Source organism: Molothrus aeneus, chromosome 17 (assembly GCF_037042795.1).
Source record: "Molothrus aeneus isolate 106 chromosome 17, BPBGC_Maene_1.0, whole genome shotgun sequence".
NCBI lineage: Eukaryota > Metazoa > Chordata > Aves > Passeriformes > Icteridae > Molothrus > Molothrus aeneus.
This window is the reverse complement of record NC_089662.1, coordinates 14,296,020-14,349,342: the sequence shown is the minus strand read 5'-3', so window position 1 is coordinate 14,349,342 and position 53,323 is coordinate 14,296,020. Positions and strand designations below refer to the sequence as shown.

General features: G+C 49.2%; 3 protein-coding genes across 4 annotated transcripts; 1 reads left to right on the top strand and 2 right to left on the bottom strand.

Annotated features, from left to right (window-relative positions):
• Positions 1-7,992: 7,992 nt before the first annotated feature.
• ADNP (activity dependent neuroprotector homeobox) lies at positions 7,993-29,988 on the bottom strand. 2 transcript variants are annotated; one of them, XM_066561311.1, is made up of 7 exons: positions 29,923-29,988; positions 18,784-18,937; positions 17,479-17,524; positions 16,027-16,333; positions 14,552-14,664; positions 13,699-13,791; positions 7,993-12,071 (listed from the first exon to the last, which is right to left on the bottom strand). In XM_066561311.1, the coding sequence occupies exons 3-7, from the start codon at positions 17,515-17,517 to the stop codon at positions 8,946-8,948; spliced, it is 3,678 nt and encodes a 1,225-aa protein (XP_066417408.1). In that variant the 5' UTR covers positions 17,518-17,524; positions 18,784-18,937; positions 29,923-29,988; the 3' UTR covers positions 7,993-8,945. The 2 variants fall into 2 exon arrangements, with proteins under 2 accessions (XP_066417408.1, XP_066417409.1); XM_066561312.1 differs by lacking the exon at positions 17,479-17,524.
• Positions 29,989-37,423: 7,435 nt separating this feature from the next.
• DPM1 (dolichyl-phosphate mannosyltransferase subunit 1, catalytic) lies at positions 37,424-43,857 on the bottom strand. Its single transcript, XM_066561427.1, has 9 exons — positions 43,739-43,857; positions 42,770-42,869; positions 42,067-42,100; positions 41,585-41,661; positions 41,449-41,474; positions 41,070-41,165; positions 40,494-40,562; positions 40,096-40,210; positions 37,424-37,889 (listed from the first exon to the last, which is right to left on the bottom strand). Exons 1-9 carry the CDS (start codon positions 43,843-43,845, stop codon positions 37,785-37,787), a joined length of 729 nt encoding a protein of 242 aa, XP_066417524.1. The 5' UTR covers positions 43,846-43,857; the 3' UTR covers positions 37,424-37,784.
• A 53-nt stretch (positions 43,858-43,910) lies between these two features.
• On the top strand, positions 43,911-45,930 carry MOCS3 (molybdenum cofactor synthesis 3). Its single transcript, XM_066561544.1, has one exon. The coding sequence runs from the start codon at positions 43,911-43,913 to the stop codon at positions 45,501-45,503; it is 1,593 nt and encodes a 530-aa protein (XP_066417641.1). The 3' UTR covers positions 45,504-45,930.
• Positions 45,931-53,323: the final 7,393 nt, after the last annotated feature.

The following is a 53,323-nucleotide window of genomic DNA, read 5'->3' as shown; positions in this document are numbered from 1 at the left end:
CAGCTGGAAACAAGTTCCTCAGCTTTGTTGGACAGTGAAGCCATGCTGGCTCTTCTTGTATTTGTGGGCAAATTTCTGCTGTACCACCACAGAACAGCATCCCAGCTGCTCACTAGAGCTGATATACAAGCCAGCCCTCACTGATCTTTATTTCCTGCTATATTACTCTTAGAAAATGAGAGTGATTTTCCATCTCCTGTGACTTGTGGGTGGGTCAGTGTCTGTTTGTCTGAATGCCTTCCCAATGAGCATGAGAATACTGAGTATTTTGCCAGGCCAAATCTGGCACTTGCAGTTTTGCCACACTTGCAGAGTGTCCAAGGCGCTTTCCATGCCCAGTCCTTCTCTTCCTGCGGCTGAGGGAGCAGCTGGCCCAGCCTCTGCTGATGGTTGGCGTGTCCAGCCTGGTCCCCTGCCCGCTGTGCCACCTCTCCCCTGCCAGAGGCTGCTGCTCAGGGCAGCCGCTGCTCTCTGAGGGCACCAGCCCTGCCCCAGCCCTGCCTCCTTGCCAGCTGGGAACTGGGGTCCCTGGCCACTGCTCGCCCTCAGCAGAGCTGTGCTGACTCTTTCTGATCATCCCCTCTCCTTTGGAGTGCTGGGAATGGATTCCAAAAGATTTTGTTCCATGTTTTTGTTGGGACTGAGGTTAGGCTCAGCTTAGTTCCTCCTTCTCAGCCTTCTGGAAGCTGAACATGGCATTTGGCTTTTTTCCAGCCATCAAGACCCTGCTCTGATTGCCCTGGCATTTCAGATGATTGACAGCAGCCTTACAGTGCTGGGAACCAGCAGCTTTAGCATCCCCAAATGCATCATCTGCTCCCAAAGGTTTTGGTAGTGTTTGTTGGGTTTTTTCCTTTTTTACCAGCTGGCTGCAATAGTCCCTCTCTGGCTCTGCCTGTCCTTGGCACCTCCTTAGATTGTCCCACTGGGCAGGGACCTGGGAACCTGAGAGCAGGGCTGGCAGTAAAAGCCAGGGCAAAGAATGCATGGAGTTACCTTACTGATAAAATGAGAGTATTTGTGCTAGAAGGGTGCAGTGAAGGTCTCTGCCTGTGCTGCTCCTGAAGGCTGATACTCTCAGAGTGTTGGTTTTTATTGATCTTGGTTTGTCTCGTTCCTTGTTTCACTCCAGCTCCCTCTTGGCTTTGCTGAGGCTGAGCAGGAGGCAGCTGGGAGTCTGGGCATGCCACAGGCAGGGCTGGCTGCCCGAGGAAGCCTCTCAGACCCAGATTGTCACAGCAGCCACAAATGGCAACAAAACACATCCAGACCTCCTCTTGCTCCTCCTGGCAACAGCATCCTGGGGAAATGATTCTGTCAGTGAGGAGCTGCATCCATCCCCTGGTGTGCAGCAGACCCAACACCACGTCAGGGACTGGGCACCCAGAACCCAGCTTGTGGTGAGCTCCTGGGAGCTGTCCCACCTCTGCTGCATCCCACACTCCTGCGGGCATCCACCTCTTACCAAGCAGCCAATGAACTGAGCTCCCAAGGCTTCTGCAAGATTATTGATCTGTGCAGATCATTATTGCAGCTGTTGAACAGATCTGAAGAGACTGAGGGAGGAAAAGTGGGACATGGTTGTTGGTTTTTTCTCCTGTGTTTTTTCTAAATTCTCTTGACTTCATGTATCTCATTATTATTTATGAAATACAAATAACTCTCTGGCAGATTTTTTGTATTGTCAGGGTATTGTGCTTCACAAGGGAAGCCTGATTTATCCTTGCCTTGAAGAAATTAGATGTTGTAAGTGAAAGGTTGTCATTAATGACCAGTTTCAGTCAACAAGATCCATGTGATGCTTTCTGGAGCTTGCATGGGATTGACTTTGCTCCAAAGTGCTTGCACAGAAGTGTTTAGAACAGGAAGGAAAGGACTTTAGTGCTTCTCCAGAAAGAAAATCCTGCAGTTCGTGCTCCTCATTCAGCCATTTTGGGATGACAGGGCAGTAGTTTGATTCCTTTACCTGTCTGTGACAGTAAAGGTTCTCCATATGGAGAATGGAATCCAAGGAATCCTGGATGCAGGATATGTAGTGTGGGAGGAAAGCAAAAATTGGGCTCCAAGCCTTGTGCTCTGAAAGTTGGAGTGGTTTGACATTGCTGTGCTTGCCTTAGGACAGAACTGCTCCTGTCCTGAAGAGAATTTCCAGCTGGATGTGATGTACCCTGGAAGTGATCAGCTTTAGACCCAGCTTTGCTGTTCTGATGCTGGGCTGCCGTTGTCAGTGACCACTCTGCCCTTAAATGGGTCATTTCCTTTCTGCTCCTTGTGTTTGCTCTGCCATCTGGGGCCTGGGGGCTTCCAGCTGCATTTCTCCAGGGTGCTGTTAGTGCCTTCCACACTGTGTCACACAGTTTGTCTCCCTGGATAACCTGGCTGCCTGTTAAAATGCAGCTGACTGAAGTCTCTAAAGCTGCCACCAGAAGTTTTAATCTTCCAGGCATGATTCTACATGCCAGTGCTTTTATTTGCCTGCAAGTGCAGAGTGGTGTGTGCTTGATTTTCCAAAAGCTCTGGTAAATGTTTTAATCCTTTGGTTACTATTATTTGATCAGGCCTCATCTGAACATGCTACAGTGCCTTCCAAATGCTAAATTCCTCTGTAATTCCTTTGGTCTTTATTTCCTCGGTTTATTCCCTCAGTTGGATCTTTGAGTTAATAGAATACAGGGGCAGATCAAGAGAGATCTGCCTGTATGATCTGGGGACACAGAGGAATCCAGTGATCTGGAGGCAAAAAGCTCTTTGCTCCTACTTAAACCTTTCTCTTTTGATCACTTCAAGAGCCTTTGGAATTTCAAGACATTTTTCTCCCTCTTCCCCACATCCCCCTCCTGCTTAGCAGGCAACCACCTCACTTCTCCTTTGAGTTTCCCAGCCCTGACCACAAAGGAATTATTTCATCTCAGCCTGTGAGCTGTGCACAGCACAGAGGTTCCTCCTGCCCGGGGGGACATCAGTCCCACTGTGGAAAAGCTTTCCTGGGCCCTCTTTGGAAAACCTTGTGTGGACTGGGAGCTTTGCCTCATTTCCCAGTGATTCAGCAGCTGAACCTCAGATAAGAATGAAGTGGTTCCTTTAACCCTGGCTGGTAACAAGAGTTCCTCCCTGAGTTTGGGCTTGCAGCCAAAGGAGGTTTTGGAAGTGGTTACGGCACAATTCTGGGAGTCACCCCCAAGAACAAGGGCAAGGGGGTACAGAGAACGTGGTACCTGCAGGTCAGAGGGGAAGGTGTGAGTCAAAGTAGCTGCAATGGTAGACAAAGAGTGAGGTATTAGACATCAAAGCATCAGATTTACTGTCACAGGGACCTAAAAAAAATACTAAACTCTCATTGCAACTGTGGCATCATCTTTTGGAGTTTTGGATAGTAAGTGCTCTCACTCTCCCAAGTAACTGGTTAGAAAGCAGAGTGGGACAGAGGTTTCATGGGCTTGGGAAAGCCAGAGGCTGCTTTTAAGGCTGGTGGGAGAGGCTGTGCCCTCAGTGAAGCTGCTTGCTCTGGCCAGAGCTTTCTGCAAACAGATTGGCACGGAGCTCGTTAACGTTAATTCCTGTCATTCACAGCCCAATTTCTGCCCGTTTGCTCCTGGAGTGACCGCTGGCAGTGCTGCCCTAGAAATGAGGGACAGATTCTTTTACTTGGAAAGCTGGAGTGGCTGGATACTCTCACAGCTTTTTGCTTCAGGATTTTGTCCTTTCTGTTTCACAGGGGTGCAGGTCATGACTAGCAGCCCTTCCATGGTCAGTTCAGATTGCTCAGCTTGTCTTACCAGTGCTTGTGAAGGCTGAGAGTCAGAGAAGGAAAACTTGGCTTTGTGTTACATTGAAAGTTGTGCCCATGGGAAGGAGGTGATGAAACACAGAGAGGAGAATCGCACACAAATACATGGGAGGATTTAATCTAAATAGCAAACTGGAAATAGGCGAAGTTTAGAGCCCGGAGAGCATCAGCCTCAGGGGAAAGACAGGCTCCTTTTCCATTGAGACTGGGATTTTAGCTAGAGCTTTGGATTGCTGCACTACAGAAAGAAATTACTTATCTCCTCAATTCGGGATTAATCAATTATTTGAATTCTTAAAAACCCCAGAAGCAAACCCAAATCCCTCTCTGTATTTCTTCTGTAGTCAGTATTTTCAAGTGGTACTAATTCATTTGCATTTCTCTGTGCTTTAAAACTAATTTCCCCCGTGTTCTACTCTATTTTTATCTGTTCAATATTAACCCAGCTAAGATGATTTCAAAGTCTGTAGAATCAGGTGTGAGAGTAAACAACTTCACATTTGCAGCACTGCTTACAAAGTCAGTTTTTATTATTGGAGAGCAACTTCAGTTCTGAGACGATGATTCCACCCCCCTTGTCTCTTTCAGCAGACAATTCCCTCAAGTATTATTTCCTGTTCTTGAGCAAGAAGCTGAATTTCTGCCCTGTTTCTGTTTCAGAGCCGTCCATGTCCTGCCTGGACCTCACCCCTCTGACCTGCAGAGCCTCCCCAGCTGAAGGGGACCCAAAGTCAAAGTCATTCCTGATAACCAAGAGGCTCCTAGGAAAGGTGCCTGAGTTTATTCTGAAGGGTTCATCCTTCAGGACACCCTGCCTCTGGTACATCTCAGGTCTTTGGCTGGCAGCTCTAAGGGGAAGCACAGATTTCTGACCCTGTTGTAGCTCTGTGGAGAGGGAAGATTTATTCTAAGATTTGATCACCGGAGTCTGTACTTGGTTGAGCTTCCAAATTCAGTGAAGACAATGTCCAAAAATCTCACTTTTTTAACCTTCATGTTCAATATTTGAAATGATCAGGGGGTTGGGGAGTGCTCTAGTGCAAACCTGCCAGTCCTGTGCCAACACTGCCAGCTCCACACTCTGATTTTGCAGGAGAATTTGAAGTCAATGGCAGAATTTTAAAATGCCATAAACACCAGCTGGCTGAAGCCTCCAGCACACTCTGCACCAGGAGCAGTGTTTTACAAGCTGTTGTGTGATATAACCTGAAAGATAGAAATAAACTTTCTGTGCAGCTGTTCTGGGCCTTTGGATGTGCCCTTTTGCAGTGTAGGTGTGATTTAGCCAGGACCACCAGCAGCACAGCCCATCCCTGCACCTGTAGCATTGGAAAGGTTTTTACTTCAAAACAGGCCCAGAAACACCAAACCCCCTTAGTTCTTTGAATAGGGAAGAGAGGAGGGGTTGTACCTTTTAGATGGTTGGCTTTGCATCAAGTACAATATGGAGAAATGGAAAAAAATGCTTGTTTTAAAAATGCATGTGGAAAAGCTCAAGATGGAGGACCCACTGCAAAGTCTGTAAAGGGAAAAAAAGCACCAAGCTTATGGTGAAAGTAAAGCTGCATGGCTGTAACCATGGAGACCAAAGCTCTTCTGATGCAGAAATAAATGAACACAACCTTTTCATATTTATTAGTGGGACTGATGATGAAAGATAAAGTCAAATTAAAATATAAAGCAATAGAGACAAGAGCGAGTGGCTGCCTCTGCCCCTGCAATGCAGGTTGTTGTAATGGATCATCACAAACGAGCTGGGCTTACAGAGAGACAAATCAGTTATAGAAGGAACAAAATACTCCCAGTTATACCAACCTGCTTATGCAAATATCAGCTTCTTTATTAACAAAACTGGAGACACCAAGCACATGACATATTCCTGAAATCTTTTGGTTCTGACTAAAATGGAAATTAATTTGTTTTCCTACCACAGCTGTGTGAAATGTGTTCTACACAATGGGAAACTTTCCTGTAACTGTACTAGGGAGTATTTGAAACCTGCTAATTTCTTAGTGGCAAGAATGACAGAATTTTCCTATAAAAATACTGGGTGAAATTCGGGTTTGCCATGAAAATACCTGTCCAAGGTCCAAGTACTGACTGGTGAGTTGCTGTTGGGGAGCTGTCACTGCAGGACAGAGGGACAGCAGCAGCAGAGGGCACTGGAGCTGACCTCAGTGAGGGTCAGAGCTCGAGCAATGAACCTTCACTGCCCAGCTGACATCAGGAATGGTCTGACCGAGCAGCAATCGCAGAGGGGAAGGATCCAGCCACGGCCCCGCAGGAGGGCTGAGGAGGCTGAGGGGAAGGGCGGATCGGGCGGACAGAGCTGGAGCTCACAAAGCTGCCAGGGTGTCCCTGCCTGCCGGGAAATCCCCGCAGGAAAAGCCAGGAAAGAGCCCGTGCTGGATGGAGCACAGCAGCTCAGGGCAGCCTGTGCAGGAACAGGGCTCCAGCACCTCAGCTCTGCCTGAGCCTGCAGCCACGGCACCAACCCCGGCAGGCTCCTGAAAACCGGGGCAGCACAGGGCCGGGGCCGGCTGGAGCTGCTCCCTGCGAGCCCGGGATGGGGCTGGGGATCTGCCCAGGAGGGGCTGAGAGAGGCTGGGGAGCTGCCCCAGGGGGGGCTGAGAGAGGCTGGGGATCTGCCCCAGGAGGGGCTGAGAGAGGCTGGGGATCTGCCCAGGAGGGGCTGAGAGAGGCTGGGGAGCTGCCCCAGGAGGGGCTGAGAGAGGCTGGGGATCTGCCCCAGGACTGCAGAGGGGCAGTGAAATGCTGGGGACCTGCCCCAGGAGGGGCTGAGAGAGGCTGGGGATCTGCCCCAGGAGGGGCTGAGAGAGGCTGGGGATCTGCCCCAGGGGGGGCTGAGAGAGGCTGGGGATCTGCCCCAGGGGGGGCTGAGAGAGGCTGGGGATCTGCCCCAGGAGGGGCTGGGGATCTGCCCCAGGAGGGGCTGTGAAATGCTGGGGATCTGCCCCAGGAGGGGCTGGGGATCTGCCCCAGGAGGGGCTGAGAGAGGCTGGGGATCTGCCCCAGGAGGGGCTGTGAAATGCTGGGGATCTGCCCCAGGAGGGGCTGGGGATCTGCCCCAGGACTGCAGAGGGGCTGTGAAACGCGGGTAACTTCCAGCCCATCCAGCTCATGGTACCACATCCTAAATTACACACATCGGGTTAAGGTCCTTCCAGTTTTACTGAACCATTTTCTTCCCCTTTCTGACTTCCTCAAAAGTGTGGTTAGCCTCAAATCTGGAGAGGAATCAGTGAACAGCCTCAAAGCCAGATTTGAAGAGTAACTGGTTGGAAATACTAGAAAGTTTATACCAAGACTTTAAATAACCACCCTCCATCCTTCTTGTTATCCTGGTAAGAGAATGGTTGCATACAAGACCTTTAATTTAATCACTGTATAAAATGGTATTTCCTGGAATTTTCTGGCAAATGAAACACTACTAAAGAGTTCAAATTTCACTCTTACTTTTCACTGACTACACCCAGGACTTCAGAACACTGCAATCTCACTTTCAACTATAAAGTTTGCTAATATTAACATTACCTTAGCAGGTACTGAGAGAAGTGTGATGTACATTGATAAAAGGATAGCAAATTGTTTGTGTCATTGCTAAACAGATAAAGGCTGCTGCACTTCCCCACTGCACAGAGTTTTTTCTCATCACAGCAGAGTCCCCTCAGTGAATCCCCTCAGGTCCCTGCCCAGAGGCCACACTGCAGGCCTGGCCTGGCCAAACCAAGCACAGTTTGAACAAACTCAGCTCCAGTTTTTCTGGTGTTCGATTTCCTTTACCTTCCCTGTGGGAAGGGTCAGTATTCCAAAGCACTGCCCTCCTGGCCCCCAGGCCCAGTGCTCTGCACACTCAGGGGAGGAATTTCCAGGTGAAATCAGATCTCCATTCATCCAGGAATTCACAGACCTCCTTTCCCCAGGATGCAGCACAAGCAAACCAGTACAATGCTATTTATAACTGTGTTCTACAGCACTGAACAGGAACAACACATTTCGGCCCAAGTTACTCTGCAGATTCTCAATAACCTTGAAGGAGATAAGTATTCAGTAAGTACTAAACAGAGAGGCCCCAGCAGGGCTGGGGAGCACTTGGAAAAACAGAGGCAAACAAGGAGGAATGAATATAGTGAGGTGGGATTTACCAACCAGGAATGGAGCACTTGCATGTAATAAAGCAAATATTTACATTAAGCACAATACAGCAATTTATTTAGATGCTTAAATGAAGAATACAAAGGGAAATAAAGATCACAAAATTATACATACTACAACAGTGTGTCATATATTAGATGGTATAAATGAATACAACACCTTGTTGGTGTTAACTAAAGATAAAACTAAATATCCAAACCCAGCACTTTGTCTCAGTGTGCTGCTTCAACACAATACACTTTTATACAGATCTAAAAGGTGTCAAAATTAGTAGCTGCAAACTTGTTTCTTGCATGTGATTTTTCTTTTTTAGCTTAAAAGATTTCAGAAAATGGCTCTGAAATATGTTTGTCATCAGTTGTCATGTCAAGGATATTCAGAACAAGAAAATTCTATAATACAACAGAGCCCAGATATATTTTTATGTTGCTGGCCTCTGGTTGGAGATTGTACAAGGTTATGTGCAAAAACTAAGTCTGTCAAAATTCATACTAGAGCAGTCTCAAGCTTTGCTAGGGAAACTAGATACAGCATTTATTACACAGCAGGGCAACACTAAAAAAGAGAAACAGATCTATGATGGGTACACAAGAACAGTTCCATAAGCTTCACTTGAATAGGTCTAAAAGACTGTACAAATATACATTTCAACTATTCAGAATGATACATGAAAACTCCATTTCCCCAGAGTCTGCTATACAGGGCACCGGGTCGCTGGCACGGCGCTACCGGAGAGGGGCCTCTTGGAAAGACACAACTCAACATGGACAAGGTGAACGGAGGGTTGGAAATGCAGATAAAGTAATCCTCTGCTTTTCTCTGTGTGCATTCTGGAGCCACCAGCGTATCCATTTTCACATTAAGTTTCTGTGCTCATGCCAGCAGAGCTGCCAGCCCCTGGGCCGGCAGATCTGTACGTGAGCCCGGGCAGCAGGAGCAGCTGGAGGGCGGCGGTGCCCGCGCAGGGCCGGGCCAGGGCCGCTCACGCCTGCTGGCTGCTGAGCTCCACCCCGGGCAGGCTGCCGTGCATGGGCTCGGCCCCCACGGCCCCGAAGCCCTCGCCGTCCTCGCTGTCCATTGTGCTGCTCTGCCACTCCATCTGCTCGCTGGCCAGGCTCTCCTCCAGCTCGGAGGCGTTTTTCCATTGCGACTGGTCCTTGGACCAAAACCCTTCTACTTTTCCATAGGAACGATTCTTCCACTTTGACTGTTCTTCATCGCTTTCAGATCCACCCCCCTTGGCCTCCACAGTGGGTTTACTGCTCCTGGCATCTTCACTTTGGGAAGATTCATCTGTCCACACCTCTGGTTTTACCTCCAATGCGTTATCTTCAAAATCAGAAACCTGCTGGGAGCCAGGCCCGCTTTCAGACTGGGAAGCTCCATCCTTCCATTCCACCGCATCATCCTGCTCATCCTGATCACCCTCACTGTCTGAAACGTCACCCACCAGTTTTGTTGGCTCTTCAGCAGCAATCATCTCTTCATATTTAGAGCTTTCCTCTTGTTTTTGCTCAGCCTTCTCTGGAGACTGTAGTGTGTTTTCCTCCATGATCTCCTTGGCTAAGCTGTCCTGGGGGTCCTGCACTGTGCTGTCTGTCGAGGGTTTCCCACCCATGTCAGAGACATGCTGGCCAAAGGGACTGCGGCTCTCGCTGTATTCCTCCTCTAGGTTTTCGTAGCTGTCTGAGGAACTGTCATTGTCTTTTTCTAAGTTGATTTTTTTATCAACAGTCTTACTGACATTGACCCTGGAATTCTTCTCGTCGTGGTTTTCAAACAGCCATTCAGCATCAAAATCCATCTCGTGTTTGACTTTGTTCAGCTCTTTCATGTTGAAGCCCAGCAGCACCCCAGGTTTGTATTTTTCACAATCCCTAACGCATTTCTTCCTTTTGTTGCTGAAGTGAGACGCGATGTCAGATTTCCAGAGCCACAAACTGGCCGCCAGCTTTTCGATCTCTCTCCGAGTGGGGTAGGGCTGCTTATTGAAATATTTTGTAAGAAATGTTTTCCTGGCTTCGTACGAATCATCTTCGTGACCCTTGGGGTCTAGTGCTAGAACTACAGGTTCTTCAGGCTTCTCCTCAAAGGCAGAGGGGGAGTCATCGTCGTCCATCTTCCTCTTCTTCATCAGGGGGAACTCCATGTGTTCGTAGGCGCGTTTCAGCGGCGCGGCCGCCGGGGACTGGCCCAGCCGGGACGATGTCCCTTTGTCCTGCCCGTTCTGGGTCTTGCCCACACCCCTGCAGTGCACCAGGTGCAGCGTTATGGTGGAGGCCGTCATGTTGCTCGTGTACACACCCAGGCAGTGGATGCACTTGTAGGTCAGCTTCTTCTCCACGGGGTGAACCGTCTGAATCACCTGGTGCCTCTCCCGGAGGTGATGTGCCAGTGCGTCGGAGATGGGGCCTTTTAGGATCGAAAAGCACAGAGGACACAGAGTTTTCCCCACATCTTTTTTGTAGGGCACTGCTGCTTGTGGAGAACTTTTGACGGGTACGTCAGATTTCTCCTGGATTTTGGGCTGCGGTTTTGGGGGGACCGGGGGGGTGTTCTGAGCGTGGTAAGCTACGGATTCGGCAGGAGCATCCCGCAGGTTGTAGGTGGTGACAAGGAGGTGTATGTTCGTGTGGCTGCCCTGCTGCAATGTCAAATCAAAGGTGAGGGTGGAGTCAGTTTTAGGTCCCATCTCCTCGTCCACGTGCACCATGCGCATGTGGGCAGCCATCTTCTCCACGTCGTTGAAGGTGGAGCGGCAGTAGGGGCAGGACAGCCCGTGGATCAGCATGTGATTGAGCAGCGTGTCCGTGGGCAGGTAGCGGTTACAGTAGAGACATTTGCTCGTGAAGTTGTGGATTTTCATGATGTAGTTGGCCACCGCAGGCACCTTCTCGGCCTTGTGCTCCTTCTCAAAGTGGACGCTGTACACGTTTTCGGGGAACAGCTCATTGCAGATTGTACAGATTTTCCACTTCTGCGTGGACGAGGTGTTGACAGCGGAAGGACCTGTAGCAGCCACGGGGGATTTGGAGCCAGACTGACCCAGAGCTCTGGATGCCTGGGACTGGGACAGTGACGCCTGTTTGAGCTGTGCCGACGACAACGAGGAAGAGTTGGCAGACTGCAGCGAGTACCTGGCTGAGGCCTGGGACCTCTGCTCCCCTCCCAGAGTGTAAGGCCTTCCATTGCCACTCGCTGAAAACTGTTTCATGCTTTGTGATTGTTGGGAAAGAGAAACAGGTGCATTGCCACTGAGGCTGAGCCTCCCCCCTGGCTGACCAACGTAACTGGGAGGTACTGATTTAACCCCGTAATTGTTCTGCTGCAGGTGAACGTTTGACATCATATTGACTCCTGCAGAATTTAACGTGGGCTTTGGTATAGTGAGTCTGTTCATCATCTGCTGTGACGAGAGCGAGCGGACGCTGCCAGCAGAGAGGGCACCCATCCTCTGAGGGAGTCCCATAGGCTTTTTATCCTGGGGTTTGGGAGCTATTAGCATCAAAGGTTTGGATCTGGGAACCACTACGTTGGTGTGACCTATCATTGCCGTGACCTGGTACCCGATCCGTTCGTGGTCTTCGATCACGTGCTGGACTAAAGCTTCGTAGGATTTCGGCATGAAAAGGCATCGTTTGCAGTGGATACCCCCCTCCTCTCGGGCGCCGGAGCTCAACGGAACCGCACCATTGAGGGACTTTTCGCCTCCCTTGGCTACGTAAGGAGCAGCAACGTGCTGAAAATGTTCCCTGTAAATGTGCTTTCGAACGATTTCGTAGAGCGGGTCACGGTAAGTGCACTTCTTACAGTAATAAACAGCTTGTTCCACACTGTCAGCCTGCTTGGGTTTAAGGCTCTCGTGTTTGTTTTTATCTTTGAAAGTGCTGATGCCTCCACTCGGTGTACTGGCATTGGGAGCATGGAATATTTTAATGTGCGTTTCCAAAGTCTTTTTGTCCGCGTTGAAGGTACAGTAGGGGCAGTTGAGCAGGATCCTGTTCTCAAAGTCTTCGCTGTGAACATTCCGGAAGTGGCTTTTGTAGGCTGAAAAGAACTTCGAGGAGAAGGGACATGCACTGCAGCAAAAGGGCTTTGTCCGATAGTCCTTGAACAGAGAACAGAGCACAGACTAAATATTCAACTGCACTTCTCAGCAAAGTAACACCCATGGTATTCTCTACACAACCTTTCTGAGCAACACTCACGAGCCCCCTGCCACTGTCTCAAACCTTCAGTTCAGTTCTCTCCCATTTCTGGCCTGCAGATCAGCCCCTAAAAAGCTGCTCACATGAACACACACATGACGTGCTGAGTGCCAAGGGGGCCCGCAGGGGTTTAACCATGACCTTGGCAGGTGAGGCTGAGTCAGAAGTGTCTTTCCCTATTGGTCACAAAAAGCCTCCTCCCTGCAGCTGAGCTCCTTTCTGGGGGAAAGCCAAGCAGGACTGTTTGAGGAAATGAGACTGTATCCAGATGAGATACTGCCCACCTGAATCTGCCAAACTTGATAGATGTAATATGCATCTATAACTTCAGCTATTTCAGTGTCCTTACCCATTACACACTTTAATAGCAAAGATGGAATTCCAAACTTTTTTTTTTTGGTGAACAGAAGGATGTAAGCTTACCAAGACACAGGCTACACAAGCCCTTAAAGCCACCAAGCCTCTTCGTTGTGATCAAAGAACAAACCTGATTTTTAAACCAATCTCAAATGAGGAACCAAAAATTTGGGAATTCCACCCTTGCAGTTTGCCTGCAGCTTCTGTCCCATTTAACACGGTGCCAATGCAGCTCTTGTCAACTGCTGTAGCACAGTCTGGAGTGCCACAGGCCTTAGGGACAGCCACCAGCAGCCTGGCACTTCAGCTGGGGTAACACAGGGAGTTCAGAGTTACTGAGATTCCTCCTGAGTGTCACAACAAGTCCTGTGCACCGAGCTACACACAGGTCACAGGTGAGGGAGCTGGAGAGCTGCACTGCACAAGGAAGCTGGAATATCTGCTCTGGCCACCTGCTGAAGCTTCCCGCACCTGGTGGAGCCTGGCCCCAACAAATAAACCAACCAACCAACAAGAACTGTCTCCTCTTCTATTGCAATTTTTATTCTGAGTTACCTAGTACAAGACAGCACCAACAGCATTGTTTCCTCCCTGCAGTGCTGGCTCAACTCAAAATTCTTTTATTACTGGCTCAGAAACATCACAACAGCAGGACTTCCAGTGTCACTGGGCTGCTGTGCAGAACTAGAAAAGCCCAAAGCAGATGTGGGCCACAGCCTGTGGGACCCAGAGCTGCACTGACAGTGACCCTGCACTAAGCAGCAGTATCCAGGGAAACAGCTTTGGAAGGGATGGAAACCAGGAATAAAACATCTAAGGAAAGGTGAAAGACCCATTGCCAATTGTATAAAGTTGTTGATCCTTTGGCCAGAGGGTTGGTGAAATTGTGCTAGGCTTGGGAACAGGTGGGAAGGGGCTCCTAAGGTGCAGCTGCTTGACTTGAGCAAGGACCCACCAGCTCTGCAGCACTGGCACCCAGGCTCCTGAGACACACACCAGGAACAACTTAACAAAAGTAAGAAAAAAAGCACATAGCTTTTTGCTGCCCCTTGAGCTGCCAACACCTGAAAATCAGTGAGGAAAACTGCAGGAAAAGCTCTTGGCATGTCTGGGAAATGCCCTTCAGCATGACCCACTCCAGCCTCAGTGTCAAGTGAAACTCTTACCAACCTGGTTTTTTGTAAGCGATGGGTCCCACAGTCCCACATCCTCCCATGTAGTGTTTTTCAAATAAAAGTCATTAGGTTCAAACTGCTTAAAATCCTGGAGAAGGAAGATGAGAAGAGAGGACAGAGAGTCAGAAGCAAGGCCCAAGGCAGAGACCATCACTCAGGGCAGGGGAGTTTGCAGGGCACCTCCTGGGAGGGGGAGAGCTCTGAATATTCTCCATATCACAAAACACCTGCAGAACATCTTCACCACTCATCCTCCTGACCAGCCCAACACTTATTTACAAACTCATCTCATTCCAAAAGCAATCCTGGAGAAAAGTGTTCCCAAACTGATGTGTGGGTTTGGGGTTTTTTGGCTGCTTTTTCTGATGGTGGTGGTGTGGTATTTATTTTGTTTAATTGGTTTTGTTTGGCTTTTAATTAATTTCACACAGGAAACTTTTAAAGTTGGCAATGTGTGATGTCCAAGGCTCCTAATTCTTATTTAAAAAATTCTTATGAAGCATTTCTTTGGCATTTCACCTTTGTCATGGAGTCAGCCTGACCCAGGCACAGAGGTGATTCTGTAACTTCAGGACCTGCTGCAGCACAAACACTTCCTGAAAACCTCAGACCCATTTCTGCCCCAACATCTCACACCCATCCTGGTTCTTCCAGCATTCCTGGATTTCAGTAACCACTAATGTTTCTAGAAGTGTTTACAGGTACATTGTATCTCAAGTTTCTAATTTACTCCTACTTTGTGTGGAACTTAAACAGGTCTAAACAAAAACCAGGGCATACACAAATACCTCCCTGTCCCCCTAACTCTGCAGCATTTTAGCTCTAACCCTTGGAGGTGCCATACTTACTTCTATATGTTCTTTACAGTACTCCAAACCAATGTCACTAAGTATTTTTTTCACAGTTTTCCGGGCCTTTCTTAAACTGCCAAGGTTGTTGACAGGAAGTTGGAACATAGTTTCTATTGGAAAAGAAGAGTAAGAGAAAAGGTTTAAGTCAAGTGTTTTGTCTGATAATGCTGCACTTTTCATTATCAGCAATTATCTGCCTTATTCCCCCCCAGAACTGGCCCCAGAGCTGTCCATTCCCTAACACACTGTTACATTCTCTGGCCTGCTCCTTGCTGAGGCTGCCCATGAGGCTGCACAGGGCACTGCCAAACGGGCCACACACTGATGGAACTGCAGGAGCAATGGGCTGCCTCTGGAAATAACTTCCATTTCTTCAGAGAGTCTGTCTTTACCAGCCCTCCACTGAAGTACTTCAGAACTCAATTCTCTCATGTGCAATGTATCCTAACTGATCTGAAAACTGGCAAGCTGAGCTTCAAGGTTTGTGTCAGTCTTGCAAGAGATTTCAGTGCTTCTTGTATCTTGCTGTAGGTAGGTAAGAAATTCATGCTGCTTCCTCCCTCCACTGTACTCAGAGCTTTAACTGGCTGAAGCTGTTCAGCAAGATTCTCCTAGGAAGAGATGATCTCCTTCATAGATCATCATGGAATGGCCTGGGTGAGAAGGGGCATTAAAGCCCATCCAGCTCCCCCCTGCCATGGGCAGGGACACCTTCTGCTATCCCAGGTTGCTCCAAGCCCCATCCAACCCGGCCCTGGGCACTTCCAGGGATGGGGCAGCCACAGCTTCTCTGGGATAGCTCTGTCATGGGCTCATAGGGAAGAATTTCTTCTTAATGGCTTCTAATTTCTTCATTTTATCTCTTGAGCTGAATGTTTCTTAAAAGCATTCCATGAAATTCACACTTCCATTCAATTTTCACTAAATAAGTGACCTCAGGATAAAACTGCAGAAGTGATTTCAACCCTCTTGCACATGATTAAAAAGAATGAAATATAGCATCAGTTTTACCTTCTCTTATAAGCACACGAGGTTGACCCTTCCCTTCCTAATGTTCTCATTTATTCCTATTATGAAAACTGAGAAAACATGAACTTTTTGGTGATCTGACAACCAGAATTACCAACTACCCTGTTGAACAAAGCATTAGGTGTGATCAAGTGTGCAACACAGACATTTGTATAAGCAAGGTGCAAACCCAGCCTGTTCTGTCCCATCGTGACTCAGCTCAATCTTGTCTTACTAAAATAATCAGCAGTGTAAGAAGTCTAGGTCATTAAAGCAGATTTTAATCAATTTTGAACTAAAGGATACTATGTGCTGTTATTTCTGTGCATGCTTATAAACCACAACTGCTCTTCCTGTTTTCCCCTCTCCCCCTCATCATGCTCTGCTGCTTGACAAGGTCCAGCCTTTCCGTGCTCCTTCCCCCTCTCCTTTCTTTGCTGGTTCTTGGCCTCCTTGGTCCTTACCTCGCTCATTTTCCCATTTCTCCTCTTCCCTGTGCCAATTCATAGCGTCCACATTCTTTCGTCGTTCTCTCTCATCCTGTCTCCACCGCTTCTTGATATCTTTGTCCTTAACTTGCTCATTTTCTCTCCTCTTCTCATCATCCCTGTGCCATTTTATTGTTTCTGTATTTTTCTGCGGCTCCACGCTTCTTTTGAGATAGTCTTGTCGCCTCCTCCTCTTTTTTAACATATCCCTTTCCCTGGCACGAGCCTGCTTTTCTTTCTGGGAAAGAAAAGCTTTACGGGGCATCATGAGCTGCTGCTGTACCTGCAATAACATCGTATCCATGGAATAATGCACTCTGGACATGCACTCAGTCAGGCACACCAGCTCACTCGGAGCTCCACACTTCACACAACACACAGGCAATGAATGCCCTGCTCAGTGCCCTGCTCCTCCTCTTCCCTCCCGAGCCTGGGCTCGCTCTGAGCTGGGCCCGGCCAGGCCCTGGGTCAGGCCAGCTCCAGGGGCCAGCTCAGCAGCACGGGCAGTGACCCCAGGAGCCCTGGCTGAGCAGTGCCAGTGGCATTTCTGTCCCCTCCTTGCAGCTCCTCCTCCCCCGGAGCCTCTGGCAGCCCCTCGGCTTTGCTGCTGCTGCTGAGGAACGGGCTGGGGGTGGACAGAGGCTGAAGGGAACTTGGGGACTTTCAAACCGGTCCCCTCTCTTCCTGGAGAGGTGCATTTAATCCAACTTAAAGGTGCTAATTTTTCTTTCCAGACCTCCATCTCCACCCACTTTGGGTGAAAATGGCTCTCTTGGCTGGGAGGAGGGAAGGGGGATTAGGAGACAAGCCACAATCTGAAAAATTGTGTAAGCTTTGTTTCCTGGGGAAACCTGGCCAAAACATTTAACTGCAGTTAATGAAATAAGTCCTGACTCATCTACCCAGACTTCCTCCAAGTGTGTTATGTCTTGCTACTCACAGGAACAAAGGAAAAAAATGAGACTATTTACTTGGAGTTTCTGCTGACAGCATTCCTGAGGGGTGGGGCTTCTTGGGGTTGGTGTTTTGAGGCTTGGGGCATTTTGTTTCTAGAAAGGTGTCAATGGAGACTTCGTTTAACAAACTGTATTTACTTTTGGTCGTTTCTCTGTAGTCACCCAACACATTCACATTTTCAAATGTAAAAGTCTTAGTGCCTGCAATTTTGAAATCACGGAAGAATTTATACCATTATTGATAACCTTTAAATATTTTTTTCTGTACACAGTGAGCAATGTTTCAGAAAAGGAAAACTGCAGTTGTAGGCCAGGTTTGAGTTCTTTGGTTGGGTTTTTTTTAAGTTTTGAAGAAAGATTTGCAGAGGTCTAATCAAAATGAAAACTGCAGAAAGGACAAAATTACTAGATTACAATACTTAAGCAAAGCCTAAAACAAAATGAAACAAATGTACTTTTAAAATTTAGCTACCTTATGGAAAGCACTTGTTCCCAGCATGCAATACTCCATCTTTTTCCTACAGAAAAAGCAATGTTTCAAACCCTTATTCTAAAAGCTGTTCCTTTTCCCTACAATACATCCCACCCCACACACTTTAACCCTCTACTCTGTTCTATTGCCTTTGTTAGGTCTGTATCATGATCCCATGACTTTCATTCCAATAATTCAACCCCAAATTTCTTAATATCCATAATAATGCTAAAAGGGAAGGGCTGCAGCAGAGTCAAACACCATAATAAAAAAAATTCATGCAGTGTGGTAACACATTAGTACATAAAATTCAGATTATGCTAAATATTACTTCATTAAAAGGGTGGGTAGCTCTCTACCAGACAGCCTGGGTTTGGGTATTAAATATTTCTCAGTAACAGTTGGCATTAAAATCAAAAAGCAACGGGAACCCAGGATCAGCACCCTCAGTGCAACCCAGACACTGCAGATCTGTACCATAGTTTCAGTTCTCTGTGGGCTGGGTGCCAGGACATTACTGCTGTTTACTGGAGCAAACTTAACTCATTAACTTTGTAAATGTACATTATCGTTACAATTTTATCAGTAACCTGGTTCAATTTCAATAACAATAACATGAAATACATCATGCAAATGATTTTCCCTCCCCCACCCAAGGCAATTAGCAGCATTTTAATCTGTCATTGTTGTATTTTCTTTCATTTGTTTCTGTTTGGGTTGCCGTTGGGGGCTTCCCCCCATTGGTTTTATCTTTTCACAGGATTCTCCCCTCCCCTCCCTTTATACAGCTCACTTTGACTGATCAGTTTATAGACAAATGATAGAAAATACCTTAATAAAGAGCATTTCAGCTGAATTTCCAAAATTAAACATTTCACTTGAGATTCAAATAAGTAATGCCATATTCCAAGGAATAACTTAAAGGGACATCCAACTTCAATTGCAGATCTTTGAACTTTCCCATCCCAAGTCAGGGTGTCTCCCCCAGTTTGTTTAGCATTCCAGAACCATCTCTCTTGCAGTCTAAACTAGCTTTCACTTTCACCTCTGATGGTTTTAAACCGACAGAAGAGGGAGAATTTTAAACTAGGAAACCAATTAATCTGCAGTGAAGCTGCCAGAGTGATTGAACCCAAAGCCCCCCAACCTCTCAATTTTTCTAGAATCGAGTTGGTGTTCCTTTAAGTTCAAAATGTCCAAACCTCAGAAGCAAACAGTCAAAACTATCCTTTTTTTGCCCATACTTTGGCAAATGAAAATCTTTACTCCTCCCCATCTCTGCAGTACTTCTGAAGAGGCATTTACCTCCAAAATGAATGGTGCTTGGGCGTCTCACACTCATTGGACAAGTTTCATGCACAAGCCTCCAAAGCCAATTCTCCTTGCAGAACGGCCCCTTAGGGCTCCGTTACACCCCCTGGGGGAGCCCAAAGCCCGGGCACAGAGGAAGGCTCATATCCTGCTGGACAGAACAGAGAGCAGAGACAGGAGATAAGAGGCGTGATAAGGGCAGTGTCAAACTGACAGGTACGAACCGCAGCCGTGCCTCGGCTGGGGCTGCAGCAGGTCTGAGCTCCAGGTTTGTGCCGATTCTGCTGGGGGACTCTGCGGGGCTCAGACTGAGCTCAGGTAGCCAGGTCAGACACCCAGCAGTGCAGAGCCTGGGAACGCTCCTCCTCACACTCCATCCCCCTCTGCACTGCTGCGGCTCATCCCCAGGAGCACCTCACCCGAGCCAGCAGCACCACAGCACAGCTGCACCTGGCACCTCGGGGACACTGCCAGCGTCCTGGCACCTCAGGGACACTGCCGGCACCCTCGGACACGGCCGGCACCCTCGGACACTGCCAGCGTCCTGGCACCTCAGGGACACTGCCGGCACCCTCGGACACTGCCGGCACCCTCGGACACTGCCTGGGAGGTTCCCTACAAACAGGTCCCACCTTACATGACAATGGGACATCAAACAGGGCCCAGGCACAGCCCTGGGGATACACATTCCTCTGGTAAGCACTAAAGATTAAACCTGGCAGAGAAGGGGAGTTTGGGGAAATGGCATGTAAATGATCACACTTTGTGCGAACACTGATCCCTCTTCAAGTGACATCAGCCACGGACAGAAAGTCAGCCTTGCACATACTGGAAATGCAACAGGTAACGTTAGAACCACAAAATTTGAAACGACCAAATCTAAAGTTTACAAAAGCAAAACTTGTTGAGTCATTAATAATTACTCTGCCAGGGAGTAAGGCAATATAAATTGTTAGATTTAATCTCTTGATTACTCAGACAGAACAGCCTCAAGTACAGAGTGCTTTTCTTTGGCAAGTACACTTCCAAGACAAGACACTACAACATTTTAAGAAATTAAAAAAGACAACATTCTTAAACTACTTCACATGGCAGCAAACCTGAATATTGGAATATTGCGTGTGCTTTATTTAACAGCATCACCCATTCCCTCAGCCACCCAAAGAAGGGTTATGTTGTTTCACACTGGATCATTTTCTGACCAGAAGGCAGACTTTGTGTCCCTGTGTGTGTCCAACAAGTCCAAATGAACTCTCTCCCAGGGAGTCCTCCCTGCAGCAAACACACTTCTGGGTGAGGAGCCATCAGCCTCGAGAGCAGATCAGTGGCAATTACTGCATCAGGCTGATGACACTGAGCTCAGGGAAGTACTTCATCCCATGCTGGGTCTCCCAAACACTGAGGATCATTTCCCCGTGCTGTGCTGCTGACAAGGATCCCCAAGCATCTGGCATGCTTCTTATGTCATCCAAATGTCTTTGATTTTAGCCAGTATTGTGCCAGTATTTCAAGCTGAAGAAGTTACTGGTTTATACCTAACAGCCCAGGACAGAATCATACATCAGAGCTGGCAGCAGCTCTGTTTCCCTGGGCAAGATGAAACAAGACTTGGTTTCTTGATACTGTGTATTTTATTTCCCTACTCCAGCTGCTTTTGAAACAAGGTAACTTTTAACAATTTGCCCAGCAAACTGCCATTCATAGCCTGCTCTAGAAGCCAGCCACCAAACAGATTTGCAGAGAAGGCTGGTAGTGCAACGCTAAGTGAAATCTCTTAAAATACAGGGAAAATATGCAAGAAAATGAACCTGTGGTTCCCACAGCAACAGAAAAGCTGCCTCTCTGTGTATGCAGGTTAAATGATGCTCTGTGGTGTGATGGTGTAGAATATTCTATATTCACATGAGGACAGTGATGGCCTGTCCCTGAGACCTGGCAATTCCCAGACAGCTGAGCAAGGAACAGTGATAGATGGGAAGCACAAGGGTTATCTCAGGGAAGAGTGAGCAAGTGGAATAAAAGTATCAGAAAAAAAGGTAACAGAAAAAAAGGTATCAGAAAAAAGGAATAGAAGTATCAGAGAGAAGAGAGAATTTGGGAGAACAGAAACTACTGAGAGCCCTCCTGAAAGTAAGAGTTGCAATTAACTCTCTCTGCTCCCTGTACAGAGAGTGATTGAAGAGTCTCTTCCAGCACACCTCTCACTGGCTGACATTGAGAATTTTCACTTTCTTCCCCAGGACTCTTCCCTTTCCTCCTTACTGAAGCATTTCTGGCCTAGTTTTGCAAGGGCCGTGCACCCACACTCCTGGGAGGGTAATGAGAGTTGCAGTTCAGCAGCACACCTGAAATGCCAGACACCGAGGGCTCCTTTGCATGCGCTGTGATCCTGGGGAGGCTGTTTTGTAACAGTGGCGCTTCCAGCTGAGAGCCCTCCTCTCAGAGCCCTGCCCCTGGCCCACCTGCACGGGAAGCTCCTGCCCCAGGAGCAGGGATGCTCCAGCTGCTCACAGCTCAGCTCCAGCGGGATTTGGGGTGCAGAGCCAGCGCCTGCCGTGAGTGAGCCCCAGCCCTCCCGCTCGGGTGCGTACCCAAAACAGGACTGGGCACACAGAAGAGGAATCAACACAAACCCCGAGTGACGCCCTCTGGAAAGCCCAGCTCTAGAGCTGAGGATATCACACTGATGGAAAGCCCCAGCTGCAAGCTGCTACCTGGACAAAGCACTGTAAGACCTGAGCCATCTGTGCACAGCACACACTCCAGCTCTCCCTCACAGGCACACAGGCAGTTTGTTAACAGCCCCTCTGCCAAAAAGCCAAGGATTTAAAAATACTAAAAACCACTTCAGAGACCAGATCAGCAACTTCCAAAACCAGTTTGAAATTGTGTGTCAAAACAAAAGGACCATTTCACACCACTTCTCAGGGCATCCTACACAAACATGGCCTCAGGAGAGAAGTCCATCTAAAATGTGGTACTAAAGAAAACCCCACCTTATCCTTGGGAGGAAATTCTGAGACTAAAAACGTTTAACATCCTGTTTCAGTGGTTACAGGCAATTTTCAGCAAAGGTTTATGAAACTCTGGTTTATACCTTTTTGTTTGGGCTTGCTGCCTAGCCTCAGCTTGACTCTTGCATTAAGAACTCCCAACTTGCCATCCAAGGAAGAACTATGGAAGGCAGTTGTAGTGAAAGGAATCAGTAAGGCTGACACGCCTCAGTCTCCATTCATTTTTTATTTAAAGGCTATAAAACCACCTTTTGCAGTCCTGCAGACAGGGATCTCCTAAGTCATTCACACACTTCTCATTCTTGCTCAATTTCTGGAATTTTCCACTGGAGCCCGAAGCTCCATCTGGTGGGTGTGGACACTCACTGCAAAACTACTCAGGAATTAACTGTTTCCTCATCAACTTCGGTTCAGCAGGAGTCCTGGGCACTGTGGCATCTCTGTGCCCCAATCTGAAATACAAAATGGTCAAATTTTGATTGCTCTGGGAACCCCAACTCCTTATTTCTGTTCTGACGAACAATCTGCTTCCCTAGGCTCTGCTGGGAACTCCTGGTGGATTTTCTGATTTTGATGATATAGGCTGAGGTATGTAAAGAATGCTGGTAGCTGCAGTTGAATGTTTTCTGAGGGATCTTTTCAACACACCTGATAAAGTCCACATCAACCTCTGGTGCATTCTGAAACGCACTTTGAAATCATGTTCATTCTCTAGGGCACAAGAAATCCTGAATTAGAGACACTCAGAGCTCCAGAATCATGCTTGCACACCTCCTGCCATCTTAGAGAATATCTTTTGTGGCTGTTCAAGACCTCCACAGATAAATGTTTATATGCACACAACATGGGCAGTTCAATCAATATTCAATACACATCCTCAGTGCGAGAGCCGGGCTTGTTCAGGGCTATTTCTAAAAGATTTTGGTGTGAAATGCAATAAAGCCTGCACATCTTGCAGAAATTTGAAATCCAGGCTGGAGATCATTGAAGCACAAAGGATATTATTTGCTTACACCATGATATCCACACCTCAGTGATCAGGAAAAACGGCTGCATGAATATGCTCTACAATTCCAAAATAATCCTCATCTAGACTGTAGCTAAGCATGAGCAATCCCAGAATAAAAAGAATTTTAGAAACAGAAGCATGATTAATGAATGTGCAGTTACCATTTAAATTAAATCAAGAATCACCTTTAAATTTTCAATCCAAAGCTCACAAAAACATTTGTGTAATTAAACAAAGCAGCACAGTGGTTGCTGTAAAACGTGTAAGAACAAAGCAAATAATCAATATACACGTAATTTATGATTGGATTACACTGACTGGGAAACTGCAGCCAGATTGGACTGCAAGTGAAAATGGTCCCCTGCCCTCTGTGTCATGTTTCCTGACATCAGCATTGTGTCAACAGCCAGAGCAGAGCCCTGATACAGCCAGAGGAGTGGTTTGGGGCAGAGCAGCTCCTTCCCTCACCCAAACAGCGGTGCTGGGCTCCAGCCAAGCCCCGGGGCAGCAGGAAGCAGCTCCAGCCCTGCCCTGGCAGCTCCCACACACACAGACACAGACACAGCTACACACAAACACTCACACACAGGCACAGCTACACAGACACACAGATACACATACACACAAACACTCACACACAGGCACAGATACACACAGGCACAGATACACATACACACAAACACTCACACACAGGCACAGATACACACAGGCACAGATACACATACACACAAACACTCACACACAGACACAGATACACACAGGCACAGATACACATACACACAAACACTCACACACAGGCACAGATACACACAGGCACAGATACACACAAACACTCACACACAGACACACACACAGGCACAGCTACACACAGGCACAGCTACACACACACACAGGCACAGATACACACAAACACTCACACACAGACACAGCTACACACAAACACTCACACACAGGCACAGATACACACAGGCACAGCTACACACAAACACTCACACACAGGCACAGATACACACAGGCACAGCTACACACAAACACTCACACACAGACACACACACAGGCACAGATACACACAAACACAGCTACACACACACACAGACACATACACACAAACACACACAGATACACACACACACAGGCACACTCAAACACAGCTACACACAGACACAGATACACACACAGGCACAGATACACACAAATACAGCTACACACACACACAGACACATACACACAAACACACACAGGCACAGCTACACACACAGATACACACAAACACAGATACACAGGCACAGATACACACAGACATAGATACACACAGACACACTCAAACACAGATACACACAGACACAGCTACACACACACAGGCACAGATACACACAAACACACACAGGCACAGATACACTCAAACACAGATACACACAGACACAGAGATATACACACACACACAGACACACACACACACACTCAAACACAGATACACACAGACACAGCTACACACAAACACACACACAGGCACAGATACAAACACACACACACACAGAGGCACAGATACACACACACACACACAGGCACAGATACACTCACACACACACACAGGCACAGCTACACACACACACACACTCACACACAGTTACACACACACACAGGCACAGCTACACAGGCACAGGCCCTCAGGTATTCACACCCAGAGCGCAGAGCAGCCCTGCTGTGCCCTCAGCACACAAACCAGCACACAAAAGAGCACAGGGATACTTTCCCCAGCTCATCCCCAGCCCCGCCAATGCACGCTGTCTCAGACAGCAGATCCAGCAGATACTGGAGGGATCTCGCCAACTGGCTGCATCTGAGTTTTCCAAGGGTAAAAATAGGCACTGAAGGAGGCTGGTGCCGCTTGTTTTCCCTTGCCTTACACTTCACACACGCGAGGCACAAACGCTGCCATTCCAACACGGGGAAAGGCTGTAAACAAGAGCTTCAGCTCAGTCTTCCACTGCATTTCTTACCTCTCCCTCTCTGTCTAAGCACAGCTCCCAAGGCCTCCAGTCCCTGCCTACATTCCAGTGTTAGCCCACCTCAGCTACTGCTGGCTCCCATCTGCCTCAGGTGCCTTCGAAAGGCAAAGGGCTTCATAGCAACAGCAGCAGCAATGGGAAACAAAACAAAAAAGAAGATCACAAACTTGAGTTTGACTATTTAGGTGAAAAAGCATTTTAAGACCACTATCTTGCCCACTTAGACTTCCAGAGCCATTTTGTCCCCTGACTGCTGCTGCTATGAAGCTGCACCACCAACAGCTTCCTTGGCCCAGCTGCAGCACGAGCACAAGCTGTGAGAGCCAGAGTCCCATCAGAAATCAATGCACACAGAGGGAGAACAGGGTGAAAGAAAGCATTGGCTGAGACCTGGGAGAGGAGCTGGGGCAGGGAAGAAACAGCCAAAGGTGAAGGCAGGCTTGAGAGCAGGCCCTTTCCTCCACCTGCAGCCCTGGAGGAGTGGGAGTGCTCCCTCAGGGAACAGCTGCTCACACAGTTGCTTTATTTTTGTTTACTGTTAAGTGTTTTAGATACAACTTGAGAAGTAGATGTTAAATGAAAGATTTTTGCCAAGTGATCTGCATACATCTGCAGGTGTGATGTGTCCACAAGGTCAACTACACAGGCCTTGACTCAACAGCCACTGTCAGTTTTCATCTAAATAATCCTTAATGCCACCTTAAAAAAAAACAAAACAAAACCAGTAAGGATATAAATGGCGGTAACTGAAAGTGACTCACTGCAGAAAAAATGGTATTTACTCCATTCTTACTCCAAACCATCAACCCTCATTCACATTCAAGAGCACTACAGGGAAATCAGAGACACTAAATACAAGCTCCAGTTTGCCTTCTGACACCAGAGCTGCCGTGAAGCTCTGAACAATGCAGTTCTTGCCTGGAGGCACACGGCCCTCAGGTAGATAAACAGGAGTTACACCCTCTCCAAAGCCTTTATTCAAATCTGGAACACCCGTCTGATTTTAAACCAGACTTCAGTTCTTCCTGAAAGCTCCAAAGGAACAGGCCAATTTGGCCATCCTGCCTAGGAGAGCAAGGGCATTCTTCCCAAACGTGTCAGGTGAGGCAAAGGAAACCTCCCACATATCCTGAAAGTATAGGATTTCTTTTTAGTAAAACTAAATTAACATCAACAAGAGTTCTTGTTTTCCAATGCAGAGACTCAGACCTTTCATTGTCATCTCCATCTCTTACACTATCAAGAAACACCACTAACAACAGATTTATTTATATGAGCAGAACTATCTCCACATTAAAAATTATCCTGTTACAATTATGTTCATAGGAACCATTACCTATATATATATATATGTGTGTGTGTGTGTAAATCTGGGCACAGAGCAGCTCTTGACTCAATAGAACAAAAAAATTGGTGTGATGCTTGTTTAGATACAGGCCAGCATAGTCAGCTGCTGCCTTTTTAAACAAGCATGGTGCATGCATCTTAAAGAAAATAATCCTGCTACATGTAGCATTACTAATGTACAATCTCAGCTGCACTAATGACTTTTAAAAAATTGTCAATTTTGCCCATGCAGGTAGAGCAGCTCCAGTGGCACCTGTGAAACAACACTGAGCAGCTGCAGCCCCAGAGCTGTTCCCTGCCTCTCCTGGCACCTCTCCCACAGTCTTTACACTAGTCCTCCTCAGATCTGATACTGCTTTGTTCATTCCCAGACAGAATTTTGTCTCCCTTAAACACTTCAAGTAGTGGAGCAAAGATGACTTTCCCTTTCTGAAAATAAAACCCCACAAAAACCACCCCAACACATTTCCTATGAAGCTGCTAAATGTTACTTGCAGCTACCTCAAAACAAACACATCAACCCAGGAGCACCATCTTTGCTTCCACAAAATCACTTGTTTCAATTTCTTTCTTTGCATCAATCAAATCAGCTGCCATCTTAATAACAAGCTATAAAATACATATTTGGACCATATCTCTTATGACTACTGATAAGATTCTGATACATTTCCGTATTCCAGGAATTCTACTGTAAACTTCAATGTTTACTTTCAGTATTTATGTTATTACAGAGTGGCAAAGCTGAGCTGGGAATAATCAGCTGTTATTCACCCTGCAGTGTGTGAGCAGCCCCAGAACAGTGTCCTGCCTTTCCCTCCAGCTCACAGTGCTCAGAACAGCACAGGGACTTGGGCAGCACCAAGTGAGAGTTCACACTTAACCCACAAACTGTGGCAAGAACAGGGACCCCTGTGTTGTTATTGGCAGGGAGAACTTCTGACCACTGGCAACTTCTGCCCTGCACACACAGAAAACCCATCCCGTCCCTGCTCTCAGCCTGAGGCGCACACACACCTTCCTGGGGGCTGTGCTTGTGCAGCTGATGCTGAACGCCGCAGGGCATGAACTCTCCAAAACAGTCAGGAAGTTCCTCCTCAGTCTTCCTCTCCCGTGAAGACTTCTCACTGCCAACTGTGACTCCAGGTCTGTCTCACCTGCAGGCAAAGGAGTCACCTTTCACCTTCCCCTGCACACCCAGCAGCAGCCACCTCCCTCAGCCTAACACAAGTGCACTGCAGGCTCTTCATGACAACACACCCTGAAGCAGAAACAGTGGTAACCTAAAGAGATGCCTTCTACAAACCCTTCTGATGGACCAGCACTTCAATTCAAAACAAAAAAAAATTACTTTTAGTAATGGGGCACTAAAACGGTATTAGTTTTCAATGATCTCAGAGATGTCCCCTGGGAGCATCTCATGTCTGTTGGATACCAAAAAGTCACTCTTGAATGCTAGCTAAGAAATAATGCTAAGTTGAGCAAAGGGCAGCTAACCACCAAAAACAGTGCAAAACCATCTAGCTTAGTGTCAGTTTTGGAGAACAGGTTATTTATTGTGTGTCAAAAAGGACATCTCTAGCTAGACTGAAGGTGGAAATATTTGCTGTAATAATCTTCAGAAAAGGTAACCATTATGTTACAACTCATCAGCATCTGATGTAATTCTTTTAACAATTCTCTTCTGTTGTCTCCTTTAAGATTTCAGCACATACCATGGTAGATGTTCATCTACTGATATCAAATTACTGCCCAACATCTGCAACTGCACATCTGCAAAGGAACCAAGCTTTGGTTTGGTTTGTTATTAAAAGCAGGAAAAAAAAGGCTTTTCTGTTTCTTAAACAGACTGATCCATCTTTCTCACCTAGAAGGATGACAACTTGTGATTATGAGTTTGCAGAGTCCTGAAGTGAAAGTTTTCCAAGTAGGAGACCCTGCAGGAGGGAGCACTGCTAAGGCACACTGCTGGCACAGCAGCCAGCTAAGGTCGGTCCGTGCTACCCTGACAGGCGGGAATCCTCTGCCTCTGTTACCTCACACCTCCAAACAGAAATAGAAAATAGCAGCAAAAATAAATAGAAACACAGCTAGGGAAATAAACCCCACAACTTAAGAAAAAGGGGGCTTTCTCTATAACGAATGCAAACCTTTTTGACCTACCAAACGGCCTAAATACACCCAACAACCATCAACACCTGGCAGCGCCCAGTTCCGGGGGCTCTGCCCTGCGGTCCCAGACAAAGCCCCTCGAGGCTCGCCCCACAGCGGGGGCTGCAGCCCCGTTCCCGGAGTCGGGACAGCCAGCGGGCCTGGGAGCCCGGCCGGACGGTGACAGGGGCCCAGAGCCCGGCCGGACGGTGACAGGAGCCCAGAGCCCGGCCGGACAGTGACAGGAGCCCCGGCTGGACAGTGACAGCAGCCCAGAGCCCGGCCGGACGGTGACAGGGGCCCAGAGCCCGGCCGGACGGTGACAGGGGCCCAGAGCCCGGCCGGGCGGTGACAGCAGCCCAGAGCCCGGCCGGACGGTGACAGCAGCCCAGAGCCCGGCCGGACGGTGACAGGGGCCCAGAGCCCGGCCGGACGGTGACAGGAGCCCCGTTCCCGGACGGTGACAGCAGCCCAGAGCCCGGCCGGACGCTGACAGCAGCCCAGAGCCCGGCCGGACAGTGACAGGAGCCCCGGCCGGACGGTGACAGCAGCCCAGAGCCCGGCCGGACGGTGACAGCAGCCCAGAGCCCGGCCGGTGACAGCAGCCCAGAGCTCGGCCGGACGGTGACAGCAGCCCAGAGCCCGGCCGGACGGTGACAGCAGCCCAGAGCCCGGCCGGACGCTGACAGCAGCCCAGAGCCCGGCCGGGCGGTGACAGCAGCCCAGAGCCCGGCCGGGCGGTGACAGCAGCCCAGAGCCCGGCCGGGCGGTGACAGCAGCCCAGAGCCCGGGCCGAGCCGCCCGGTGCCCGCTCCGTCCCCCGCCCCCCGCCGCAGCGGTGCCCGGCGCGCAGGGCGCCCCCTGCCGGCTGCCGCCGCGCAGCGCCCCGGCCGGGTTGCGGCGCATTCGGGGGGGCCGGGGGTGTCACGCCCGCGGCCGCTGCCCGGAGGCACCGGGGGTGCGCCGAGCCCCCGGCACCGCGCACGCACTGCCACTTGTCTGGGAACCCCCGCCCGGGCTGCAGCCGCCGCGGGAAGGGGGTGCGTGGCACGGGGGTATCTGTCCGGTGCGGCTGCCGGGCTCCGGGTTTGGTGTCCCCCGCCTTTGTCTCAGCACCGGGTGTCGGTAGCTGCGGCCCGGGGCAGGGATGGGTGAGGCAACGGCGCTCCATCCCGCGGCTGCGGCTCGGGATGGCAGCGGCGGATCCCGCCTTTTCCCGCGGGCAGGGACCCCTGGGCTGCTCCCATTCATCGCATCCCCGGCGCCGCTCCAGCACCAACTCCGCCGGCGGGGCCCGGTGCAGCTGCACACCGGGATGCCGGACGCGGCCGGCAGCAAGCGGTCCCGCTCCCTCGGGCTGCCGGGACACGTCCGTGTAGGGAAGGGAGGCGGCCGGGGCCGGCGGCGGGGAGGGAGCAGCGCCGCGGTCCCCGCAGCCGCCGGGGCTCCTCAACATGTGTGCGGGCGGGGAGGGGCCGCTGCCAGCTCCGCACGCCCGGTGCGGCGGGCAGGGCGGCGGGCACGGCGCGGGATGCCCGGGGGAGGGAGGGGGCGGTCGGGCGCTGTCCCCGCCCGGGTCGCACCGCGGACCCGCGCTCGCACCTACCTGACCGGGCTCTCCTCGCAGCGAGGGCGGGCTGGGGCGGGGGGGGCCGCCGGACCCTCCCCGGCGCCGCCCGGTCCCGGGGCGGGCGGGCGGAGCGGAGCCGCCGGCGGCGCGGGGGAGACAAAGGGGGAAATGACGGGGGGGGGGTGCAGTGTGCGGGGCGGGCGGTGCGGAGCGGCCCCGGGGGCGGGGGCGGCGGTCACTGGGCCGGGTGCCCGGGGCGGGGGCGCGGGCGGGGGCAGCGCCCGGGCCCCTCAGACAATACAGCCGGGTCCCGCTGCCCAGAGCCTGCCCGGGCCAAGATGGCGGCCGAGAAAGAGCGGAAGTGACGCCAGACCCTCATTAGCATACGGGACTCATTGTCCGGCGGGAGGGGAGGGGGCCGCGCCCCGGGGGGGCGGGGGAGCCCCGGGGGTCCCCGCGGGACCGGTCCCGCCGCTCCCGCGGCACCGGGCGGTGACACGGCCCCGCCGCGGGGGGGCCCCCTCGGGACGCACCGGGGCGGCCGCGGCCATGGCGGCGGCGGCGGCGACGGCGGCGGGATCTACCCCGGCCCCGCTAGGAGGCGCCGCGCCCTGCGGCTGGGTCCGGCGCGGGGATCCCTCCGCCGCGCCCCCGGCCGGGACTACATCCCGTCCTGAGGGGCCGCCGCCGCCGGGGCGGGGGCGCGAGCCGGGCGGGGCACGTGACCGCGGGGGGCGCGCACGTGACCGCGGGGCGGCCCCGGGAGCGCGCACGGGCCTCGTGCGGCGGCGGCGGCGCCTCCGGGCAGCGCCCGGGCCGGGTCCGGGCCGCCCACCCGGGCCCCGGGACAGCCCCGCCCGGCCCCACGGGCCTCCCAGCCGGCCCCACGGGCTTTCCACCCGGCCTCGAGGCAGCCCGGGCCCGCCGTGCCCATCCGTCGGAGGTCGCGAGGATGCTGAAGGGCCTGGAGCATCTCCGTGCTCAGGAAGGGCTGAGGCAGCTGGGGCTGCTCAGGCTGGAGAGGAGCCCAGGGAGAGGGGCCTCAGCCCTGGCTGTGTCTGTGTCTCTCCCTGGGTGCAGGGGGTCAGAGCAGGCCCAGGCTCTGTTCCAGACCCACCGATGGCCCCAGAGCCACAGGCAGGGACTGATCCCAGCGATTCCCCCTGCACAGGAGGCAGAACTGCTGCCCTGGGCAGTGCCAGCCCTGAGCAGAGCCCGGAGAGGCTGCGGGGTCTCATTCCAGAACGGTGTGGACACGGTCCTGTGCCATGTGCTCTGGGCTGGCGCTGCTGGAGCGGGGAGCTGGCACCGCCTGAGCTATCGGGCCCCTCCCAGCCGGACTGGCTCTGGCTCTGGCTCTGGGCTTGTGCCCATCACAGCGTGGCCGGGGCTGGGGGCTCAGCCCAGGGAGGGGAGGAGGCGTCGTGTGAGGCGATGGCCATGAGGGAGCCTCGCTGGGACACCCTGCCCAGCGTGCCATGGGCTGGGACAGTGGCATTGATCGGGAATTCTGTGAGGCCACACAGGAGCTGTGTGATTTGTGCGCTGCCACGCTCTGAAATCCAAATTCCTCACAGAACCACAGAATGTGCTGAGCTGGAAGGTGCCCACCAGGACCATTGAGTCCAACAACTGGCCCTGCACAGGAATCCCTCCGTGTGCCTTCACGTTTTGGGTTAACACCCTGAGAACAAGCAGCGCCCAAAGGCAGGGCTGTGATCTTTCTGGTGAGCCCTGTGCACGTGTGCTTACACACGCCTGTGCAGAGCCACTGGACATCCCATTTTGCAGCAGGAACATTGGATCGGGACAAGACCCCACATGCAATTCTTCCTTGTGGCTCACGACACTGCTCAAGATCTCTTCAACAAACAAGGATGAATTCTAAAAAGCCCTCTAGGAGTGGCAGGGATGGATGGCTCTTGTTACTTCAGAAAGAAACAAGCACTTGGAGGAGGAAGTAAAGTGTAATTCCCTTCATCCTCAGTGTTCACACCCTTTCTGGTTCAGTGACACACTGGGGCTCAGCCTCACAGTGCTAGAAAGGAAATTTGATTCCTTTCCTGAAGTATAGAAGCAGAGAAAAGTTGTCACCAATTCTTTAGACTTAATGTAACTTAAAGATCTCTTGCATTTTCAGGTGACTGGTGTCCTGACAATCTGTACATGCTGTTTATCACAATTCACTGAATTAGTGTTTATGAAGACTTTGGTGACATTTTATTGTGTCTCTGAGGCTGCTTTGGGACTTTCTGGATCAGTGGGACATAGAAATCCCCTGCTTGTCACTGCAAGTCACAGCTGGGTTTCAGTGGGTGCTCCCATGGCATCTTCACATCAGTGGTCATAAGAGTCAGGAAGCCACAAAATCCTTTTACATGGGAATATAAATTAAAAAAAACCAGGAAATACACAAAACTTTAAACCCAAAGCTGGTGCTTTGGTGTTAAGGAGACCCTAGAACTGAGGTACTTTGAGAGCTCCCTGAGACACGTGTGGAATCTGTCTCCAGGAAGGAAAGCAAAGAGAGCTCGTTTGGTTTTCCTATAACAACATAATTCTGCCTTCCAAGAGTAGATACTTTTCCTCTGATGGCACAATTATTGAAGCATGTTATTGAAGCATGTTGGGAAACATTTTGAAACGTTGCTAAGTCAGGACCATATTCAGAATCTCTCAGTTGACTTCATGGCTGCTTGAGCCAGTCTGCTCCTGCCTAAAATACACAGCCCCAAACCTGAGCACCTTCCTATTTCAGCACTATTTTATTTGTGCCTTGCCACTGACCACTTTTTAGCCATCACTTAATACAAAAAATTCAACAGCTGCAGAAGAACCACCCACAGACCTACTCTAAGGGCTGGAGTAAGCAGGAGTGTCTGAAGGTTGGAGGAACTGAGAGTAGTGGGACATGATAGTGCAGCTGGAGATAGAAATGATACTTGAGAGGTATTTAAGGGAGTGAACACAGCACGAAGATCTCTGCAAGGGACACAACAGCTCAAGCACAGAAACCTGGAATCCAGAGAGAACTGAACAGGCTGTTGGGCATCATTCCCTGCCCTGCATTCTGGGAGCAAGTGAAGGCATCTGAGTAAATTTGTGTCTTGTACATACTTATCAGAGGACAAGGTAAGAGAAGGTTGGGATGGAGATAGAGGTGGATAGAGAGTTCCCCCAGAGCAGCAATATCAGGGAGTTTCCAGCTGGAAACACTCCCAGCCATGATGTTGGTACTCAGTCCATGATTACAGTGTGGAAAACCATTTGAGAAGAGTTTAGAAACTGGAGTTTGGCCTGGGAGGGGGTGAAATTAGACCCAGATAGAAAGGAGAGTGTCGGGAGGCAGAAACGCTCAGTGCACAAGAGGGGTGGTGCAGGCAGAGGTTTTTAGGCTGGGGAGAGAACAGGAGGGAAGGGAGACGTGGCAGCAGAAGCTGGAGCAGCGGGAGCCACTGCCTGCCCCGGGGTAAAATCTGCAATGGCAGGGCTGGGAAAATGGGGGAAGGATGAGAGGGGTGTGAAAGCAGTCCTGAATGATGGACAAGATCTTGTTCTCATTCAGCTCAGGAGAGTTCTTGTGCTGGTTTGCAGTGTGACAGCTGTCAACAGAGAGCTGGGGAAGAAAGATGAGAATTTACAAAGTTTGTGTGAAAAGATTGATGGTAAAGTTAAATTCGAGCAGTGGGGAAGAAGGAGAAAAGGAATCTTGATATAATTTTTCTCCTATGTGTACAGAGTGAACAAAATTAAACAGAAGTTGATGCTAATAGTCTTAATCTACTTTTTCTGTTGCAGAAGTGGGTATTGTTTCTCACAATACAGCCACTAGAAAAATCAGTAAAATCGCTGCATTATAAGAGACGAAGCACTTCACACCGGAGGGGAGACAATTAGCACTCCCAAGCTGAATAGGTTTAATTGCACATGTGTGGTGCTGCTGCTTCAGGTCAAAACTGCCCACATTCATCCTAGTACTAGCTCAGGAGCAGTGTCATGCTTGGGTTTTATTCAAATACAAAATAATTAGGACAACTATAGATGGTTTTACACACAACCTAATTAATTATATAATAAATACAAGTAATTTAATCAGCATTAGGACCACTGATCTCACAATGATCTTTAAGACCCACTAAGCCACCCAGCTCCTGTGCTGCTCAGACACCTGCCAGCACTGGTGCCAGTTTCTGTTGAACAGTCAGTTCAGGGACAACTTCCCACTTTATGCTTTCTGCTTTGTTGAAATCCCCCTCAATGGCTGAGCTTTCAGATCTAGTTTTGGATTAAAAGGTGCAATTCGTTTTTCTCCCTCTGTTTCCAATATATTTTCCCTTGAACAGTAACAATCAGTCTGTAAGAAAGTTTTTAATTGCCACAATGCCTGGAGAGAGAGGGTAAAATGTGGCAGGAACAGAGGAGATGATGCTCGAGGTTGCTGTGCTTGGCACTAGTTTCTCTCTTTGCCCGTGGCTCCTGCAGCATGGCCCAGGGGAGCTAATAAACATGTTCCACAGCAAGGAAGGGGCTGCTAAGCAGTCCTGGCCCCTGCACAGCCCCTGCTCCTGCTGATCCTGGTATCTGCACTTGCCTCAGCTCTGGAATGCCAGCACTGAAATGTGTCACTGAAGTCATCCCTGCACTGAACCCAGCAGGCAATCTGTCACTGAATTCATCTCTGCCAAGATTCCCATCCAGGCTTGTACTTGGGATCCTGACAGGCCCTCAAATAAATATTATTGATTAGTCATCATTATTTTTTACTGTTGATATGCAGAAGGTTGTGGAGCCTTGCAGTTGGATTTCTACATAGTCCACTGGAAAATCTATTTGATTGTAGTGTTGTTTATATTGGCAGTGAGGCTCATCCTTATTGCAGGCTGAGGTTAAAGTCTCAGATTTTGTCAAAAACCCAAAGCAGAAGTGAAGCTGACTCCCCTGAACCTCAGAGCAGACAAATCCTCACCAAAGAGAGCAGCTAGGGATCTGGGACTGACTCTGGATTCACATCTCAGAACAGAAATAAGCCAGAACCTGGGCTCTGAGTGGATGTCCCAGCTTCAGCACCATCCTGGGTCACAGGGACCGAACTGCTGGGCCTTGTGCCTGACCCCCTAAACCCGCTCAGGGACAGGGAAATCACAGTGCCAAACGTGAGTTACCTTCTCCCCTGCGTCCAGCGTGCTGCAGCCCTGCTCCGAACTGATGGGAGCCAAGCAGCAATTAAAGCTCCTGCTCCTGCCAGATGATTGAGTGCTTGCAGACACAGATTCCTGAGAAAGTATAATAGAGAAAGTGCATTAGCAGAGTATTTGTGCCTTCCTAGGAAATGAATATGGATGTAATTAAGAAAAGCTGATTTATGTGGAACTGTAAAGCCAAGGACATAAAATGAAAAATTCTCAGTAAATGTCAAGTCAGTGTTTTGTGGCGGCCAAAACAAGGCAAGGAGAGTATTGCAATGGTATTAAGGAACTGAGAATTAAAATGCCACTATATAAATCCCTAGTACATGAATATTTAAGACATTATATGGAGTTCCAAGCATCTGATCCTTAAAGATTATAGAAGTGCTGTTCCACTCTAGTCTGTTACTAACATTTTGAGAACAGCAAGATCACAAGGCTTTCTTCTGCTAGGAAAAGCCAAATGGTTTCCATGGTGTGTGTGGTGAAATGTCTGTGTGTGCAGATCCCAGTAAGGCAGGAAACCCTGGATGTTCCTAATGCTTCCTGTGCCCATGGGATCCATCGATTACTTCCTTCAGAGCAGCTTCCTGAAGCAGGTGGGTGCAGTCTGAGCCCAGTTTTTCTAATTTCAGGCACTATTGTGGTGTCTGCTCATGTCCTGATGCCATGGAGCCCTTGGGTTTGTTCCTTTATAGCACTTTTTTTCCTGATCAATCCATCACCTTTAAGCATAGTGAGAAATGTCACCTATTTACCTGAAACCTGACTGCCCTGTCACATTCCAAACTTTCACACACTGCAGCACACAAAATGCTCCTGCACTGTGCCCCTGACTGATATGTGCAAGCACCTTCCTCCAAACGTGATCTCATCCATAAATGAAGGAATTCTACCAGGTAATTTTCATCATTACAAAAGTAGCCACGGACCTTCTAAAAGCTGAACCCTAATTCACAACAGTCAGGTGATGAATAATTCATACACTGGACTTCAGTTATATATCCCTACATAAAAATGAGGAAAAGATGAACTTCATGAGGCTTAATTTGCATTCCAGGAAATGATCAGCATTATGTAAATTAAAAAAAAATCTAAACCCTCATTATTTGGTCATTAAAAATTTTCTAACTATTTTTAACTTAAAATAAGGATTTTTTCCTATGAAACCTTCAAATGAGATATAAATAGATAAAACCTACTTACTGCAGATTTCACTGACCCTTAAATCCAGAGATGTATTTCTGTGTACATGATTGCTCTGATTAGTCTGCAGCCAATGAAATTGTATATAATTTTCTGAAAAAGTACAGGCAAATGTCACAAAATGTACAGTTCAGTCACTGTGATCCAGTTACATGTGGATTCAAAATCTGCATCTTTTATTATATGAAAGCAAATTCCATCTGTAGCATTTGCTTTGGGCAGTCAGCAAAGAAGAAAGGATCAGAATCTGTACAGTCCCACTAGAGAACAGAGGACTAGCTCCAAAGCTGTCCACTAGAAAATAACCTTTATTCCAAGTTTTGTTGCATCATTTTTATCAATGTGATGACTGTGAAATATAAATTTATCATTTATCTACAGACTTTCTACATTTTTTCTAACATTAACAGCTGTATCTAGTGTGCTAAAGGAATGCAGACAAACATGAGCAAAACAGGCAGCATTTTTAAGATCTTGTTGCTTCCCCCGTCCCACCATTAATTTTCTGATCCAGGTGTCCACAGACTCCACAGGTATCCGCAAAAAAAAAAAAAAAATTTTTAATATAGATATATAAAGCCATTATTGGAATAATCTCATCTTCCTCCCCATTGCACATCTGATTGCAAGAGCTTCATCATTTCTGAGTTCTGGCTCTATCAGGCCAGAACAAAACAAAAACTTGCATTGCTCTGTTTGTACTTCCTTCCTCAGGATCTGGAGCAACTACAGCCTTCACTTTGCAAACTGGAACTTGACATCAGGAAAATCTGATTTTTCTGCACTATCTTCCCTGAGTGAATGGGGTCTTCTGTTCCCCTAAACCTGGTGAGGTCCCACTTCAGACTCTAAATGGGTTTAGTTGCTAAAGAAGGGAAGGGGAGGGACTCATCTGCTTCTGGACAAACACACAGAATACAGAATTATTCCATGCATATGGCTCCCTTTCCTAGCCAAGGAATATTCCTTCTCCCCGGTCTAGGCACAGACCACTGAGCTCTGAATTCTCTTCAACTGCCCCAGCCACGAGCACTTCTTTGGAGCTGCTTCATGACAATGTGTACATGTGCTGAGGGAAAGGAAGGACACTCATTAGTACCTATTTAAATTAATATCTACAAACAACAGAACAAAGACAGGACACATTCCAGGGTTTTTTGGTCCTTGCTTGTCTTTATTTCAAAATTATCCTTAGCTTCTGCTGAATAATGATTCATTTCCAAATGCAAAAGATCATTTAGCTTTGTGTTCTTTATTACAATTATTCTTACAAAAATAGAAAAGCATTAGCCTTTATTAATTTTTAGTTTAACACACAGTCCATTTCTGTCGGAAGGAGCCTTCTGGGCTGCAGAATGTTTGATTTATTGTTGATGGTGTTTAATTGTTAGGTCATAGCAGGTCTCCTGGCCACCACACAAATAATCAAGCTTTTGCCATTATATGTTTAAATCTACACAGACATCAGAAAATGTTTGTCTAACAAAATTACTTTAGGATGAACTCTCAGGTTGTAGCAAACAAGGTCAAGAGCCCCTTTAGGAAGGAGACAATTTCATTGCCTCCCAGTTTGGATTCCCCATAGACACGGTCCACAAAGGAGATGGGAACCTGTTGAAACAAGCAAAATTGGTTTTGAGGTTCAAAACCGAAACCATCAGAAATTCTGGAAACAAAAGAAGGCCCTTTGAGCTGGAGCTTGTTCAGGCATGGGGAGGAGGCAAGCACCAGGCTGGCTCCTCTGTGGCAGCTCTCACCAGGGCCTGCAGTGGTGCCCCACAGCTGGGGAGTGTGGAATGACTTGGGTTATCACCTTTCAAGCTGATCCAAGGACATTACTCATGGCTGGATGATCCACCCAGGCAGAGCACACCAACAGCTCTCAAAGCCTGCAGCATTTCCTTGTCAGCCAAACTCAGAGCCTTTGAGGCAGTGCCTCGGGAAGCACAAATCTGCCCCAGCACAGAACAGCTCAACCTCGCCCTGGCTGCGAGAGGACTTCAGAACATGACAGTGCCTATTGTACACAACCCGTTTTTATCAGTCTTTGGCCATTTTATAGATTATCTGCAGCATTTACAGGCATTTGACACATTAATTTTGGTCTCCTTCACAAAGTGACGCTGTCCAAATGAACTCACTGCTCATGAGATGTTGGGAATGTTCTGCTTTCACTCCTCTGGGCACACACAAGGGACACGTGACAGAGCATTCTGCCAACCCTGTGTTAGAATATTTCATTTATTTCACCATTTTTATTCACCAATTTTTATTCACCATTTTTATTCACCATTTTTATTCACCAATTCAATATTTCACCAATATTTCAATATTTCACCATTTCCATAATGTTTGTCTGCAAAATTGAAATACTTCAAGAACTAAAATAAAGAACTGCTATTGTAATAGGCACTAAAAAACTGGCTTGGTGTTTTGCTGGCAGTGTCAACCAGAAATCATCTGGCAAGAGGAACACACCAATCCCCAGCCCTCTGGACGTGTGCCAGAGGGTCTCTCACAATTCCAGCAGGTCAGGCCAAGAGAGGAAAGAGCCCAGGACAAGAAGATGGGAGGAAGATGCCCAGAAAGGCAGGCAGAGACTCAGCAATGACTCTGCTGTCTTAGCAGTGTCACCTTGATGATCCCAGTGACAATCCTGGCAACTCCACCCAGCTGGACTGCAGGAAATGGGCAGAAGTCACTGAATATAGAGCCAGGGCAGGATGGCACAAGTGGCATTTCCTGACCAGGATGAAGAATAGTTAATATCTCATCTAATGAGAGGATTCCAGTGTTACCCTTCAGCACAGGAATTGAGCACTGAGCTGTTTCTGGGCTTCTGCCTTCCTTGCACAAGAGGTTCCCCCATTGGTCTCCCAGGCTCTATTCCATGTGCTGGAGGACACTGCACACCTGGTGAAGTACAGCACAACAGGAGAGATGTGTGTGCAACTCTCCAGGTACAGCCTGTGTGAGTTCTCATCAGCCATTTATTTTAAACTGGCACAGCTCAATCTCAATTCTCAACTTTGCTGAAGAAGTATTTTTCCCTGGGATGCTGTTCCACAAGCAAAAAAGGTGGGAGAAAAGAGCTGCTTTGTTGTGAGGAAATGCTCTACCCTGTGTCGATGGAGAAATGCCACGTGTGAAGTTTAAGAAGTACAAGCACCACAATTCTCTGACAATTCATAGTCCTGGAAACAAGGTGAAGAACTGGCTCTGAGATTCTCCTGCAGAGAGATTCCCAGTGAAGCATCTCTAAAGATGCAGCAAGAGCAATTCAATGAAATAAAAAAGGCAGCAGGCTGCTGGAGATAGAGAATCTAACAATTGCGTGGAGTTTTTTCATTGACTGTAGACAGCACATTCAAGGAGTTTAGAAGCAGAAAGTTGTGAGAGCTGAAAAGTTGGAAAATAACAAGGCAATAGTTGACAGAACAAACCTGAAATAGAATCAGGCTGCTGGAAAAATGAAATCATTTGTAAAGACTTGAGTAGAGATGTCTGTACAATAGGAAGCAAGGGAGAAAAGGCTCAGAGCAGCTTTGTGGTGTATTTTGACTTCTTTCCCTCCTTTGAGGAACCTTGTAAAATTGTGTGCTACTGAAGGAATGGCAACAGGAAGAGGGGAATAAATAACTGCACTTCAGTTATTTATTGCACTTCAGGTCTGGCATTCACCTAACAAAGCTGAAAAATACAACTCTACACATGTAATTTCTTGGTATAAATTTACCATCTTGGCTGCTTCTTGGCAGTAGCCAGAAGTCAGCAATGTGTGTGCCCTGGAAGGAAGCACAGTGCACCCATCCCATACCTCTCCAACAGTGAATCCCAGCTGCCGAGCCCGGACAATCATCTCCATCTGGAACACGTATCCTTTAGAAACACACCTCTCCATCAGCTTCTGCAAGACCTCTTTCCTGTACAACCTGTAAACGATTCCAAAGGAAATAAAGCTTGGAGCCCAGTTTCTGGAACACAGAAATCCAGACAAGAGGAATCTGAACTGCAATCACTCAGCTCATTACTATTTATAAACTCTCTAACGAGGTCATGGGAGCAGCAGTTCTTGCAATCTAATCCACTGCTCCTTCCACCCTTTCCAAACAGATTTCACAGTCCACAGTAAAGAATGTCTGTTCTTACTCCAGTTCCTTGTCCAGCAGTTTTCTAATTTCCAATAAACTTTAGGAATTGCAAACCAGACCCTACCTGAAACTCCCTGTTAGATCTGATGCCCCTGGTCTCAGCAGGACCTGAGTCAGAAAATTGGCTCCACGACTGTGAAAGAAAACATCGATGTCAGAGTTGTTTAGTACAAGAAGATGGACACTTACTCCAGCCATGAAAAACCAGGAACAATCCAGATCCACCTCCAGATCAGACTGCAACACAGCTTGTGCTCCAGATTCTTTGCAGGATAAATAAACCACCATGAACGTCTGCCTGTTCCCTGGGAGGGACAGGAGCATTCCAGCTGGCCAGGTGAGGGGTCCCTCACTCACACCTGCCAGGGCTCAGCCTCAGCTTGTTCCCTGGGTGCCTGTCCCAACCTGAGGCCACTGTTCCAACCCCTCTTCCCAGCCCACCCACGTCATTCCAGCCCTCCTTGGTGGATCTGAACCAAAGAGCTGCCAGTGCTGGGTGCTCCTGGTGTCCAGTGTGACTGCAGTGCCCAGCAGGGACAGCACTTCTGGGGACTGGGGAGCTCAGCTTACAGGGATGCAGTACTTGCAATTATTATTCACAAGTAACAAATTTCTGTGTGGAGAGCTGAAAAGTACTAACCTGATTAACTTTCTTTTCAAATCCCAGCCATACACTCCTCCATTTCCTTTATATCTTGTTCCAGATACAATATCAAAATTGCCTTCTTTCTGCTTTCTGTAAACAATTGGTTTTATCAGAAAAACTGGAGGAATGTTTCAAAGTTCAAATTTCAAAGTAAGAACAATCACTCTTTCAGTACAAAATCTGTATTTTACAAACTTCTGAACAAATAAGAAGAGACGAAGGGTGGCTATGAGCATTATTCAAACTGTGCTCTTATAAAGAGCTACTTCAGGGAATCTAATCATTATTTTTTACCCACTATGGCACAGAATTTCATGAACTGCCTCATAAATAATTTATAAAGATCACCTTTCATACTATAACCGGCACCTACCTGATAAACTCTGGAATGAATTTTGGCTGAAATGAAAGAAAGACAGATCAGAAAAAAGGGCAGGGGTAAAATAACAGCAAGCACTGGAAAATGCATTCCAGCAGACTGTACCAGAGCAGATGACGTGCAGCCTTACATGGTGGGAGAGGTCAGCATCCATGATAACAATGAAATCCCCAGTGGCATACTTCATCCCATGAATGTAAGCAGTGCCTGATGGAAACAGAAACAACTGCCCTCACTCTTCTGACACAGAAATGCACAGAGAAACTTCACCTGAGGGTGGGCCACTACTTGAAATGTCATTTACAAAGCAGCACCTGCACTCAGGAGCCTCAGGAAACAGACTGGGCTCCAAATCATCCCCAATCCTTCACCCCCTGTCCTGGCCTCAGGGGTCAGGGCAGCACCGAGGATCTGGTCTGAGGTTCTGCTTTAGAAACACACTGGGATTTTTATCTGCATTTTTTAAGCTTGTTTGTTTACAAACAACTTGATGAAAATGTGTTTCTGCTTTTGGGCTTTACTGTGATTTTTTCTGGACCTTTACACACTGAATCAAAGTATACAGCAGATTCTTTTATTTGCTTTTACTTATCAGAGTTAATAAGAACTTACCCAGGCCCAACTTCTTTGCTCTGGGTCGCAGAAGCTACAGGAGATATAAAAAACACATAAATGACTTGACATACAGTTTTAAAACAGACTTTGAAATTTTCTATATATTTTTTTTAAAACAATCTTCATACATGCAACTTAGTCCAAAAATACTTAAAAAAACTTGGCATTCACACAGTAACAGATTGGAAAAGTATCTGACTGCCACTAAGTAAATGACAGCATCTTGTATATAGCTGAGGGTTATGCAGTAATATATTGCATAGATAAAAAAAATAAATAAAAAATTCCTGTTCTTGAGGAATGCAATGAGACAGATTAAAAATAAATCATAAGCCCAGCCCAGCTTTCATCTTTCCAATTTCCTTACTCCTGCAGTCAATTAAAATGAAATTAAATCTTATCCAAACCCCATCTTTCCCTCAGGCCTGCACCAAGTGCAGCAAACCTCAGCAGTGATTGCTCAGGAGCACACAGCAATGCACCACGGACTGACAACGTTTTGCAAACAATTCATGATCTGGCATATTTGGTCAGAATGAACTGTCCTGAGCTTACACTTTGTCTAAAGTGGTGTACGACAACTCAAGGATGGGAAGAAAGGGCAGAATCCAGGGAATCCATCCCAGTTCTCAAGGACTTACAGTACTTTCCAATACAAAAAAAAAAAATAGAAAAAAAAATTACCGAACACACAACTCACTATTTTATCTGATCCATATATTTTTTCCAGCTGCTGAGCAATTTCCTGTGTCCCATCCGGGCTTCCATCATCTATGATGATAATTTCGAAGTCGATCCCACTGAAAGGAGAAGGATTTCCCAGTGAGCAGGCGGGGCTGCCCAGGGAGGGTTGGAGTGCCCATCCCTGGAGGTGTCCCGAGAAGGGCTGGAGGGGTCCCGGGAAGGGCTGGAGCGGTCCCGGGAAGGGCTGGAGCGGTCCCGGGAAGGGCTGGAGAAATCCCGGGAAGGGCTGGAGGTGTCCCGAGAAGGGCTGGAGGTGTCCTGGGAAGGGCTGGAGGTGTCCTGGGAAGGGCTGGAGGCGTCCCGGGAAGGGCTGGAGGTGTCCCGAGAAGGGCTGGAGGTGTCCTGGGAAGGGCTGGAGAAATCCCGGGAGGGGCTGGAGCGGTCCCGGGAAGGGCTGGAGGGGTCCCGGGAAGGGCTGGACGGGTCCCGGGAAGGGCTGGAGAAATCCCGGGAAGGGCTGGAGGTGTCCCGAGAAGGGCTGGAGGGGTCCCGGGAAGGGCTGGAGGGGTCCCGAGAAGGGCTGGAGGTGCCCCGGGAGGGGCTGGAGGGGTCCCGGGAAGGGCTGGAGAAATCCCGGGAGGGGCTGGAGGTGTCCCGGGAAGGGCTGGAGCGGTCCCGGGAAGGGCTGGAGGGGTCCCGGGAAGGGCTGGAGGGGTCCCGAGAAGGGCTGGAGGTGGCACTCGGGGCCCGGGACACGGTGGGGATGGGGCACGGCTTGCACTGGATGTTCTGGGAGGGATCTCCAACCCCGTGACGGGTGGCTCGGTGCGGGTCAGGGACACCCGTGTGCGCACGGAGGTCGGCACTGCCCTCGCTCACTCCATGGCCGGGCATTCCCAGCCCCGCAGGCACCGCTGTCACTGCGCGGCCCTGCCCGAAGCCCGCACCGGCAGCGTTTATCCCTCTCCGGCCGTGCGCCCGGTACCTGTCGCTGAAGGTGCGGGCCAGCAGCCACACGACGAGGGGCAGGTTGTCGCGCTCGTTGTAGGTGGGCAGCAGGACGGAGACGCGGCCGGGGCCCCGCGCCGCCATGGCGGCAGTGACGCGGCGCCGCGCCGGAAGCGGCGGGGCCGGCGGCGGCGTTGGCGTTGGCGGCCATGGCGGGGGCAGCGGCGGCGCGGCTGCGGGCCGAGATCCGGCGGCGGGAGCGCGAGCTGCGCGGGCTGCGGGAGCGCCTGGCGGCCGAGCTGGCGCGGGGGGACACGGCCGAGCAGGAGGAGGACGGAGAGCGGGAGCGGGACGAGGCAGCCTGCGGGGCGCGGCAGCCCTCGGCGGCCGAGCCGGCGCGGGGGGACGCGGGGGATGCCGAGGATGAGGATGGAACCCGCGGGCTGCGGGAGCGCCTGGCGGCCGAGCTGGCGCGGGGGGACTCGGGGGATGCCGATGAGGAGGATGAGGACGACGAGGACGAGGATGAGGATGGAGCCCTCGGCTTCCCCGCGGAGCTGCCGCCGCTGCCGGCGCGGTCGGCGCTGAGCGCGGCCGAGATCCTGCGGTACAGCCGGCAGCTGGTGCTGCCCGAGCTGGGCGTGCGGGGGCAGCTGCGCCTGGCGCGGAGCTCCGTGCTCGTGGTGGGCTGCGGCGGGCTGGGCTGTCCGCTGGCGCAGTACCTGGCGGCGGCCGGCGTGGGCCGCCTGGGGCTGGTGGATCACGACGTGGTGGAGACGAGCAACCTGCAGCGGCAGGTGCTGCACGGCGAGGCGCGGCGCGGGCGGCCCAAGGCGCGCTCGGCGGCCGCGGCGCTGCGGCGGCTGAACTCGGCCGTGCAGTACGTGCCGTACCGCGGGGCGCTGCGGCCGCGCTCCGCGCTGCGCCTCGTGCGCCAGTACGACATCGTGGCCGACTGCTCCGACAACGTCCCCACCCGCTACCTGGTGAGCGACGCCTGCGTGCTGGCCGGCAAGCCGCTGGTGTCCGGCAGCGCGCTGCGCCTCGAGGGGCAGCTGGCCGTGTACAACCACCGCGGCGGGCCCTGCTACCGCTGCCTGTTCCCCCGGCCGCCGCCGCCCGACGCCGTCACCAACTGCGCCGACGGCGGCGTGCTCGGCGCGGTCACCGGCATCATCGGCTGCTTGCAGGCGCTGGAGGTGCTGAAGATCGCCTCGGGCATGGGCTCCTCCTTCAGCGGCTACATGCTGATGTTCGACGCCCTCGAGGGCAGGTTCCGCAACATCAAGCTGCGGCCGAGGAGAGCGGACTGCGCCGTGTGCGGGGACAGCCCCAGCATCACCTGCCTGCAGGATTACGAGGCGTTCTGCGGCTCCTGTGCCACGGACAAGTGCCGGGCCCTGCAGCTGCTGCCCGGCGCGGACAGGGTCTCCGTGCAGCAGTACAAGGCGCTGCTGGACGCGCGGGCCCCGCATGTGCTGCTGGACGTGCGGCCGCCGGTGGAGGCGGAGATCTGCCGCCTGCCGCACGCCCTGCACATCCCGCTCCGCCGCCTGCAGGACAGGGACCCGGCGTCTCTGCAGCGACTACAGAAAAGGATTTGCGAAGAAAAGCAGAGAAGCGATGACCAAACCCCTCTCCCTGTATATGTTGTGTGCAAGTTAGGAAATGATTCCCAGAAGGCTGTAAAAATTCTGCAGGAGTTGCCTGCCGAAGAATTCGGTTCTGTGTTAGCTAAGGATATCAAAGGGGGGCTCATGGCTTGGGCCACTAAAATCGACTCAACCTTTCCTCAGTACTAGAATTTTAAATGACGAAAAAACCACATATTTTCAGAGTAAGTTCTATAGGGTTCCATCTCTCTGTAATGGCTATATCACATGGAAAAACCAGACAGAAATACCATACTGCTTTTTTATGTTACCTTTTTTTCCTAAGAAAAATGCTTATTTTTGTAGCTGTCTGATTATTTTTATAAAAATGTAAGTCTGTCCATGAAAGTGGAAAGAAATGTTGGTTCTGTGGAAAGAATTCCTTGGTTATGATTTAATAGTAAAAACTTGGCATAACTACTGACTTGTGCACGTGATGATTGAGAATATCCTAATTAGCAATTGTAACCTGGAAAACAACAAAACACAGGAATCCTGTTATTACTCAGTCTCTGAAGTGCTTAACAAATTGAAACAGTGCATGAAATGAATAAAAAATAATTACTGTTAATCACTAGCTGGTCTGTAGCACTATCAATCTGTGATAGGGAATTGCCAGGACAGCACTAACGAGACCATGGTGACCAACACCTTTCAGTTCTGTGTAGGAGCCGTGTGTATTTATGGACTGGAACAGTACCAGGGTGTTAAGAACTTCCAGAGCCATCCATCCTCCTTTGTGGGATGGCGAAGCAGTGATTCCCCAGCTTGGATAGAGAAACTGAGGTTAACTGTTAATAAGACATAAGTTTGACCCCGGAAAGTTGGTAAAACAGACAGAAAATGCTTTTATCAGTGCTTAGAAGATTGGAGAGATGGAGAGATAATGAGGAGGTGAGAGAGGGCAAGATTAGGTATTTATCCTCCCTCCTGCAAGGACAGAGACCTGTTTGCTGAGTTTCCTCCCTGTTGCTGTGGCAGTGGCACCTCCCCAGTTGGATTTGCTGGCTGGCATGAAGAGCTCTGCACATCTGGGGAGTGTCTGTACTTAACTGAATGAAAAGAAGGAGAAATAAATAGCTTCTCACCAGAGCTGCCTGAGGCCTCATCACCTCAGCATAGCAATTATCTCCTTATATTAATTAAGGTATGGATTTCTTTACTTTCTGAGGAGAAAAGAAACACCTGTCATGACTAATCTTCACATTGTACCAGGGGGAAAAAAGGAATAGTGCCATTATAATTAGTAGCTGAAAATGTGTATTTTGGTAAAATAAATTTGAGAACAGCCACACTCCCAGCTGCATTATAACATGCCATGGTTCTAGCCTTGTGAATAACAGCAGTGGATTTGTAAACAGAGAGTCAGATCTTGCACTTTAGAGGACAGTGAAAACATGAAAGGCCAGGACTTAAACTTCAGTGTTTGTGGTGTGTGCCCAAGAGTTGTTGGGCTGTGGAGGCACAGCTCAGTCACTGATTGTGACTGGATTCTGGGGTTTCCTCTTTTGGGAATTAGAAACCAGGGGGACTTGTTGAAATGCCTGAGCTGGGTTTACATTTTTGTGTCTTGACTGTGATTTCTCTTCACTGTGATGTCAAGAAGAGACTGGAATGTAAAAGGCAGCAGGAGCAGTGATTCTGTAATTCCTGTGGTGGGTGCTGGGTCACACATCCCTGTGCCCTCACAAAGGCATTCCTTCCAGTCATTCCAAGCAAGGTGAACCCAAGGACGTGGAGAGAAGGGAAAAGCTCTTTGATTCTAAATCTGAGTGTGTAGAAATTGTGTGTGAAGTCTTTTCCCTTGTTCCAGGACAGTTTTGCCCATGTGTTCTCCTGTAAATGCAGTCCTTGGCAGTGCTGGACTCTTTGAAGACAGGCTGAAAAATCAAGGATCATGAAATCATAACTAAGCCCAAACCATTCTTATTATTGCAGGCTTATCTTTTGTTTTGACTTGCTTTAATTCTTCAATTCCAAACACGTAGTGGTGTCTCTGTTCACTGGGAGAAGCTCTCCTTAGAAATTCTAAAGAAGCACTAAAATTTATGATTTGCATTGCTGCCAAGGCCCTGTAGAAAGGCTGGGGAGTGCTGACACTGTGGATGGAGGGGAGCTGCTTTGCCAGGGGGCTCTGAGCGTGGCTGGGCTCTGTTGTCAGGAGGGAGGAGGTCAGGACAAGAGCTTGGCCTTTGCCCTTGATGTCTTGGGGTTGCATTTTCTAATGAAAACTTCACTGTTCAAAGCAAAACTTTGCATTAGGTCCTTAAAACACTCCAAGCATAAGTTTATCCTTTTTTTTAAATGTGAAAGCTTTGAGCTGTCCTTTGTGAAACTACAGCAAGAATAATGTGAGGGTTGTGTGCTAGGTGGCACTGCAAGTTAATAAACCACAGCTCTCCCGAGCTTGAGAGATGCAATTCAAGCTTAGCAAGAGCTGAGGTCCCTTGTACAAATCCATCATTGTGCAGGTCTTTTGAAAAAGACACCAGGGAAATAAAAGAAAATGGAGATGAATATTAAAATGGAGATAGATGGATGAAGATAGCAAAATTTGGAGCAATGTAAACAACAAAAAGCACCCACCAACTGATTTGTGGCATTAACCCTTTGTGGTTTGTGTTGCTCGGTTAAATATAACAGCCCTGCTGCTCTACCTCACTCTGCAGCTTCAACATCTTGGTGGGGAAATAGGTACAGGGCAGGAAAAGAAGCAGAGAAAAGCAGAATAAGGCAAAAGACAGAGAAGAAATGCAGTTTACAAAGTTTTATCCTGCACTCCTCTGGTGCACATCACTTTCCCCCCAGTCTCTGCTCTGTGTGTGTTTGTTGAAATCTTACTCCAGTGAGCAGGTTCCAAGGAACCAATTTAACAAGGAAGTTCTAAAAGTTGTAATAGCTCAAATTCATGGACTGTGGGACCTGGACAAGGCAGTGGGGCCCTGCACCTGCTCTGATGGGAGCACTGACAGAGCTGCACCCTCTGTGCTCCCCTGACAGCAGCAAGGCAGCTGAGACACTGCTCCACCACAGGAAAAGAAAATCACCTCTGTTTGCCCATTCTGCAGGCTTTTAGCCTTGACTGTGCTCGTTTGGTCTTGTCTTTACAATATATTCCATGTGACTGGTTCAGAGCCCACTGAAATGTACCTGCACATGGTGCTGCTTTGCCCTCTTGTTCTTTTCATTGCAAAGTACCTGCAATTTGCTGTTTCCTACTCTTGCTAAGAACAAAAAATAGCTGCCCTCCAAAGTGATGGCTGTCATGTGAACCTTGGCAGAAAAGCAAGCTGCTACAAATTCAGTCTAGTCCTGCTGTGGTACAACTTTTCCAGCCAGAGAAGAGACTATTCCTGGTCTGCATTAGGGATGATTGAAATGAAGGTGTCCACTGGGATCAGGGTACAGCTGACAGGCTGTGACAGAGCTGTGCCCAGCCCAGCCTCTGTCCTGGCCCTGGCACCTTCAGCTGGGTGCTGCTGGCCCTCAGCGTGCCCTGGCCCCCTCAGCTGGGTGCTGCTGTCCCTCAGGGTGCCCTGGCACCCTCAGCTGGGTGCTGCTGTCCCTCAGGGTGCCCTGGCCCCCTCAGCTGGGTGCTGCTGGCCATCAGGGTGCCCTGGCCCCTTGCTGGGTGCTACTGTCCCTCAGGGTGCCCTGGCCCCCTCAGCTGGGTGCTACTGTCCCTCAGGGTGCCCTGGCACCCTCAGCTGGGTGCTGCTGGCCCTCAGCGTGCCCTGGCCCCTTGCTGGGTGCTGCTGGCCATCAGGGTGCCCTGGCACCCTCAGCTGGGTGCTGCTGGCCCTCAGGGTGCCCTGGCCCCTTGCTGGGCTCGCTGGGGAAGGACCAGCACAGGGATGTTCCTGCTGGGAGAGGAAGCTGTGGTTTGGCTCTCAAGGTGTTCCTGCTGTTGCTAGGAGACCAGATCCCTGCTCTGAGGAAAGGTTATCTCCAAATTTAAAATGGCTGCTTAGCAAGTCGTCTGGGAAATGAAGTCTCTTGGGCAAATGGGCATTTACCTGCTCGGGAGCAGGGGAAGGAGTCATGGAACCACAGGATGGTTTGGGTGGGAAAGGGCCTTAAAGCTCATCCCATCCCAACCCACCTTCCACCAGCCCAGGTGCTCCCAGCCCCAGTGTCCAGCCCTGCCCCGGACACTTCAGGGATCCAGGGGCAGCCACAGCTTCTCTGGGCACCTGTGCCAGGGCCTGCCCACCCTCACGTTAATAAAATCTTCCTTATCATTAGCCTGAATCTACCCTTTTTAGTTTAAATCCATTCCCCTTGTCCTATTGCTCCAGGCCCTGCTGAAAAGTTCTCATTTTGTGAAGCACACTTCTAACTTCACCATGTGAGGGTTTGAAATGATCAAAAATCATTAAAGTGTTTAAACTTGCTCTTTTTATATGTATGTCTGTGGACACATATGTATGTGCAGAGCCAGAGGTGTATTCCGCATGGGGGACAGAAATGTTGTGGGCAGAATTTATTGAAATCATTTCCAGGACTTGCATGTTGTCATTTCAAACACCCTTCTCTGCTCTGTTTCACTTTACTGCTGGAGTAGTGGGAGGTAGCAGGTGTGACAGTGACTGGAACTCATTAAAACTCTCTACAGCTGCCTTGTCATCTTCAATTAGATGAGTATCTTTTTTTTTTTAATCACTTGAATTAGATTCTATAATTTCTTTTATAAATAAAACCATAACTTACCAGGCTGCTCTTGCACCAGTGATGGCAGAATTTACATTGCCCATGTGACCTGGAAAATCTTCAGTCACACAAATTGCATTAGCCTTTTGAAAAGTATCACTTGTCATTATTGCAACCAAATAAATGCTGCAGAACTATTTCCAGGAGTTTCCCCCTTGCAGAAGTGATGGTGATGGCATCTTCATCCTCGTTTCCTTGCACCTTGGTGATGGCATCTTCATCCTCCTTCCCCTGCCCGCTCTGGAAAGGAGAGGCCATGGCTGCAGCGCAATGGATCGAATGTTTTCATTTGGATTTTAAAAAGAACTTCCCAAAATACTCCATGCACCCTTTCGGAGTGGGCCGGTGCAGGATGGAGCCTTAGGACAGGAGTTTGCCGGGAGCGGCCCGTAGATGGCAATGTGAGATCCTTGCATAGGGCATGCTCCTGCAAGGATGGGAGCCCGTCCCGGACTCACAGCCCGGGTTTGGGGTGCTTCCCAGCGATTCTTGACTCTTCCAGCAGCGCGGAGCCCCCTCTGGGGCCAGGTGGGCATTTGGGGCACTGTCCCTCTACTAGTGATAAATACAATTATACCCAATACAGAAAACAGCCAGAGCTGCATTTACAGGGAGCACTTGTCCTTTGGCTTTGCCTGTCAGGAACGTGCAAAAATGTAACTGTACCTCATCCCAGCGTCCCAGCATCCCAGAATCCCAGAATCCTAGAATCCCAGAATCCCAGCATCCCAGAATCCCAGCATCCCAGCATCCCAGAATCCCAGCATCCCAGAATCCTAGAATCCCAGAATTCCAGCATCCCAGCATCCTAGAATCCCAGAATCCCAGCATCCCAGAGTCACTGAGGTTGGAAAAGACCTCCATGAGATGCTTTGCAGCCTTAACTTTGCCCACGGATGTTCCCCAGAAATATTCCTCTCCAAAATTAAAGTCACCTGCAATTGTGCTGTTGGGTTGGGTTTGCATGTGGAAAATATTTATTATTGATTCCCACAAATGTGCTTTTCTTTATGAGTGAAAGAAACTGAGTCATCTTTTCCTTGGCTGACCTGGAGCTGCCAGCACTGTGAGAGTTATGGATGATTCCTCTCAGCTGCTTTGTGACATGAGGAGCATCACTAATGAGAATGAGAGCAGCACTCCAATTGATCATTCAGCAATTCTGTGTCAAAACTTCATTTCTCTATAGAATTAACTATAGAAATCTATGCTGGTGCCTCCTTTGTTCCTGAGGTGGGCACCATTAAAATGATATTGTTATCTTTAACAAAAAGATAAACATTATTATCTTGCTGACCACTTCACTTGCATGACTGAGAGCTGTCAAATGAGCTGTAAAGTTTCTTAAAGAATCCCAATCTGCAGATGATGGCTGGGAATTTCTTATATTCCAGGTCAGTCCCTTGAGCAGGCTAATTATTGTGGTTTACAGCCCAGGTTTTCTGGACCCACACTGAATGTAGGAGTTAAATGATGACCCTAATTAAGGATGGCTGCAAAGCTGCTGTCATTAATGAGGGGACCTGACAAAGGAGGTGCTGAGAACTCAGCCTGACAGAGTTACACAGGTTTCTGTGCCCTGCCTGCTTCTGGTGCTCCAGCTCCTGTCACAAGGGCTACAGGGACAATGAATGAATATTTATAAAGTGTAGCAAATATGCTCTAATTACCCTAATTGGCCTGCTGTGGTTCCAGTTACGGCAGAACTTAATTTCTGTTCAAGTGACATTTGCTTCTGGATTAGTTCCTGCAGGCAAAGAAAAAGTAAAAGCCTTGCTGAAGAGGGCAGAAGATCCCCTGATATCCTGATCCTGCAGTTCCTTCCCCATGCTCCTGGCAGGCTCATGGCTAAGAACACTCCTCATCTCGTTAGGGATTTCTAGGGAGCGTTTCAGAGATGTGAGGCACTGGGAAATGACAAAGAAAAACAATGAGCAAAAAGGGAGGGAGGACTAGTTTTATTATTAAAAATTAATAGGCCAAACTCTGAACACCTTCAGGGTGGCAGCACACAAAATTCTCCTTGACTTTACTGGTGGTGTAGAAGTGTATCTTTATTGGTGGTGCATGGTTCTGCAGAGTGACCGACAGAGGAGTCCTGTCCTGAGGGCTCCCACAGAGCTGCTTCCATTCAGGGAACACCTCTGCCATCTAACCTGGCCTTCACCCTCCTTTGGCTCTGCCCATGACCGTGTCAGGAAGGCTGAGATCATCAGGGATGGTTGAGATGCCGCAGAGGGTGTGAGTGGGTAAATCCAGTGGTTTGCAATTTCTGCTGCAGCAAGAGAACTTTGGAGGTGCATTTTTGTTGACGGGGTGACATTCACCTGCTGAAAAGATGAATGACTCTAGTTCCATGCCTTCAGATCTTTTGGGATTCTGTAGGCTGCACTCTCTGCGTCTGGGATACTCCAGATCCACCAGCTCACGGGACTTGGGATCTTTTCCTCCCTGTATTTTGCTACCACTGTCATCTTTTGGATAAATAGATATTAAATCCACTGTCAAATCTTGCATGAGGTAGCCAACAGAACTATTAACATGGAAAAAACGGGCCATGCAGTATTGTACCAACTCCTGGTAGTAAGTGGTGAGTAGTGACTGTGGAAATGGTGACACCTGTGACACCCCAGCCAGAGTCAGCTGCTCAGGGCAGGGGTCGATGGCACCGACTGGTGTGAGCAGGGATTGATGTCATGGTCTTCAAAGTCACATTTGACACTTCTTTTATTTGTTTCATTTCTAATTATTCTAATTCAAATTCCAGTTATTAAACAGTCAATTCACTCTAGAATTCAATTCACTTAGATTAGTCAACTCACTTAGAATCATCTACTTCAGTTTTCAGCCTGTTGCAAACCCCAAAGAGGGATGTGAAATTTTGCAGCAAACAATGTTGCTTTGCACCAGGCTGAACCCCCAGTGAAATCCTTCCCACACGAGTCAGGGATGTGTGGAGCACACCAGGTTTCCTTCCAGACGTGCCTCTGACCATGTGGGAACCCGTGACTCAGCCCTGCAGGAGGTTTTTGTTTAATTAGACATTGCTAAAGCCTCTGACTGTGGAGCTCTGGGGTTCTGGATTACACTGGGAACATTGGGAAGGGTCACATGGCGACGAGCTCTGAATATTCCCTACAGAGAACTTTGGAGGACCTTGACCTGCAGTGAATGTGAGCACAATGAGAATGGCTTCAGCTCCTTCAGCACCTTCCTTTCAGCACCTTCTCTGCTGTGCTCTTAGAGCAGCCACGTGGCTC

Coding starts and splice junctions, on each gene's coding strand:
- ADNP (XM_066561311.1), bottom strand. CDS start 17,517: ATGGAGTATTGCATGCTGGGAACAAGTGCTTTCCATAAG. Junction 13,792..14,551: donor ACTGTAAAGAACATATAGAA/GTAAGTATGGCA, acceptor TTCCTTCTCCAG/GATTTTAAGCAGTTTGAACC. Junction 12,072..13,698: donor CATCGCTTACAAAAAACCAG/GTTGGTAAGAGT, acceptor TCTCTGTTCAAG/GACTATCGGACAAAGCCCTT.
- DPM1 (XM_066561427.1), bottom strand. CDS start 43,845: ATGGCGGCGCGGGGCCCCGGCCGCGTCTCCGTCCTGCTGCCCACCTAC. Junction 41,662..42,066: donor AGCAAAGAAGTTGGGCCTGG/GTAAGTTCTTAT, acceptor TGTTTCCATCAG/GCACTGCTTACATTCATGGG. Junction 40,211..40,493: donor GATCTAACAGGGAGTTTCAG/GTAGGGTCTGGT, acceptor AATCGTTTACAG/GTTGTACAGGAAAGAGGTCT.
- MOCS3 (XM_066561544.1), top strand. CDS start 43,911: ATGGCGGGGGCAGCGGCGGCGCGGCTGCGGGCCGAGATCCGGCGGCGG.